The 72089-nt window shown below is 40.9% G+C and overlaps 1 pseudogene; it reads left to right on the top strand.

Annotated features, from left to right (window-relative positions):
* Positions 1-45606: 45606 nt before the first annotated feature.
* LOC125175364 (gametocyte-specific factor 1-like) lies at positions 45607-46273 on the top strand (annotated as a pseudogene).
* Positions 46274-72089: the final 25816 nt, after the last annotated feature.

Genomic DNA, 72089 nt, shown 5'->3' with positions numbered 1-72089 from the left:
AGGAAAACCTCCACAAATAATGGATGGACAAAACAAGGCTACAGAGCACAAGCTATCTTGTAGTGAAATTTCTTTCCAATACCTTCAAATGGAGGAGTCAGAATTAACTGAAGAAAACGAAACACAAAAACAATAAAGCCAACATGTGTACTCCTCATGCACCACACAGCTCTTGGTAAATACAAAGAAAAAGTTTAAGATGAATTTCTGCCCTCAAGAAGTCTAGTTAGATTCGTTCATTCATTTATACACTGATCTGGAGTCTGTAGCCATTGAGAAACAATGATCATTTAGGTGCAAAATTAGGGGAAGTTGGCCATGAGTCTAAAGCAAGTTCATAAAAGGAGAAAACCAATCAAACTGAAGACTTGGGAAATTTATTTAGGGGTCTCTCCTATGTATCTTGTCTGAGGTATACCCAGATCTACCCTTCCAGAGACTTGTGACCTGAGTTGTTGGGTGATAAATGTAAGAGTGATTCCCTCTGCTTCTTTTAATGTACCCAAATGCCACTTACCACACTGGGAGCCATCTGTGACCCAACTTTTCTCTTTCTGCCTTCCCACAATGAGAAAACATGTAGCAAATTACAGATGATGACCCCTCCTCTGGAAGGCTCTGTGACTGCTTTGGCCCACAGAAAATGGTGGAAGTGATGTTTGCCAATTTTTAGACTTGAGACTTGAGAAATAAGTGGAAACTTCCACTTCCCATCTCCAGAAACATTCCCTCTGGGAGCTCTGAGTTTGCCATGCTGGGAGGCTAAGGCGGTTCCTCTGATCAGCAGTCCCAGCCAAGTCAACCTTCCAGCCATCCCTTTCCTTGGCATGAGATAATTAAGTAAAACAATCCTCAACTTTCCAGACAAGCTTAGGTACCAGCTGACTCCCCTCAGGTGATATCAACCAATAGTACATGGAGCCAGTGAATCATCCTATTGTGCCCTGCCTGAAATGCAGACCCGAAGTCCACGAAACATATATAATAAAATGTTTTTGGCTACTAAGATCTGGGGCAGTTTATAACACAGTAACAAATAACATAAAGAGATTAAAAGCACCAATGATAGGCATGCTTCATTTCCTCCTCTGTGCAGAAAACTTTTTTGTTTGCTTTTTCCATTGTTGCCTGGCATTAATCTCAAGTCACTCGTGTCATGGCTCCTTCTTATGACTTATACCACAGCTAGAAGGCCATGTAGTGAGGGCTCTATTAGAGGCAATTTCTTCTGCTCCTGCTCCTGCTCCTGCTCCTGCTCCTGCTCCTGCTCCTTCTCCTTCTCCTTCTCCTTCTCCTTCTCCTTCTCCTTCTCCTTCTCCTTCTTCTCCTTCTCTGCCAGAAGGAACTTGGCCACACAGTGGCCTGTGTGTATGGATGTGTGTATGTGTGTGTGTGTCTGCTTCTTGCTAGTGTGAGAAATATGTTTCATTACCAGACTTTATTTTCTGTCCTCAATGGAGCCTTTTTCTTTTTCTTTTCTCTTTTGGTGGGGACTATAGAAGCCATTTCAAGGCAAGGCCCTGTCTATTGCTTTTGTTTTTCCCTCCTTGTTTCGTTGGAGCTTTCCGCATTCAGCACTGATGTTTCTGGAGGTGGTCGGCATTGTTCCTTCCTCCTGGGCCTGGCGGAGCGCTTGGAGGGTCAGTTGGAAATGAAGCTTCTATTATCTGTGATCTGCCTCACCCTCTAAGCCTGTCCGTCCCTACACTAAGGCTCAGCCAAGCATGAAGAAAACTAATTGTCCCCACTCTCTGCTCTACTGCACACCAAACCCCTGTGTGTGCTTCCCCCAGTTCCACAACAGTCCAAGAAAACCTGGCTCAGCTGAGGCAGAGGGACCCACATTCCCAGGTCCCGCTCCGACCAGAGGCTTGGCCTCAGAGGCCAGGACTCAAGCCTGCATGGCTTCCGGGGAGCTGCCAGGACCAGGGAAGGGGCAGAGGGAGGGTGAAAAGCTGATGACTCTGCGTGTTCCCAGTAATTGCAATGGGCATAGGAAAGGGGACTTGATTAATTTGCCTGATGAATTATGCATCACCTCTGCTAGCCGCCCTCCCAGCCTCAAAGCTTTATTATTCACATTGCTTGAATCCCACCACCTCACCCCTCCTTGCCTTGAAAGCTCCTGTCCAACAAGTATCAGGGAATCCTCTGGCTCCTGATCTCTACGACCACCTAACAGAGCTTACGGCAAGTTGGCAGAATTACTGAGATGTGAGCTGTTTAAAACACATGCGTGTGCGCACACTCACACACACACACAGCTGGAGGAATTCATCAATAACAAGCCCAAGATTTATGATGTGAGGGGCAACTCAGCTGTCTTTTGTAGTCTAGGACAAAAAAAATTTTAAATACAGAAGTGGCAATTATTTTGTTAGTCGCGTTTTAAGTTAAGACCACATGAAAGAAAGTCTCCTTTAATAAAGAGAGAAGCAACAAGAAATGCCACAGCAGTGAGATTAACTTTGGGTGTTTTCAAGGCCTGTGGATTGCAGATTTGATCTCCCAATTTTTCATCTCTCTGGTCTGTTCAATCTTGGGTTTAACCAAGGGCCCTTTTCAATCCCTCCTGAGTGGTTAGTGGTAATATGGCCTTTCATTAAGTGTCCTAGCACCTCCTAAATGATGCAGTCTGCCTAGCTACCCATCTCTCCAGGTGAAGACAGAAAACTCTTTGTGTTACTAATCAGAGCAAAATAAAGGTGATACTTCCTGCTCAAAGCTGGGATTGAAGAATTGGGCAAGGTCCTTTTCTTTTTGTCAAGCTTCTTCTGTCAGAGCTTGGCCTGAGGGGCAGACCTAAGAAGGGAACAAATAAAATAAGACTATGATTTTTTTTTTTTAGATTTAGGTTTTTGATAGCAACTTTATTGAGATGTAATTCACATACTTTACAATTTACTCAAAGTATACAATTCCGTGGTTTTTAATATGTTCATAGAGTTGTGCACCTATCACATTAGAATGTTTTCATCATCCCTAAAAGAAACCCAGTGCTCTTTAACTATGACCCACCTTCTACTCCCAACCCAAGGCAACCACTAGTCTGCTTTCTGTCTCTGTTTGTCAATTCTAGACATTTCATATAAAAGGAATCATGGAATGTGACCTTTTTTGTTGGACTTCCTTTACTCAGCACAAGGTTTTCAAGGTTTATCCAGGTTGTAGCATGAATCAGTATTCTTTTTTACGACCAAATAATATTCGCTTGTCTCGATATGCCACATTTTGCATAACTATTCTTTAGTTGCTGGGGCAATATGATTATTTTCTAATATTTTTATTCAGAGTTTTTATGTTTTCTGTCTTTATGGAAAGAATCTCATAAAATTGACAGGAAAGCTTTTGGGTAATGTACTAGATTAGAAGACCAATGTAAAACTCAAAGCAAGAAATAGATTTTAGTTTCTTCCAAGGTGGGGTTAAAGCATACATTTCCTGTAGCATTACAAAGACGATTTGCAGAATGAACTCTTTTTCAAAATGCTGATTTAAAAAAGTGCCTTGTATCTTTTCAAAACAGCAAGATTTCTATTCAACAAACATATATCAAGTACTTGCTCTGTTAGGGTTGCCGATCTCAAGGACTTGGAAGTCTGATGCAAACACAACAGTCTTAGATGGCAGATGAGAACTAATGACAAAAGTGGTAGAGACAGCACATGAGGGCACAGTATTAATCTGTTCTGGAGGGCAGGTTGAGAGCCCAGGAAACCAGAAGCCTGGCTGGAGTCAGGCTTGCCTCAGTTTCACCAAGTATAGACTGACCTTTCAAACTAGTATCTTAATAATGCCTCTTTTCATCAGAGGAGGCAGCCAGAGTTGCAGCACCGGGGTCTCCCTCTCTGCCTCTGTGGACTGAGGACTCATTTGAATCAGCCAGTCTGGAGAACTCTGTTTTCCTGGCTGTAGGTAAAATGAGGAATTGGACTCAATATTCTGCAATATCTCCCAAGAAGCAGAGAGTGGAATAAGAAGTCTTCTGTATCTGGCTTTGAATCTCTTCCAAAGGATAGTTCTCTCATCTATAAAAGGGAAAGAATACAACTTACCCTAGACATAGTGTAGAGATGGAACGAGGTAATGTCCACAGATGCCTTTCATTACAGACAATAAATAAGCGGTGGTTTCTTAAGGCTCTACTAATGCTATCTCCAAAGTTCTACTCGGACAATGTAGAGTGTTTACTGAGGACTTATTACATGCCCCCAAACATGAGAGAATAAAAGAAGAATGTGGTGAGGAACCTGACCTAGTCTATATGAAACAAATAGTGACCAGGACAAGATACTGTCTCCTCCAGCTGGAAATGGCTGCCGTCACCTCCCACGCCCAGTAGCCAGTGGCTTGTCCCTCTCCCAGCTCTCTCAATACTTTCCTCTTTGGGTTTGAATTATTCGGTTAAAAGATTTATCTTCTTCACCAGACTGTGATGTCCTTGAGGGTGGGGACCATGTTCTTTCATATTTAAAAATCTGAGCTTATCAGGGAGTTCCCTCTGAAACCACACTGTTATCTTTTCTTTTTCTTTCTCTTTGTAGTTATTTGTAATTTTACAGTTAGAATGTCATTTTTAAGGCCTCTTGAGTCATATTTCCTTGCAAGGCATAGCTCTATAGTCATGGCTATCTTTCTTCAGAACATTCAGATGTTTAATTTCCTAAAGTCTAGGGGACCGCTTTGGTTCATGTGATTGACATGATGGGGCACTAGTGAATCCTAACCACTGGTGATTTTTTTCTTTTATGCTGATTAGCAAACTCAAAACAGTAATTACATTCATTGTTTGCTGTATTTTTAGAACCAACTAGTTGTCAGAAGGGCAAGGCAAATGCTCTTTCTGTAGGAGAACAAACCTTGCTATTGAGCTCTGGAGAGCTGAAGCCCCTAGTACTTCCCCATCTTGCCCAGAAGCCAGGAAATCTTGTGTGACAGATGCCAATGACCAATCCAGCTGAGCTCCATCTGTCTCTAGGTCAGGATGGGACTCAGCTCCCTTCAGAAAGAGAGAGAATACTTGAGTAACAAAATGCTAACTTTAACCTAGAATAGGTAGATTAGTGTATGGATGTATTAATGTATATAAAAAGGTGATGTATTGAAAGGACCCTGGGGTGGCTCACAGGATCAAGGAAAGAATGAATTCAGATCTCAGGAAGGGCAAGAGCTTTAGGTGACTTTCGTAGCAGGGTCTGTGAACCATCTCTTCAGGGGCTACCATTATGTTAACTGTACTCAACCTCTGGGTATGTAATACTGTTCAAGACTCAAATTCCAGAAAAGGCACCAGTTGGCTCTGCTTTGGTCAGCATCAATCTTTTAACTGCCCTCTGTCACATGGCATGAATGCAGTCACTGACGCCCACCCTTTTGTTTGCAGACATTCCTAGAGAAGGGAGGTTTGTTGTGAACTGGGAAGCCACCACTCTACTTGGCATCTACCACAGTGCGTGCTTGCCTCCTTGCCCCAAATTGATCAGCAACAAGCAAGGCAGGGAAAAACTCTACCCAAGACTCTCCGAGGCAATCACTCTTTCATCTGGTAAAAACTTACAAGATCAAAGGAAAAAAAATCACCAACCTGTAATTTTCTGGTATTTACGATGCTATCTTCTTTTACATGCTTACCTAGCATTTTAAGTTCTGTTATTTAACAGGCTAGAAATTCATGAGGCCAAGTATTTATTGCAATACGCAAATTTTATGTACCTAAACTGTGCAGCTGGGAATAGGCATTTTCTTAAAACATAGTGCAGCCCTCAAGGAAAAGACTCTAAATCAGAAGCCTCCAGGGATTCTTATCCAACAAGAGAATTCAGGAAGAACTTGGCCCTGAAGGCTCTGTAGGATCCGGGACAGGGGGAGGCACTCTTCCATTTATTTCTTCATTGACTATTTAGCGAGCATTTGTTTTATGTCAGGCACTGTGCTAGGCACCAGGGAAACCAAAGTGATGCAGACAGGTATGGTCTGAGCCCTTAGAGATCTTTTGAGCACTAACACTCATCGGGCTCCACTGGGGATAAGAGGGGTATACAGAACCATGCAGCACGATGACCTTACCTAGCCAGGGAAGATTTCAAGAGAGGCTGAGACCTGAGAAGAGATGCGAAGAGTAGAGGAAGAGTGTTCCAGGCAAAAGGAACTACATGTGTAAAAGAGGCAAGAGAGAACATGATGTATCCAAGGAACTTTATGAGTCTAGAATTGTTGAAGTATAGACAACCAGGAGGCAGTGTGGCAAGATGAGGTAGGAACCAGCTCAGAGACAACTTGCATTAGAACTTTATCCCAGGAGTACTGGAGAGTCACTGAAGGTTTTCATTAGGGGGCTACCTTCTGGATTCAGTGAGGAGAAGTGCAGGGCTAGATAGCCCAGAGACCAGGCACATGGGAACCTGGTAAAGGAAGACTCTTAAAGACTTAACTGACCCTTTTCAGAAAGCTCTTCTGAAAGTTAGTGCTTGGGGCACCTGGGTGGCTCAGTCAGTTAAGCATCTGAGTTCGGCTCAGGTCATGATCTCACAGTTCATGAGTTTGAGACCCATGTCAGGCTCTCTGCTGTCAGTGCAAAACTCACTTTGGATTTTCTGTCTGTCTCTCTCTCTCTGTGTCCCTTCCCTACTCACACTCTCTCTTTTTTTTTTTTTTATGAAATTTATTGACAAATTGGTTTCCATACAACACCCAGTGCTCATCCCAAAAGGTGCCCTCCTCAATACCCATCACCCACCCTCTCCTCCCTCCCACCCCCCATCAACCCTCAGTTTGTTCTCAGTTTTTAACAGTCTCTTATGCTTTGGCTCTCTCCCATTCTAACCTCTTTTTTTTTTTTTCCTTCCCCTCCCCATGGGTTCCTGTTAAGTTTCTCAGGATCCACATAAGAGTGAAACCATATGGTATCTGTCTTTCTGGCTTATTTCACTTAGCATCACACTCTCCAGTTCCATCCACGTTGCTACAAAAGGCCATATTTCATTTTTTCTCATTGCCACGTAATATTCCATTGTGTATATAAACCACAATTTCTTTATCCATTCATCAATTGATGGACATTTAAGCTCTTTCCATAATTTGGCTATTGTTGAGAGTGCTGCTATGAACATTGGGGTACAAGTGGCCCTATGCATCAGTACTCCTGTATCCCTTGGGTAAATTCCTAGCAGTGCTATTGCTGGGTCATAGGGTAGGTCTATTTTTAATTTTCTGAGGAACCTCCACACTGCTTTCCAGAGCGGCTGCACCAATTTGCATTCCCACCAACAGTGCAAGAGGGTTCCCGTTTCTCCACATCCTCTCCAGCATCTATAGTCTCCTGATTTGTTCATTTTGGCCACTCTGACTGGCGTGAGGTGATACCTGAGTGTGGTTTTGATTTGTATTTCCCTGATAAGGAGCGACGCTGAACATCTTTTCATGTGCCTGTTGGCCATCCGGATGTCTTCTTTAGAGAAGTGTCTATTCATGTTTTCTGCCCATTTCTTCACTGGGTTATTTGTTTTTTGGGTGTGGAGTTTGGTGAGCTCTTTATAGATTTTGGATACTAGCCCTTTGTCCGATATGTCATTTGCGAATATCTTTTCCCATTCCGTTGGTTGCCTTTTAGTTTTGTTGGTTGTTTCCTTTGCTGTGCAGAAGCTTTTTATCTTCATAAGGTCCCAGTAATTCACTTTTGCTTTTAATTCCCTTGCCTTTGGGGGATGTGTTGAGTAAGAGATTGCTACAGCTGAGGTCAGAGAGGTCTTTTCCTGCTTTCTCCTCTAAGGTTTTGATGGTTTCCTGTCTCACATTTAGGTCCTTTATCCATTTTGAGTTTATTTTTGTGAATGGTGTGAGAAAGTGGTCTAGTTTCAACCATCTGCATGTTGCTGTCCAGTTATCCCAGCACCATTTGTTAAAGAGGCTGTCTTTTTTCCATTGGATGTTCTTTCCTGCTTTGTCAAAGATGAGTTGGCCATACGTTTGTGGGTCTAGTTCTGGGGTTTCTATTCTATTCCATTGGTCTATATGTCTGTTTTTGTGCCAATACCATGCTGTCTTGATGATGACAGCTTTGTAGTAGAGGCTAAAGTCTGGGATTGTGATGCCTCCTGCTTTGGTCTTCTTCTTCAAAATTCCTTTGGCTATTCGGGGCCTTTTGTGGTTCCATATGAATTTTAGGATTGCTTGTTCTAGTTTCGAGAAGAATGCTGGTGCAATTTTGATTGGTACTGCATTGAATGTGTAGATAGGTTTGGGTAGTATTGACATTTTGACAATATTTATTCTTCCAATCCATGAGCAGGGAATGTCTTTCCATTTCTTTAAATCTTCTTCAATTTCCTTCATAAGCTTTCTATAGTTTTCAGCATACAGATCCTTTACATCTTTGGTTAGATTTATTCCTAGGTATTTTATGCTTCTTGGTGCAATTGTGAATGGGATCAGTTTCTTTATTTGTCTTTCTGTTGCTTCATTGTTAGTGTATAAGAATGCAACTGATTTCTGTACATTGATTTTGTATCCTGCAACTTTGCTGAATTCATGTATCAGTTCTAGCAGACTTTTGGTGGAATCTATCGGATTTTCCATGTACAATATCATGTCATCTGCAAAAAGCGAAAGCTTGACTTCATCTTTGCCAATTTTGATGCCTTTGATTTCCTTTTGTTGTCTGCTTGCTGATGCTAGAACTTCCAGCACTATGTTAAACAGCAGCGGTGAGAATGGGCATCCTTGTCGTGTTCCTGATCTCAGGGAAAAAGCTCTCAGTTTTTCCCCGTTGAGGATGATGTTAGCTGTGGGCTTTTCATAAATGGCTTTTATGATATTTAAGTATGTTCCTTCTATCCCGACTTTCTCAAGGGTTTTTATTAAGAAAGGGTGCTGGATTTTGTCAAAGGCCTTTTCTGCATCGATTGACAGGATCATATGGTTCTTCTCTTTTTTTTTGTTAATGTGATGTATCACGTTGATTGATTTGCGAATGTTGAACCAGCCGTGCATCCCAGGAATGAATCCCACTTGATCATGGTGAATAATTCTTTTTATATGCCGTTGAATTCGATTTGCTAGTATCTTATTGAGAATTTTTGCATCCATATTCATCAGGGATATTGGCCTGTAGTTCTCTTTTTTTACTGGGTCTCTGTCTGGTTTAGGAATCAAAGTAATACTGGCTTCATAGAATGAGTCTGGAAGTTTTCCTTCCCTTTCTATTTCTTGGAACAGCTTAAGAAGGATAGGTATTATCTCTGCTTTAAACGTCTGGTAGAACTCCCCTGGGAAGCCATCTGGTCCTGGACTCTTATTTGTTGGGAGATTTTTGATAACTGATTCAATTTCTTCGCTGGTTATGGGTCTGTTCAAGCTTTCTATTTCCTCCTGATTGAGTTTTGGAAGAGTGTGGGTGTTCAGGAATTTGTCCATTTCTTCCAGGTTGTCCAATTTGTTGGCATATAATTTTTCATAGTATTCCCTGATAACTGTTTGTATCTCTGAGGGATTGGTTGTAATAATTCCATTTTCATTCATGATTTTATCTATTTGGGTCATCTCCCTTTTCTTTTTGAGAAGCCTGGCTAGAGGTTTGTCAATTTTGTTTATTTTTTCAAAAAACCAACTCTTGGTTTCGTTGATCTGCTCTACAGTTTTTTTAGATTCTATATTTATTTCTGCTCTGATCTTTATTATTTCTCTTCTTCTGCTGGGTTTAGGCTGCCTTTGCTGTTCTGCTTCTAGTTCCTTTAGGTGTGCTGTTAGATTTTGTATTTGGGATTTTTCTTGTTTCTTGAGATAGGCCTGGATTGCAATGTATTTTCCTCTCAGGACTGCCTTTGCTGCGTCCCAAAGCGTTTGGATTGTTGTATTTTCATTTTCGTTTGTTTCCATATATTTTTAAATTTCTTCTCTAATTGCCTGGTTGACCCACTCATTCGTTAGTAGGGTGTTCTTTAACCTCCATGCTTTTGGAGGTTTTCCAGACTTTTTTCTGTGGTTGATTTCAAGCTTCATAGCATTGTGGTCTGAAAGTAAGCATGGTATAATTTCAATTCTTGTAAACTTATGAAGGGCTGTTTTGTGACCCAGTATATGATCTATCTTGGAGAATGTTCCATGTGCACTTGAGAAGAAAGTATATTCTGTTGCTTTGGGATGCAGAGTTCTAAATCTATCTGTCAAGTCCATCTGATCCAATGTCTCATTCAGGGCCCTTGTTTCTTTATTGACCGTGTGTCTAGATGATCTATCCATTTCTGTAAGTGGGGTGTTAAAGTCCCCTGCAATTACCACATTCTTATCAATAAGGTTGCTTATGTTTATGAGTAATTGTTTTATATATTTGGGGGCTCCGGTATTCGGCGCATAGACATTTATAATTGTTAGCTCTTCCTGATGGATAGACCCTGTAACTATTATATAATGTCCTTCTTCATCTCTTGTTACAGCCTTTAATTTAAAGTCTAGTTTGTCTGATATAAGTATGGCTACTCCAGCTTTCTTTTGGCTTCCAGTCGCATGATAAATAGTTCTCCATCCCCTCACTCTCAATATAAAGGTGTCCTCAGGTCTAAAATGAGTCTCTTGTAGACAGCAAATAGATGGGTCTTGTTTTTTTATCCATTCTGATACCCTATGTCTTTTGGTTGGCGCATTTAATCCATTTACATTCAGTGTTATTATAGAAAGATACGGGTTTAGAGTCATTGTGATGTCTGTATGTTTTATGCTTATAGTGATGTCTCTGGGACTTTGTCTCACAGGGTCCCCCTTAGGATCTCTTGTAGGGCTGGTTTAGTGGTGACAAATTCCTTCAGTTTTTGTTTGTTTGGGAAGACCTTTATCTCTCCTTCTATTCTAAATGACAGACTTGCTGGATAAAGGATTCTTGGCTGCATATTTTTTCTGTCTAGCACCCTGAAAATCTCGTGCCAATTCTTTCTGGCCTGCCAAGTTTCAAAAGAGAGATCAGTCACGAGTCTTATAGGTCTCCCTTTATATGTGAGGGCACGTTTACCCCTTGCTGCTTTCAGAATTTTCTCTTTATCCTTGTATTTTGCCAGTTTCACTGTGCAGAAGATCGATTCAAGTTATGTCTGAAGGGAGTTCTCTGTGCCTCTTGGATTTCAATGCCTTTTTCCTTCCCCAGTTCAGGGAAGTTCTCAGCTATTATTTCTTCAAGTACCCCTTCAGCACCTTTCCCTCTCTCTTCCTCCTCTGGGATACCAATTATGCGTATATTATTTCTTTTTAGTGTATCACTTAGTTCTCTAATTTTCCCCTCATACTCCTGGATTTTTTTTATCTCTCTTTTTCTCAGCTTCCTCTTTTTCCATAACTTTATCTTCTAGTTCACCTATTCTCGCCTCTGCCTCTTCAAGCCGAGCTGTGGTGGTTTCCATTTTGTTATGCATTTCGTTTAAAGCGTTTTTCAGCTCCTCGTGACTGTTCCTTAGTCCCTTGATCTCTGTAGCAAGAGATTCTCTGCTGTCCTGTATACTGTTTTCAAGCCCAGCAATTAATTTTATGACTATTATTCTAAATTCACTTTCTGTTATATTATTTAAATCCTTTTTGATCAGCTCATTAGCTGTTGTTATTTCCTGGAGATTCTTCTGAGGGGAATTCTTCTGCTTGGTCATTTTGGATAGTCCCTGGCGTGGTGAGGACCTGCAGGGCACTTCCTCTGTGCTGTGGTGTATAACTGGAGTTGGTGGGCGGGGCCGCAGTCAGACCTGATGTCTGCCCCCAGCCCACCGCTGGGGCCTCAGTCAGACTGGTGTGTGCCTTCTCTTCCCCTCTCCTAGGGGCGGGATTTGCTGTGGGGTGGCGTGGCCCGTCTGGGCTACTTGCACACTGCCAGGCTTGTGATGCTGGGGATCTGGCGTATTAGCTGGGGTGGGTAGGCAAGGTGCACAGGGGCAGGAGGGGCAGGCTTAGCTCGCTTCTCCTTAGGTGATCCACTTCAGGAGGGGCCCTGTGGCAGCGGGAGGGAGTCAGATCCGCTGCCGGAGGCTTGGCTCCGCAGAGCGCTGAGTTGGGTGTTTGCGTGGAGCGAGCAAGTTCCCTGGCAGGAACTGGTTCTCTTTGGGATTTTGGCTGGGGGATGGGTGGGGGAGATGGCGCTGGCGAGCGCCTTTGTTCCCCACCAAACTGAGCTCTGTTGTCAGGGGGCTCAGCAGCTCTCCCTCCCTTTGTCCTCCAGCCTTCCCGCTTTCTGAGCAGAGCTGTTAACTTATGACCTCCCAGATGCTAAGTCGCGCTTGTTGTGGGAACACAGTCCGTCAGGCCCCTCCGCTTTTGCAAACCAGACTCGGGGGCTCTGCTTGGCCGGCGAGCCGCCCCTCCGCCCCGGCTCCCTCCCGCCAGTCCGCGGAGCGCGCACCGCCTCGCCGCCCTTCCTACCCTCTTCCGTGGGCCTCTCTTCTGTGTTTGGCTCCGGCGACTCCGTTCTGCTAATCCTCTGGCGGTTTTCTGGGTTATTTAGGCAGGTGTAGATGGAATCTAAGTGATCAGCAGGACGTGCGGTGAGCCCAGCGTCCTCCTAAGCTGCCATATTGCAAAAACCTCCCTACTCACACTCTCTTTAGTTAAAAATATAAATAAACATAAAAGAAAAAGCTAGTGCTTGTCTTCCTAAGATTTAGGGGAGGTTCTCTGAGAGCCAGTGCACAGTGCTGGAGACTTTGGAGCAGGTCTGAGGCCAAGGCAGGGCTCAGAGAAGGGTTTAAGGAGCTGCTCAGAGCCACCAGGAGGCTCCATATATTGACTTAGGACAAACCAACAGAGCCTCAGGCCAGGCACTCTCTTTTTAAGTGTCTTTATAAACCACACTGCTCTCTTTGAGCTCCTGGTTCCATTCAGGAGGAGAGGCTCCCGATACTGACAGACGTACTAGGCCCAGATTCAGAACCTTGTGCTGATTTGGAGCCAGGATAGGTATTGCCTCCCAGCCACATTCCTGCATCCTGCTGGGTAGATTCAACAGCTAGTCTTGTCCCAGTCACCTCCCCTGCAATTGTTGTTTTTTTGTTTTTTTGGTTTTTTTTTTTTTTTGCTTGTTATTACCAAAGAGTTACTGACTAATTTTCTTGTTCACTTCTGTTCATTTCTCTGAAAGGAGTGGTCCTTTGTCTGAAATGGCTAGACTGACTTGTTCTTTTGTCACTTATTTAATATTGAGCACGTGTTGGTAAATCCACATGCAAGAGTTTTGGGGGAGTATCAAATGAATCTGATACAAATCTTGACTTCAAGAAACTTGCAGCCACTTATGAGAAATAAGACATGTTGACTCAGCATGTATTTATTAAGAACCTATCATATGTCAGGTTCTACACTGATTTCCTGAGACACAGCAATGGATGGCCACTCTTGCTTGTATAGCTCACATGAAAACAGAAAAGTATACACTGCATGCTGAATATGTTATTTTTAAAAGTCAGCACCTTGGTTTCTTAAAAGAAGAGAGGAAGCTGTTCTTGTCAGGAAAACACATTGATAAGTGTGGAGTGTGGAAGTTGGGCCTCTAGGGACTTGGCCATCGGATGCTAGGGCTTTTGAGGAAGGAGCAGCTACTCAACGTGACCGTGGGGAGGAGCTCAGATGCCAGTCTTCCTAGTACCATGAGCTAACGGGTGGTGAGAGAGGAGGGCAGGGATTCTCATTTCAGGTTGGGGGTCACAAAAGGCATTACAGTGGAAACAACACCTGGATTTAAGTTAGCTGGGCCAGCTCTTAGGAGAATACCCCAGGCAAAGGGAATAATATGTCTAGGACTAGAGGCCAGGTTAAGTGAGATGCAAAGCGTTGCTATATGATGAAATCCCATAGGACAATGAAAAACCAGTCTCTAAATCTGCATGTGTCAACATGGGGAGATCTCGAAAAATAATGCTGTGTTAGAAAGGCATATAGATATGTAGATGTAGATCTAAATCTAGAAGAAAAACACAACAAACTCATCAGAGTGATTACCTCTGGGGAGAGGAGAAGGGATTGAGGATGGGGGTGAAGAGGTCTTACGCTTTCTCTGTAAGTGTTCCAGTTTATCACAAGGGGAATATATTCATGTATTATTTCAGGAATTAGAAATCTATTATACAAGGTGAAAACTGGTCAGTGCTATAGACAGAGATCGGGTCTATGGGACAGAAAGGGTGGGAGAGAGCACTTCCAGCTGGGAGGAAACTGTGAGGGAGGCAGCCCCTTGTTGAAGAATGGGCCAGATCTGGCCTTGCAGAGATGGAGAGGATGCAGAAATAGGAAAGTGCACAGTGGATAAGGGGAAGAGTCATAGTTTACTTGAAATGAGCATGTGGCAGGGAAGATTGGGGGTGAGGGAGAAAAGATGGGTCAGGACCTAGTCATTGGGGGCCAGGTTGAAGGTTTTGGAGGCTTTGGAGCAAAAGAAGCACTCAGCAGGGCTGGCAGCTACAGGCAATGTGGGAGGTAGGGGTCAAGTCAGGAGGCTATGACAGTGGCCCACAGGTCAGAGGTTAGGGACAGAATGGGATAGGGGTGTAAGGCCCCATGAGTGCAGAATGCCAGGGCATGTCTGCAGATCACACAATTCAAACCTAAAACCCCTATCCAGCTTCTTAGAAAGGTTCTTATCTCTAGCCTCAAACACTGTGGGGTAAGGCAGGCTCTGAAGAATGACGTGCTGTTTAAACTGACACTCTCAAGGAAGGCTTTAGTTTCCTTGAAAAATTCTTTATTAATTTAAACACCACAGCTTTCTGCTAACACTAAGAAGAGATTATACTATTCCAGCGGGACTTCCTTTGCTTAACATGAAAATAAACCTGACAGACGGATTACAAAACTAAACACGGAATATTACAAGAAACACTAATTACCTCCCATTCTTTCTTCTCACTCACTAAAACAACTATTTAGACAAACAAAGAAGTGGAGAGAAGGAGGGAGCTGAACTGAAGGGTGTTTGGCTCCGCTAATCCCTGCTGCTTTGATAAATCTGAAATAGGATCATTTGACATCTGAGAAGTGGGAGGTATCTTTCAAGGAGCACTTTGCATCGGGTTACCTCAGGTAACTCTGATTTACCTTTTGAATGAAACAGTCTTTCAGCTGAACATATAATTTTTCCTCTGTGAAGCAGCCTCGGAACCCTCCCCTCTCCTCCTCTGGCTGGGGTAATTGCCCCTCCTCCGGGCTTGAGCCCCCTGCTCTGTTACAACACTGGGGCAGAGGAAGAGGGAAGAAGAAGAAGAAAAGAATGGCTGGTTCCATACCTAACATTTATATTCTGGACCCAGGATTTCAATGTAATAGTTAAATCCCGCCCCCTCACCCCACCTTCCATCAGATCCTTCTCTTCAGCAACTTTTCTTTGGAAGGACTCTTGTGAGTGATGCGGGAATTCTTACAAAAACTCATGAAGGCCTGAGAGCACAGCATAAAATGAATGACATGCAACTTCCTAAATAATCAACCTGAGCATGTACACACTCACATCAGTTGTCTACATAAATGCCTACCTTGCTAGGTTCTGTGGTGTGACCCTCCCACCCTTCCTATCACACCTTTCTCTTTCTCTCTCTCTGACAGGTTTGGAGCTTCTGGTTCTACCTTGTCCCAGTTTTGCCTCAACTGCCACCTTGCTCCTGCATCCTGTGCTGTCTGTCTCATCATGATCAATACTGATGAGATGAGTGGATTGGTCTAAGGGCTAATGTAGTAATTGCAGGGCATACTCAACTCCTCTATGAACTTTCTTATCCTATTTAATGTTGCTGCTTGAAATCCTGCAAATCCTGGGAGTATGAGTCTCTTCCAACTCAGCCCCTCCTGTGTGTACCTGAAATGCCTTCTTCTCAGAGCTTTGTGTTAGAGCACCTGGGTTTTTGGGTGGAAAGGGAATAGTTGCCACTCTGAATATCACCTCAAACAGTTCCCCTCCGAATTTCCATTAAGCCCTTTACTTCATTTTAGTTCTTGGCTGCATTTTCCATTTGCCCATCTTGTGTTGGGTGACTTGCTATTTTGTTTGAACATTTTATATTTACTTACTTACCTATTATAAGTGTTTCTCAAATCCGTATCCCTAGATTTAGGCAAACAAATAAAGTAAACTGAAATGTAAAACTAACTGTACATGTTTAAGCTGTGTTCAAACTGTGTACGTGTTTGGATCACCAAAACTGGATTACTAGCATTCTACTTAGGAATTGAGGACTTGCCAGCTAATAAGACCCCAGGGTAACTTTTTATCCTGTTTGTTTTATTTTTTATTGGAATTTTTTTGAGGTTCTTTTTTTAAAAATCAATCAATTAATTAATTTTTTAATTTACATCCAAGTTAGCATATAGTGCAACAATGATTTTAGGAATAGATTCCTTAATGTCCCTTACCTACTTAGCCCATCCACCCTCCCACAACCCCTCCAGCAACCCTCTGTTCTCTATATTTAAGAGTCTCTTATGTTTTGTCCCCCTCCCTGTTTTTATATAATTTTTGCTTCCCTTCCCTTATGTTCATCTGTATTGTATCTTAAAGTCCTCATATGAGTGAAGCCATATGATATTTGTCTTTCTCTGACTGACTAATTTCACTTAGCACAATATCCTCTAGTTCCATCCATGTAGTTGTAAATGGCAAGATTTCATTCTTTTCGATTGCTGAGTAATACTCCATTGAATATATATACCACATCTTCTTTATCCATTCATCCATCGATGGACATTTGGGCTCTTTCCATACTTTGGCTATTGTTGATCGTGCTGCTATAAACATGGAGGTGAATGTGCCTCTTTGAACCAGCATACCTGTATCCCTTGGATAAATGCCTAGTAGTGCAATTTTGGGTCATAGAGTAGTTCTCCTTTTAATTTTTGAGAAATGTCCATAATGTTTTACAGAGTGGCTACACCAGTTTGTATTCCCACCAACAGTGCAAAAGAGATGCTCTTTCTCTGCATCCTCTCCAACATCTGTTGTTGCCTAAGTTGTTAATGTTAGTCATTCTGACAGGTATGAAGTGTTATCACATTGTGGTTTTGATTTGTATTTTCCTGATGATGTGTGATGTGGAGCATTTTTTCATGTGTTGGTTGCCCATCTGGATGTCTTCTTTGGAGAAGTGTCTATTCATGTCTTTTGCCCATTTCTTCACTGGATTCTTTGTTTTTTGGGTGTTGAGTTTGGTTAAGTTCTTTATAGATTTTGGATACTAACCTTTTATCTGATATGTCGTTTGCAAATATCTTCTTCCAACCCATCCGTTGCCTTTTAGTTTTGCTGATTGTTTCCTTCACTGTGCAGAAGCTTTTCATTTTGATGAGGTCCCAATAGTTCATTTTTGCTTTTGTTCCCCTTGCCTCCAGAGATGTGCTGTGGCCAAAGTAAAAGATGTTTTTGACTGCTTTCTCCCTGAGGATTTGATGGCTTCCTGTCTTACATTTAGGTCTTTCATCCATTTTGAGTTTAGTTTTGTGTATGGTGTAACAAAATGGTCCAGGTTCATATTTCTGCATGTCACTGTCCAGTTTTCCCACCACCACTTACTGAAGAGACTGTCTTTATTCCATCGGATAGTCTTTCCTGCTTTGTGAAAGATTAGTTGGCCATACGTTTGTGGGTCCATTTATGGGTTCTCTATTCTGTTCCATTGATCTGAGTGTCTGTTTTTGTGCCAGTACCATACTGTCTTGATGATAACAGCTTTGTAATACAGCTTGAAGTCCAGAATTGTGATTCCTCCTGCTTTGGTTTTCTTTTTCAAGGTTGCTTTGGCTATTTGGGGTCTTTTGTGGTTCCATGAAAATTTTAGGATTGTTTGTTCTAGCTCTGTGAAGAATGCTGGTGTTATTTTGATAGGAATTGCATTGAATATGTAGATTGCTTTGGGTAGTATTGACATTTTAACAATATCTGTTCTTCCAATCCAGGAGCATGGAATCTTTTTCCATTTTTTTGTGTCTTCTTCGATTTCTTTCATAAGCTTTCTATAGTTTTCAGTGTATAGATTTTTCAGCTCTTCAGTTACATTTATTCCTAGGTATTTTATGGGTTTTGGTGCAATTGTAAATGGATCGATTCCTTGATTTCTCTTGCTGTTGCTTCATTGTTGGTGTATAGGAATGCAGCCGATTTCTGTGCATTGATTTTAATGTTTTATTTTTTTATTTTTTTATTTTTTTGGGGGGGACAGAGAGAGACAGAGCATGAACAGGGCAGGGGCAGAGAGAGAGGGAGACACAGAATTGGAAACAGGCTCCAGGCTCCGAGCCATCAGCCCAGAGCCTGACGCGGGGCTCGAACTCACGGACCGCGAGATCGTGACCTGGCTGAAGTCGGACGCTTAACCGACTGCGCCACCCAGGCGCCCCTGTGCATTGATTTTATATCCTGCAACTTTGCTGAACTATGGATCAGTTCTAGCAGTTGTTTGGTAGAATCTTTTGGGTTTTCCATATAGAGTATCATGTCATCTGCAAAAAGTGGAAGTTTGACTTCCTGGCCGATTTGGATCCTTTTTATTTCTTTGAATTGTCTAATTCCTGAGGCTAAGTCTTCCAGTACTATGTTGAATAACAGTGGTGAGAGTGGACATCCCTGTCTTGTTCCTGACCTTAGGGGGAAAGCTCTCAGTTTTTCCCCGTTGAGGATGATATTAGCATTGGGTCTTTCATATATGGCTTTTATGATCTCATCATATGCTCCTTCTATCCCTACTTTCTTGAGGGTTTTTATCAAGAAAGGATGTTGTTTTGAGGGGCACCTGGGTGTCTCAGTCGGTTACGTATCCAACTTCGGCTCAGGTCATGATTTCACAGTTTATGAGTTTGAACCCCTCATCAGGCTCTAGGTTGACTCCTCAGAGCCTGGAGCCTACTTCAGATTCTGTGTCTCCCTCTCTCTGCCCCTCCCCTGCTCATACTCTGTCTCTCTGTCTCTGTCTCTCAAAAATAAATAAATGTTAAGAAAGGATGCTGTATTTTGTCAAATGTTTTCTCTGCATCTGTTGAGAGGATCATGTGGTTCTTTTCTTTTCTTTTATTGATGTGATGAATCACATTGGTTGTTTTGTGGATATTGAACCAGCCCTGCATCCCAGGTATAAATCCCACTTGGTCACAGTGAATAATTTTTTTTAATGTATTGTTGGATCCAGTTGGCTAATATCTTGTTAAGGATTTTTGCATCCATGTTCATCATGGAAATTGGTCTATGCTTGTCCTTTTTACTGTAGTCTTTGTCTGGTTTTGAAATCAAGGTAATGCTGGCTTCCTAGAAAGAGTTTGGAAGTTTTCTTTCCATTTCTATTTTTTGGAACAGCTTCAAGAGAATAGATGTTAACTCTTCCTTAAATGTTTGGTAGAATTCTCCTGGAAAGCCAACTGGCCCTGGACTCTTGTTTTTTGGCAGATTTTTGATTACTAATTTGATTTCCTTACTGGTTATGGGTGCGTTCGATTTTTCTATTTCTTCCTGTTTCAGTTTTGGTAGTATATATGTTTCTAGGAATTTGTCCATGTCTTCCAGATTGCCCATTTTATTGGCATATAATCGCTCATAATATTCTCTTATGACTGTTTTTATTTCTGTTGTGTTGGTTGTGATCTCTCCTCTTTTATTCTTGATTTTATTTATTTGGGTCCTTTCCTTTTTCTTTTTGATCAAACTTGCTAGTGGTTTATCAATTTTGTTAATTCTTTCAAAGAACCAGCTTCTGGTTTCATTGATCTATTCTAATGTTTTTCCCCCACTTTGGTTTCGATAGCATTAATTTTTGCTCTAATCTTTATTATTTCCTGTCTTCTGTTGTTATTGGGTTTTATTTGTTGTTCTTTTTCCAGCTTTTTGAAGTGTAAGGTTAGGTTGTGTATCTGAGACATTTCTTCCTTCTTTAGAAAGGCCTGGATTGCTGTATATACTTCCCTCTTGTGACCATGTTTGCTGCATCCCAGAGGTTTTTGGCTATAGTGTAATCATTTTCATTGACTTCCATGTACTTTTTAATTTCCTCTTTAACTTCTTGGTTAGCCCATTCATTCTTTAGTAGGATGTTCTTTAGTCTCCAAGTATTTGTTATCTTTCCACATTTTATCTTCTGGTTGATTTCGAGTTTCTTAGTGTTGTGGTCTGAAAATATGCACAGTATGATCTCTATCTTTTTGTACTTGAGAACTGATCTGTGTCCCAGTATGTGATCTATTCTGGAGAATGTTCTATGTTCACTGGAGAACAATGTATATTCCTCTGCTTTAGGATGTAATGTTCTGGATATATCTGTTAAGTCCATAAGGTCCAGTGTGTCATTCAAAGCCATTGTTTCCTTGACTTTCTGTTTAGACAATCTGTCCATTGTTGTAAGTGGGATGTTGAAGTTCCCTACTATTATGGTATTATTATCAATGAGTTTCTTTATGTTTGTGATTAATTGTTTTATATGTTTGGGTCCTTTCACATTTAGGGCATAAATATTTACAATTGTGTCTTCTTGGTGGATAGACCCCTTGATTATGATACAGTGCCCTTATTCATCTCTTTTTGCAGTCTTTATTTTAAAATCTAGATTGTCTCATATAAGTATGGCTACTCTGGCTTTCTTTTTTCAACCATTAGTGTGATAGATGGTTCTCCATCCCCTTACTTTCAATCTGAAGGTGTCTTTAGGTCTAAAGTGAGTCTCTTGTAAACAGCATATAGATGGATCTTGTTTTCTTATCCATTCTGTTATCCTATGTCTTTTGATTGGAGCTTTTAGTCCATTGACGTTTGGAGTGACTAGTGAAAGATATGAGTTTATTGCTATTATGTTGCTTGTAGAGTTGGAGTTTCTGATGGTGTTTTCTGGTCCTTTCTAGTCTTTGTTGTTTTTGGTCTTTTTTTCCCCCCATCTTTTCTCCCCTCACTGAGTCACCTTAAACTTTCTTGCAGGGCTGGTTTCGTGGTCATGAACTCCTTTAATTTTTGTCTGTCTGGGACATTTTTTATCTCTCCTTCTATTTTGAATGACAGCCTTATTGGGTAAAGGATTCTTGCTGCATTTTTTTTTGATTCATCACATTGAATATATCCTGCTACTCCTTTCTGGCATGCCAAATTTCTGTGGATAGGTGTGCTGCAAATCTGATCTGTCTTCCCTGGTAGGTAAGGACGTTTTTTTCCCTTGCTGCTTTCATGATTCTTTCCTTGTCTGAGTATTTTGTGAATTTGACTATGATATGCCTTGTTGATGGTTGGTTTTTGTTGAATCTAATAGGAGTCCTTTGTGCTTCCTGGATTTTCATGTCCATGTCTTTCCCCACGTTAGGAAAGTTTTCCACTATGATTTGCTCACCTAAATTTTCTACCTCTTTTTGTCTGTCTTCCTCTTCTGGCACCCCTATGATTCTGATGTTGTTCCTTTTTAATGAGTCACTGATTTCTCTAATTCTTAAATCGTGCTCTTTTGCCTTAGTCTATCTGTTTATTTCTGCTTAATTATTCTCTGTAAGTTTGTCCTCTATATCGCTGATTTGCTGCTCTGCCTTATCCATTCTTGCTGCTGTGGCATGTATTTGGGATTGCAGCTCAGTTATAGCATTTTTTATTTCATTCTGAGTAGCTTTTTACTTCTTTATCTCTGCAGAAAGGGATTCTAATCTATTTTCAATAGATCGTATTCTTACTATCATGATTTTAAATTCTGTTTCAGACATCTTGCTTGTATCTGTGTTGATTAAGTCCCTGGCTGTCATTTCTTCCTGCTCTTTCTTTTGGGGTGAATTCCTTCATTTTGTCATTTTGAAGGAAGAAAAGAAATTAATAAGATAAAAAAAAATTAAAATTAAAAACAACAACAACACACACACACATCAAATAAATGATGTTAGATTCTAGTTGTGTTTTGGTTTGGTTGCTGAAAGGAGCTTGATAGAATAGAGAAAAAAGGGGGAAAAAAGAAAAAAGAAAAAGAAAAGGAAAACATTTGAATATTTGAAAAAATGAATACAATGAAATAGAATAAAATGAAACGATGGAAGTCAAACAGAATTTGAAAAATTTATAAAAAAGTAAAAACATGCAGTAAAAAAAATTAAAGAAAAATAGAAAATAAAAATAATTTTTTTCTCTTTCTGTATTCAAGAAAAAGAAAAGAAAAAAATAGAAAATTGAATAGATGGACCAGTGAACAGACTGAAATACGATTGAAATTACATTGTTTTCCCCTAGGAGTCAAACTATGAAGCACTTTATAGTCTGTAAAGGCGGAGAGGTTTGTGGTGTTCCTGAAGAGCGATGTTGGCTCAGTTTGGGCGGGGCTTAGTGTAATGACTCCATTCTCCACTAGATGGCATTGCTTAGCTTACTGGGGTGGATTGTTGTGGTACTTGTAGGTGTGTATGCGCATGCCCCCCAGGGGAGTGAAAATGGCATCACCCAGCTACCAGTCTCTAGTATCAGAACTCTGTTCTCTCTGATCAGCAATTGCGTACCTGTCCTTTGTCTCCAGCTTCAGTCCACTCCCTGCTTTTATGCTATCTGTGACCAAGCCATCAGGTTGCCCAGTGGCACCTCCCTCCTGAGTTTTATCTCAGATGGGGCCGTGTTTCCTGACCCCTCACTTCTGAGGGACTGTAGCTTTGACCCACTCAGGTCCTCTACAAGAGGGTCTCACAGGCATTGGCCGTGTGCCAGCCACACCCAGGAACGTTCACGGGACTGTGCTATTGCCGATACCCAGAGACTGCAGCTGGGTGCCAGCCTGCCCCAGAAAAAGTTCATGCGATCGTGTAGCAGCAGTGTTTCCAGGTTTATGGAAAATCACAACACACATCTGGCACCAGCCTTCACCCCCAATGACCTTGTTCCTGCACTGACCAGTGTGGTTGTTCTCTGGGGTTTGCTGGGACCTGGTGGCCACACAGCCCCCATCAAATGTCCTTTGAGCAGAGAACCACCTCTCCCTGTGTGGCCTGAGGATCCCTGAACCTCACTCTATTCCTGGGGATTCGCCCTTTACACCAGAGCACCACCAAGTATTGAACTGTGGACTTTCAGACTCTGCACTCCCCCTATTTATAGAGTCTTAATGGAATTTAGACTTTCTCCTTTGTCCTTTCTCCCTTTTTAGTTCAGTCCCTGTGACTGTTTCTACTTTTCCACTTTGTCTCCAGCTGCTTTTGGGGGGGTGCTTTTCCTGTACTCTCCTCCCATCTCTGTCCTTTCTCCACAAGCAAAAACAGCTCCCTGCCCTCTGTGGCTTCTCTCTCCCTCAGTTCACCTTTCCATGCCGTGTACCTGCTGAGTTCTGTGGTTCAGGTTGTGCAAATTGTTGTGTTAATCCTCAAACCAGTTTTGTAGGTGTGCAGGATGCTTTAATGTTGATCTGGCTGTATTTCATGGATGCAAGATGCAAAAAAACTTCCATGCTGTTCTGCCTTCTTGGCTCCTCCCTTATTTTAATTTTTTAAAAAATTTCTTGAGAGAAAGAGAGAGAGAGAGAGCAAGAACAAGTGGGGGAGGGGCAGAGGAAGTGAGAGAGAGAGAGAGAGAGAGAGAGAGAGAGAGAACTCCAAGCAGATTCTACGCCCAGCAAGGAGCCCAACATGGGGCTTGATTTCACCACTGTGAGATCCTGATCTGAGCTGAAATCAAGAGTCAGACCCTTAACCAGTTGAGCCACCTAGGTGTCCCTATCCTATTTGTTTTAAACTAAAGATGGGTTTCCATGGGATTCTCAGAGTTCATTTTAAGCCTATTTGGGGGTGAGCATAGTAAGACATATAGGCAGCAAATAAGGATTCAAAGTCCATAAAAAGAGGGAAGCTCCAGAGTGTCCCCAAGCTCTGAGGCCTGGGAAAAGTGGGAGGACTGTCAGTTCCTTGGAGTGACTGCAGGTTTCCTGCTCATGTGTAAAGCTCAGCACTGAGGGAACTTATGAGAGTGAGTATGTTATGAACTGTGTTTTCCCCAAATTCATAACCTCTAACATGACTATATTTGGAGATAGGACCTTACAGAGGTACTTGAGGTTAGGTCACACAGATATGGCCCTGGCCTAGTAGGATTAGGGTCCTTGTAAGAAGAGGAGGAGACACCAGGGACATTCATGCACAGAGAAAAGGCCATGTGAGGACACAGCAAGGAGGCAGCCATCTGCAAGGCAAAGGGAGAGGCCTTAGGAGAGATGAAACCTGCTGACATCTTGATCTTGGATTTCCAGTATCCATAACTGTGAACAAATAAATTTCTCTTTGAGCCACATAGTCTGTGGTGTTTTGTCAGGGCAGCCTGAGCAGACTGAGATGGTGCTGAACACTTCTGTTGTCCAGAGCTGTCCAAAGATTGAATGGCTTGCCTATGGAAATAATGAGCTCTTCATCCCTAAATTTAAGTCAGTATCTGCTTGGTAGAGATTTTGGAGCTGGACTCTGAGCATCAGCCAAGGGATTCTCAACTAGGGCAGTACATTCTCTTCTAGGTGTGTTTGGAAGTGTGGATGAGTGGCTTTGGTTGTTACAGTGACCGGGTAGATAAAACATGTCTAGGTAACCAAGTTTCTTTTAAGATCTACTCTAATAACAGCAAATTCAAAGGTGTGTGACTTTTCTTTTTTAAAAGCACCTTTAAAAAGATATGGTTACTCATGAATGAAAGCACAGAACTACAAATGGAGTCACTCAGAGGCTGTGATACACAATGGCTCCGTATCTGGTCCTGTAAAGGAATGTTCCCAAACTTGATGAAAAAATAATCTCTGCAGTGCTTGGTAAAAAAGCAGATTCCCAGGTCACATCCCAGACTGCCTGAATCAGGCCCTCCCAGGGAAACCTTGAAAAGCTCTGTGTACGTTTCTGAACCCTGGCTGTGAATGGAATCATACAGGGAGTTCAAAAAAGTCTGATGCCGTGGCCTTGCTCCCAGAGGCTGGTGTAGCTGTCTGGGTTGGAGGGATGGATTTCTTTCTTTTTTTATTTTTTTAAAGGTTTTTATTTATTTTTGACAGAGAGCGAGACATGAGCTGGGGAGGGGCAGAGAGAGAGGGAGACAGAATCTGAAGCAGACTCCAGGCTCCAAGCTGTCAGCACAGAGCCTGATGTGGGGCTTGAACTCACGAACCATGAGATCATGACTTGGGCCAAAGTTGGATGCTTAACCGACTCAGCCACCCAGGCACCCCTAGAGTGCTGGATTTCTTAAGGCTCTCTAGGTGATTCCGCTGTGTAGTCAGAGCTGAGAACCATGATTCTAAGTGATTCTTATACTGAATCATAATGGGTAATGTGTATTGAGGAATTAAGTGTTCGTTGATGGTCTGATTGATTGTTAGCACAGGCACTTATGAGCTGCGTGTAAGATTAAGGAGTATATCTTTATTGGAGGATCAGGAATCTTTAGGCCTAAGTTTGACTGGTAATAGGGACCTGATGTCATTTGCACAATTTTACCAGCATTGATTAAAGTGACCAATGCTACATCAAATTTGGGGTAACCTGGGTGGAGGGTGAGAATTAGGGGTTGAGGGGTGATGCTTCCCAGTGGGGAAGAGATTTTTTTTTTTATCACTGATATTGCTTACAATTGCAGGTGCATAGTGATAACAGAAAGTAGGCCAGTGTTTAATCAGCTTTATTATTGCTTTTAAACTCCCCTGGGGCACCTGGTGGCTCATTTGGTTAAGTGTCAGACTCTTGATTTTTGCCCAGGTCATGATCTCAGGGTTGTGAGATTGAGCCCTGAATCAGGCTGGAGCCTACTTGGGATTCTTTCTTTCTCACTCTCTCTCTGCCCCTCCCCTGCTTGCACTCTCTAAGTAAGTTAGTAAGTAAGTAAGTAAATAAGTAAGTAAGTAAGTAAGTAAATAAATAAATAAATAAATAAGCTTTTTATTTTAGGATAGTTTCAGATGTACAAAAACGTTGGGGAGATAATACAGAAGGGTTCTGTACATCCTGCATATATTAACTGTATTGTTAACATATCACATGATGTGATAAATTTGTCACAACCAATGAATCAATATTGATGGATTAATTAGAGTTGATATTTTACTCAGGTTTCCTTAGTTTTTACCTAATGTCTTTTTCTGCCCCAGAATCCTATCCAGGATACAACATTATAGATCATATATCATCATGTCTCTGTAGGCTCCTGTAGAGTGTGACAGTTTCTGATGCTCTTCTTCTTTTCAATGGCCTTGATGGTTTTGAGGAACACTGGTCTGATATTTTAATTTAAGCAATGATCCCTGAGAGAAGAGAAACAAATGAGGTAAGCCTGATTGTTCCAGGTTACCGTTTAGAGTTTCCAGCACAGGAAGGGGAAACACATAATACAGTAGTCTTCCTGAGTTGAGGAAATAATTCAGAGTTCAGGGAGACCAAATTTGCAGAAAGTCTGAGGACAGAGTACCAGGGAAGGGAAAGTTGCACAAAGAATAAAGCTAGAGAGAATTCAGGGGATTCCTCTTGCATCTTTAACTGAGTACTGATCAGGGCATGTAAGTGAAGAGACCATTCAAGCCCAGGAGAAGAACCACTGGAAATGAGTAAGCAGAAACAATTGGTTTCCATGCTAGAGTGGCAAAAGCTCTGAGCACACTGGACACTGAGTGGAGTCCTCTGAAGGGTATTGCTTAAATAGAGGGGTCAAATTGTTCCCAGATTAAGGGTGCATTGGGTCCACTGAAAGAAACTGAAAATCAATCCTTGAAAAAATCAAATTGTTTCCAGGAAATTTAACAGTGTCCCTGAATAAAGACCAGAACTATATAAAGGAATACACAAACATTCCTGTATCTAACAACATAAAAATCACAGTGACATCTCATTAAACATTATCAGGCATGCAAAGAAGCACAAAACTATAATCCATAATAAGTAGAAAAATCAATTTATTAAAAACAGCTCCAGATATGGCACAGATGATAGAATTACTAAACAAAGACATTCAGACAACTATTATTAATATACTCCATGTGTTCAAGAAGGTAGAAGAAAATGTGATGAGGACATCTATGAAAGAATTTTTTAAAGACCCAAGTTAAACTCTAGAGATGAAAAATGCAGTGTCTGAGATGCAAAATACATTATATGGGATTAACAACAAAATAACTCAGGAAAAAAGATTAGTAAACTTTAAGACATAATAGAAAGTATCCAAAATGAAACACAAAGAGAAAAGATTGAAAAAAAGAACAGAGTATTGAGTTGTGTGTCAAAATCAAGTGGCCTGGTATATGTATAATTAGAGTGCAAGGAAAAAAAAAAGCTGGGGAGGGTATAAAAATAACTGAAGAATTAACAGCTGAAAGATTTTCTAAGTATGATGAAAATTATAAACCTGCAGGTTAATATGTTTACATATGGAGCTAGTTATGATACAAAATGAAGATTCTGAACTCAGGAATAGCCAGATGTACGTTCCCAACCAGTTTTGCAATGCCTTATCTGTGCTGACTTGGTTTACTTAAGCTAAGCTTCAGTTTCCTTATCTGAAAAGTAGAGATTAAAATTGCACCAAAATACTCGTTTTTTCATGTTTTTTAATAGAAAAATATTTGCAACAACTTAATGTCTATCTGGAAGGCATGGCTAAGTTAATTATGGTACAGCTATAGCATGGAATATTATGCTGATGATAAAAAGAGGAATGTCTATAAGAATTGGTATGGAAAGGTCTCCAAGAATACTGCTGTGTGAAAAAGCACATCAGAAGGTATGATTCCATTCGGGTATTCGAAAACCTTGTATAGATAGACACATACTTGTGTCCAGATACACACAAATGGCACCGGAGGGATGCTCGCCAAATTGCCTCTGAGGGAGAGTGAGGTGTGAGAGAGGGCCAGTCTCTTCCATGTTTATCTCTGTAAACCTCTGCATTGCTTACATGTTTTACAGTGACTGTGAGATAATTTTTACAAGAAGGGAAACAGAAGCAACATGGTTGTGGGAGTGTGTCCCATCTACCTGTGCTGAAGGATGGAGGCTGAATGCAAGGCTCAAAGATCAGGTGGACTGGTGACAGTGTGAATTCAAGGAAACCATTCCCCTGCTGAAAATCCTTCTGTGACTCCCTGGTACCTGGGAAATAAAATCCAAGCTCCTGAGCAGGGCTCATAGGAGCCCATCTAATCAGGCCCTGCCTCATTTTTCTGGGTTTATTTCCTGGAGTTGAGCACACTGGAGAGCTCTTTCCCCCTCTTGCACACTGGCCAACTTTTGGTCATTCTTCTGTACTTGTATTATTTAGTACACCACCTCTTTGCTTTCTCTCTCCCTGCCCCTAACCATTTACTCCTATGCTATCTCTCACCTATACATACCTCCAGATTGGAATTTATTCAGTGTAGTGCTGCTGTGTAATCACCTGTGCATTTAGACAAAGGGGACTGATAATATTCAGTTTTGAGATCTCAGTGCCTAGTGCAGGGCCTGGTCTATAGCAGGTGCTGAATGAGTGGTGAATGAATGACTGAATGAATGAACAGAGATTTATTTATATCTATTAGTAATAGCATTTATCAGGTAAGTCTTATATTGGAAGTTTGGACTGATAACTTTTTAAATTGCTTTAATGATTTCATCTCTGAGAATAAAGAAAGCAACAAGGAGAAATTTTGGTCTGGATATAAGTCTGATGTGAAAGTTGTATTAATTTTCTAGGACTACCATAACTAAGTATCGTAGACTATGGGGCTTAAATAATAGAAATTTATTTTATCACAGTTCTAATGACTAGAAATCCAAGACCAAGGTGTCAGCAGGTTTTCTTTCTTATGAGGCTTCTCTCCTTGCCTTGCAGATGGCCACCTTCTTGCTGTGTCCTCAGATGGTCTTTCCTCTGTGCATGTACACCCTGTGTCTTTTTCCTGTTCTTATAAGGACATCAGTCATACTGGATTAGAAACAACACTAACAGCCTCATTTTAACTCAATCACTTCTTTAAAGGCCCTCTCTCCAAATAAAGTCATATTCTGAGGTACTGGGGCCTAAGACTCTAACATATGAATTTCAGAGGAACACACCTCAGCCCATAACAGAATTGCTCAAAACTTCAGAAGGAAATAGCCATTGTATTTTGGAGTTGGTGACATTAATAGACAGTATCATAGGTGTTAAATGTGTAAACCTGTAAGAAGACAGATTTAAGACAAAGACCATTCAAATAAAATCACACAGCTAGAAACTCTACCCAGGCAGATACTATGCAACAGTTTTATAGGCATGCAATATGAGGTAGTGAGACCATCATCATCGTATGTATTCCAGAAGAAGGATCTCTACATTGGGTAGGAATCATGCCAGATGACCTCTCAAGCTCTTTCCAGTTCTCCGTCTTTTAATTCTATGTTACTCAGATGCCAGATTGCAAGATGGGGAGATAAGATGAAATTCAAATCCAATCTTTTCTAAATGAAATGGGAGGTGAAAAAGGAGCCCTCTGAAAACCAAAAGTGAGGGTGGGAGAAACTGACGGGGACCGCCCACCTAGGGGGTGAAAATATAGGCAGCCAGGGGTGAGGTGGGCTTGCTTTGACTCCTGGCATGCCCCTGGAAATACCACTAGCTCCTGTGGTCTTACTTAAGAAAGAAGGTTTGTTGCATATTTTTGATGTCTTTGCTCTGGTGCCAGTGAGGATTGAGCCCTCACAGAGATCTTCTATTGCTTCTGCATTGCCTGGTTAGTACAGTCCTTGGAGGCATGCGCCTTCTGACTATCTGAAGAGGTACACTCTTGCTTTTCCTATTCAGAGCCATAATGTGAATTGGGATGAAGTATCTGATGCCCATCGCACTCAATCTGTGTTAAGAATCTGTACTTTGAAAGGAATATTGGAGCTGTTGGGAGACAGTCTGCAGGAAACAGGGCTGCTTTCTTATGCAATCCATACTGATTCCCCACCCCACTTTCTTTTTTTTTTTTTTATTGAACTGGTTACTCAGTCATACTAAACATGGAATAAAGTGAAATATATAAATATATAAAACTCAGAGTGCACGGAGTCTTTTCACTGTCAAGCTGGCTCAGATGTTCTCAAAGTTTATCAGAGAGCTTGGTTGCCCTGGTGAAAATAGCATTGTGCAGTGAAACAGAAAATAAGATGTCATGGCAAACTAAACATCTTCACTTTCTGGACAAATATCTGAGTTGACTGGACCATAGAGAGAAGCCGAGGAATGACCACAGTGGGGACGCCCAGCTTCCCTGCCCCATGCTTTGGGCCTCCCTGAGGTTCAGGTGAGCACCGACACCTGGCTCCTGCTAAAAGTTCTGGCAACTTCTGACCAGCTCAAGTCTATATTCAGGCGGCTCTTTTGTTTGTTGTGAAAGTGAAGATGTTTAGTTTGCCGTGACATCTTATTTTCTGTTCTACTGCACAGTGTTATTTTAACCAAGGCACCTCCCTGCCTCCCTGATAAACTCCCTGGGACTTGATATCTGTAAATGACTCCCATTAAAATGAATGGGTATTAAAATCAGTGTGTGTGTGTGTGTGTGTGTGTGTGTGTGTGTGTAGAAAGGATAGGGTGAAAAGTCTAGGGAAGGGAAGGGAAGGGGAGGGAAAAGTCAGGTACATCTACATTCACTTATTAGCTTGTTATTTAATCTGTGTGCAACCCCCATCTAAACGTGGGGATAACAATGCTACTGACCTCAAGGGGGCTTTTATGAGGATCAAATAAAATACTTGGATCATACCAAGCACCCCCTAAATAAAATCAAATGAGTACTGGCACAATTAAGCACTCCTTGCGTGTTAACTGTATTTTATTATTTACAAAAATGTAAGGAGGAAAAGTAGGACAAAAGAGCAAAATTTTAAAACTAAAGAACACATTGGAGATGAGAGGAAAGATCTTATTTCTTAGCAAAGATTATATCTATGAAGCCAGATTCACTCATTTATTTGTTCATTCATTCAACAAACAAGGGCAAACACGTATGAAGCACTAACAAAAGTAGGTAATGCAGGAAGGTAGTAAAAACTGTCGGTGCTCCACTAATATCCCCGTGAGTCCTTTACTGTTTTCCTGCATGCTATTTCCTTGGATACTTTCATCCCTAACAGCTAGAACTTGGGCCTTTTTGTCAGAGGAGTTCCCTCAGGTACCTTAAAACTCACTTTGCCAGAGGCCCCCAGAGCACCTAAGGTGCTTGAGGATTTTCATCCCATTGGGAGCAGATCTTGACTGAGGGATGACACTATTGCTTCCCTTCCTTCTTTTCCTTGGTCCCCCTTCCCCAATCCCTTACTGGTTTTTCCTGACACCATATCCTAATGAATCAGTTTAGCATGGATTCTTATCTCAGACTCTGTTTCTTGGGAATCTAGTCTAAGACAAGAGTGTCTCCAACTTATAATTTTTTTTAAAAAAGGTTTGTAAATCAATTTGGAAATAAAAATGAATTATTTTGTGGGGAATATATTAGAATTGTTAGAATCCACAAAGCTTATTTAACTCATCACGTAATTAAAATACTGAGCATTTGCAGAATGGGGGAGAAAGCAAAACGAGAGCAATAACAGTAAAAAGCAGAGTTTCCCTTGAGCCTCAGTTTGTGAGGGAGTTTCTAGGAATTTCCAGGAATGTGAGAAGCTGCTAAAACTGGCTCTTTTTTTGTCTAATCTTTCTTTCCTTCCCTTCATGTAAATGCACCACAGATAAGCACCATTCTTCCCTTTCAAAGCAATGCAGTCTTTCTGATAACAAATATTTCTGATAAAAATAGGGAGGAGGAGGCCTGTAGGAGGACTTATGGGAGGGAAGGAAGAAAGGAGGAAAGGGAAGACATTCTTTGGGTCAGAATAGGCGTTAAAAAAAGACAAAAAGAGGAGAAGGGATTTAAGAGAATGACTGTAAACATGGGGAGAGAGGTGTAGAGGGAGGAAGTCATCAATCAGTGCAAAAAGGCAAAAAAGAACAGGTGTATGTCCCGAAGTGGCCACCAGAGGAGGTTATGGAGAACTCAAGAACAAGAAATTAAGGGTAGAGAGAAAAGTGTTCTCGAAAGGCATGAGGAGGATTGGAAACCTTTTCCTGGATATCTTCTCTCCCATTGCCTTACCCTTTTGTGGTCTAGAGCTCTTTCAGTGGATCCTATTCACCCTGTTCAGCGACCTACAGGTAATGTAAAGGAATTCTGAATCTCTTTTCCTCATGGATTTTTGAGCTCTTTTCATACTGTTTGACTGGCAGCCAACTGGCAATACATGAATGAGTCTAGTTGATACCAGAAGAATCATGCAACTGAGCCCAGCACAAGTTGCCAGTCCACAGAATCATGAATGACATAAATAGTGGTTTTAAGCCCTGAGTTTTGGGGTGGTTTGTTTTACAGCAAAAGTGTCTGATAAAGTATTGCCCATGATAATGCATTAATTATCATAAAAAAACCATAATCATGACAATGCAAACATATTATATTCAGATTAATGTACATACATTAATATATATTAATACAAGAGATGTATTAATACTACTGGAAAGTAAAATGATTATAGTTTGAAATGAAGTTTTTAGCTTTTCATTTTTTTATTAGTTCCCTAGTATCTATAATCAGCTCAGAGTCTTTCATTTAATCACCAACACACTCACATTTAAGGAAGAAGGGTTTAGACCTGACTTTTGCAACTGTGGAGAACCTTAAATATTGGGACTGTGTGGTTCAGGGTCAGTATTTATTCCTTAACTCTCCATCTAGACATTCCTCATGCACTGTCCCTTGTGTCAGGAGGGTCCAGTCAGAAAAACAGAACCACATTAGTTATTTTAACAGAGGGAATTTAATATAAGGAATCATATAAACAGTAATTGGAGGACTTAAAAGGCCAACAAGGAACCCTGCAGTAAGAAGCCACAAACCCCAAAAGTTAGGAGGAGGCAGTGGTAGAGCTCTAAGTGATTGGAAACTAGAAGCTGGGAGGAGCACTGTGGAGGACAAGGATAGTGCCTGGATAGTGTTGATGCATCTGCAGGGATGTACTGGGACTATGTCTGGAGGGCTGGAAGTAGCTGGAAACTGGAACCTACTGCTCCTGGAGTGAAGACTCATTGCTGGGGCATCCTGATAGAAGCAAGCAAGCAAGCAAGCAGGAAGGAAGGAACATAGTTCTGTCTCCCTCCTGTCTTCCAGTCTCCCTCTGGAGCTCCAATTGGTAGGACTTAACAGGAATCATTCGTTTATGACAAAGAAAACCTGTGTTTTCCAGAGTTCCAGCACCAGTATCAAAGATCAGCATATAGAAGGGTTTGGAGGTAATATACAATAGTTTAATAACTGTCATTTCCAATCTTTATCTCAAAGACTCCTTGAGCATGGCTTTCTTCTCTTTTCTCTGTGCCCACCTCAGATGTCCTAGACTTGTCACAACAAAATCTCCAAGCACAAAGTTGATGCTTAACAACTTTTGGTTTAACAACTAAATATGAGACTGTAGAGTTACCTTTTTTGGGTCAGATGCTGTACTGAGCAATGTTTGTCTTCTTCGATACAATAACCATATAAGGAAGAAAATTCTATTTCTCTCTCCTTGTGCCAGTGTCCAGTTAAGAAAACAGAAATCCACCTAGGTATTTCAAATAGAGGAAATTGGTTACAGAAAATGGGTTACAAAAGTTGTAAGGTCTGGAGGAACAAAAGGGGAAGATGATGCTACCCAGAGCCCATTGGTGTGTTCTCACTACTGAGGTTGATGGGGCTTTACTGCTGTACCTCTTTGCTGGGTAGAACCACAATACTGCTGCTCAGCCCAAGGCATGGATGCCTCACCCTCCACTGTTGCTACAGCAACTGCCTCAGCTGTAGTGACCACTGTCACTATTTTAGGGACCTGTGGTTACCTGCTGTTGCAGCTGCAGCAATCCACACTATTTCAGGACACTATGGTCACCTGCAGTAGCCTCCAGTCCCAATATGGTCACTCCTAGATCCAGAAGCAGAGAAAGAGCTGCATTCTTCTACCTGTCTTCTGATCTCTGGCCAGTGCCTCCCTTTGATGGCTTTTCACAGAAGTCAGCTGACAAGGGAGTTTTGAAAGTGTAGTTTTCAAGCATCTAGTCCTGGCCATATAGAAGAGTACAAAAGAACAAGTGTGAGGCTGAGGGACCAAGATTAACATCTGGAACACCCACCCTTTTGGCTACTCAGCATCTGTATATACTTTTCTACTTTTTTTAAACTTTGATCAGCAATATAAACAAACTCATGCTTCCATTTACCACAATGTGCTATCCCTTATACAATGAATATACTTTTTAAAATATATTTATTTTTGAGAGAGAGAGAGAGCACAATTTGGGGAGTGGCAGAGAGACAGAGGGAGACACAGAATTCAAAGCAGGCTCCAGACTCTGAGCTGTCAGCACAGAGCCTGATGTGGGGCTTAAACCCATGAATGGTGAGATCCTGACTTGAGCTGAAGTCAGATGCTCAACTGACTGAGCCACCCAGGCTCCCCTAAACCAATATACTTTTAATCTCTTCCCAAAAGGAGAAATATAAAGTTCAAGTGGTTATCCATCTCTGGTATGTACCTCAATTGGCCCAAATCCAATATTTTGCTCATCTTACTTGGTCCAACAGTCTTATAATCCATTTCCACGTATACTTCTCAGGGTTTTTCCAATATAAGTGAACAAAATTTTGCACTTATTTAGGCATATAAAGCTGTATCCTTCAAGGCCAGACGTTAATCTTTGGCCCTTAGAACACTTTGCCCTTAGACTCTGACTCTGATGTTGGTTATAAGTCTGGAGGCCATGAAGTTTGGAGAGAGTGAATCTTGAGAACTGCAACCTCTTTTAAGGCAACTTCTTTGGGTGAAGTTATTAAAAGAATCTTCTTGAGGGGCATCTGTGTGGCTCAGTTGGCTAATTGTCCAACTCTTGATGTCAACTCAGGTTGTGATCTTGTAGTTCATGAGTTCAAGCCCGAGTCAGGCTCTACACTGACAGTGTGGAACACTGTCTCTCTCTCCTGTCTCTAAATAAATAAATAAATAAATAACCTGAAAAAAAAAAAGGATGTTCTTGTAAAGGAAGACAAGTCTTCTCAGCTAGAGGAGGAAGGAGTGTTCCTATTGACAAGGGGACTTGGGGGGATCAGGAATTTCTCAGATTTGCATGAGTCTATCCAGATGGCCCCATTCCAATTCTCAGGCTCCCACCCACTCCTTCCCAATCAATCCTCAAACTCTCACATAAAATCTGATGAGCTCATGAACTGAAATTACATTGCAAATCTCCAACCTGTGGGGTAGAATTTTGGGACTATATCCCTCCTGTGGCTGCAAAGATAAGAGATCCCTTTAGGCCAACACAGAAGCTCTGGTTCTGTGACCAGAACGAGCTATTAAAGCCCTAAGCATGTCATTCTCTTTCTGCAGTGTCTCCAGAAAAGTCAGTCACAGACACCCCACCCCTGGTCTTATAGTCATCATTCTCACCATCACACCCACCCTGCTGTTATGATGATCACTATCATTCTTGCAACAGCCCATAATTACCCTCCAGGGCCTCCATAGCAAGCGCCTGCTGCAGCCACTCCCAGAGTCAGAAGCAGAAAAATGACCCTCTTTTCTTGTTGCTTTTAATCTCCCTCCAGAGTCTCCCTTTGGCAGAGACTAACCTGCCTGCAGCCAGCATAAGAGGCTGAAAAAAAAATGTGATTTTTAGGTTTCCTGCTTTGGCAGTACAGAATAGAACTAAAAGGCCAATTGTTGGACTGAGGGCCAACAAGTTATTGTTATTATCTCCATTTTAAAGATGAGGAAACTGAGGCTAAAGCACTTACATAACCTTCCCCAGGACATAATAAACAGAACTCATAATAGAGATAAGACATCCTGAACTTTCTAAATCCAAGTATGTGGTCTTTTCACGTTTCCAGGAACCAGTTGTTCAGAGAATCTGAAAAATAACATGAATTTGAACATTTCCAGTTTCCCTGTTCCATTTTAGATTCACCAGTCATTGTTCCTAACTGATTTGGATACATTGATAGGCCTCCTTGCCATCAGCAAAGGTTGAAATTATGCAGGGATGGAGAAGATGCAGTAGCACATTAAGAGGCAACCATATTACAGTGGTTAAAGTCATAGACTGCCTGGGTTTGTAGCCCTGCTCTATGACTTATTCATTGTATAAATTTGAGCAAGTTATGCAACATCTCAGTGTCTTTGTTCCTTCATCTGTATAATGGTGATAATACTCCTTGCCTCCTATTGTTGGTATGAGGAATAAATGAGTTAATCTTTGTGGAGCTCAAAGAATAGTTAAATCTACTTGTTATTAGTGGGGTATTTAATTGCGTTTGACTACTAAGAAAGTCCTAAAGACAGAGAATTTATTTTCAGTGTCTTTCTCAGAACCAGTTGTGTCTACTGAGAGCTCTCAATAGAGAGTTTTAGATGCAGATCCCCAAAGTGAAAGGCAAGGGCTAGGTGGGGATGGTTGGGAGGAAACCCAGCTATTCCCAAGAAACAGGAGAGGCTTGAGGGAGAAGGAAGCCTGGAATGAAGGCAAAGGCCCACCATTAATGAGAGAGCCAAGGAGGCCAAGTGCAGCTGTGGACTGAGGCCATACCTTGTGGCCAACCTGGGGGAGGAGAACCGAAAAAGCTGCCTGCTTTCTGGGTGACAAGGGGCACCCACGGGGCACTCTGGCATTGGGAGCTGTAAAAAATAGAGCAGAACCAGGAAGAGAAGCCATATCCCTCAGACATCCTGGCCAAGATGCAGTCTGGAGTGAAGGGCTGTGTGAACTGTCAGACCTCTAAGACTTATCCCCTGGCTGTGTAAGTCTAAGCCTTGTGACTCTGTGTTGTAGCTGGCATTGTTTATCCCTTACTTCTTATTCTTTTTCTCAGTCAACAGTTACTCATTAAGCAACAACTTATATGTCAAACTGCTTCAGGTTCCTAATACTATTCCCATATTACAGATGAGGAAACTGACATGCAGACAAGTTAGATAACTTGCCCCATCACACAGGAAGATTTGTAGGGGAATTCTTATTACCTCTACAGCTTACTTTTCCCAAGCTGTATTCTCTTAGGAATCCCTAAGTCTTCACTGGGATAGCAGAGAAAGTAGGAATGAGGTCTGTTTACTGGAAATTGTGTCACACTTACTCAGGCAATTGACCAATGGAGAAATCATGAGGCAATGCTCCTCATTATCAAGTGAAACTCTCCCTGTCTTTGAAAGTTTTGGTCTGAATACATTTTGTGTGTGCATGTGAAGGACAAGAAAATATCCAATAATGATGTAACTGGGTTTTCCTGGAAAGTCTAGTAGCCTCTGCTTTCGACCCAGTAGAAAACCTGAAATGCACCAAACTTGCTTCAGAGGGACATGCCACAGCAGAGTTTGGCTCAGACCCTAGTCCTAGGTGAAGGAAGGGGTGCTACTCTCTGCCAGTTCTACGTCTGTTTTATTATTCATAGTACCTGGCTGATCGTGCAAGATAGGGTTAGGAAGGTCAGCACGACATTAATATGTTGAATTGGGAGATGGCATGGACTGGAGATGGAACCTGTCACACCAGAGTGATTCTTATTGAGGGGGCTTGATTTGATATTAATATTAATTTGATGTTTCTTCCCATCTTCAAGAAATTTGTCCTACCCAGATAGGAGAAAGCCTGAATGCTAGCCTCATGCAAAGCAGTAAGGTATGTTGGATTTTATGGTGGGGGTGGGGAGTTGGGGGTGAGTGAAAGGAGGATCAGAGTATCTAAAATATTTAGTGTGAGGCTCTACCATGGATGTTTGGGAAGGTATGTATGGAGCCTTTACTGGAAATTATACAGGTTCCACATTTCTGCTCAAATATATAGTTCTCAAGTATGTCTATCTACTCAAAAGCATTCTTAACCCTATCCATCAATCAGTTCAAGAAACTTCTGTTTACTGTGCAGTAAATACACAAATCCAATTTGTATATTTAGCAGAGTAAATTTGACATTACTGTAAAAGAAAAAAAAAGTCTTCAGCTTGCACATGCATCAGAATCACCTTGAGGGCTTGTTAAAACCCAGATTCTAAATTCAGTGGGTGTGGAATGGGGACTGAGAATTAGCATTTCTTTTTTTTTAATTAAAAATATTTATTCTTATACTGATCATAATTTACAGTTTTTGATGAAAATATATTCAATTTTTATATACTTTAAATACAGTAACATTTTATTTTATTTTTAAAATATAATTTATTGTAAAATTGGCTAACACACAGTGTGTTCAGTGTTCACTGCAAAGGAAACAACAAAACTAAGAGAATTAACGTTTCTAACCAGTTTCCAGGTGATGCTGATGCTGCTGGTCTGGGGACCATAATCTGAGAACTACTGCCAACACAGATGAAAGTTTCAGCCACCTGAGTTATGAGATCTGAATGATGCTGAATAGCTATTCTCACTGGCTTCTTCAATTGATTAAATTTTGTTCTCCCCTGGCTGCTACTGTAGCTAGGCTTAGGGCAGCAGCACTTGGGCTGCAGCAGTGAATGGGCTCATGATATTGAGCCTGGCGGTCAACAACTGATGCCAGACACAGCCCAGCATTCTGGTTTGAGGTAAATTTCCTCAGATCACACTGAGAATTGGCAGCTGCAGGACCCTGGAGGCCCTGATTAGAAACATGCCTTGCTGCTCATATGATAAACTTAGATGTTATGCTAAGATTCAAAATTGCTTCTGGAGTATGAGCTTCCCAAAGTCAGGGCTGTGTCCCTCCACATCTGTATGCCTAACACAGAGCCTGGGAGGAGTGGGAACTACATAAAAGTTTGTCAAGGGAAGTTGCCCCCTCATGTGCCCCTCAGGCCAAAGCTTAGCCCTGTCCACACTCCTGGGCCCTGCTGAGATTCAACAGAGCTGGCCTCTGTTGGAGTTGGAGGCACCACCAGCATCTGGTTCTCTTTTCCTTTCAGCAATTCCGGACATTTCTGCTGCCCCCAACCTCCAATAGTTACACTCTTCTTAGGAGAAGTGACATGGGTCACTTCTTCCTTCATGTCTTTCCAAGCTCTCTCCCTTCCTGGCTGGTGTGGAGGTCCTGAGCTGAGATGGACAAGCCTCAGATGGAAGAAAGTCTAGATTGTCAGAATACTACACACAGGACAGCTGCTCTGGAGAGTTGCCCAACTCACTTGAGTGAGAATAAATTTTGCTGGTTTCTTGACCCTGAGATTTAGCTCTTCTCCAGGACTTGAGATTTTTAGCTCCTGGTGCCTTGTTTTGAATTTCTCTGTTAAAGGCAGATATTACCTTCTGGGTTTTAGATTCAGCCTGAGGTCAGATCAGGTACGCTTTGCCTGCTCCACCAAAACCTGGAAAACAATATGAAGTCGTCATTTGTCATGTTGTGTAATGACTACTTCCATTTGATGGAGAGTGGGACTCAGTATGTTGTTTCTCCTCCCAGACACTTGCATATTATACTCTTTCCCTGTAATTAGAGGGAGGAGAAGGGGAGGGAGGGTCACTGGGAAGGAGGAAAAGACAGAGAGAAATGAGACTTTTCTGTGGATTGAAGAGGTTTTAGGCATTAGTGATCATATGGACATGTGAGGAGATTTGGGGGGATTAAGGAACCTTCTTAGCACCCATGAAATTTGATATACCTACTTGTAAGTGTTGTCTTGAAGGCAGGATTGTTACAAAAATAAAAGAGGATTACATGCTTGAAGCAAAAGCAACACACATTTGTTTCCTTCTCCTGCTTCCTGCAAGTTAGTTACTAACCTAATTTCCCAGATGAGATCACTTTGTCTAGAGACATGATGAAACTTGCCCAAGGTCACATAACTAGAAAGTAGCGCAGCTGGAAGTCCCACCTCTGTATACCTCCATGTGTACCACTTTTTCCGTGCTTCACCTTGGCAGAACTTGCTCATCTTGGGACAAAACCTAATAGCCCCCAAGCATCATCCTGTCTGCAATCCCTGGAAAGGGATACAGCTGGCATATCTTCCCAAGGTCCGGAACCTGCCTGGCTGGGCGCAAGCCCTCAGATCCCTCCCTTCAACTCCTCCTTTGATGCTGCCCTGTCTTTCCCACTGACCCAGAATGTGTCAGGACAAGATTCCCCTTTCACCTTCCCCTGCAAACCAATCCCTTGTATCTACAACTCAAGGCTTGAGCTGCCAGGACTCTTGAGGAAATGCTCCCACACAGTATACCAGCATACTGGGCTATAGTATACCTATACTGATCACTGCTCCCCTCCACCCCAGCTTGGGGTGGAGCTCCCCCACCACAGGGTGCTTCTGGCATGTGCAACCTCATCTAATCATCCTCAGTATGTCATGCATACACTGTCATCTCTCTGTACCATGCCATTAAAAGGGCCGGAGAATGCTCTGGAACACGTTCTACCTGCTGAGAGGAAAAAGCTGGTAGAGAGAGAGGCTGTGATCTGGGGAGAAAGGAGATGTAATTGATAGATAATAGATAAAAAGTTTTTATACATTACAAAGTACTATAGATGCTCGTGTTAACACTTGTGTGCATAATGACCTTTTTGTGATCTGTATCTTGCTTCCTTTCAATGAATTGCATTTTGGCTTGTTTTCCAGAGTAGCACTTATAGACTTACCATGTTCTTTTTAGTGATTACATGTGGCTCATCCTTTGTTAGTACTATATTTTACTTAATTGGTCCCCTATTGATGGATGTTTAGATTGTTGCAGGGGTTCTTTTGCTATTGTAAATAATCTTGCAATGAGCATCCTTACACATATGGTTCTCTTTTGTTTCTTTTTCTTTCCTTTCTTCCCCCACATTTTCTGAGTATAGATGTAAGATAAATTCCTAGAAATGTAATTTCTAAGTCAAAGTGTATGTTTGTTTTAAATTTTAGTAGCTACTTCTAACTTTAGAGGCTTTAAAATGTGTATAGTTCACCTTATTAATCTTTCCCATAATGGTTTATAGGTTTTGTGCCATGCTTAGAGAGGGCTTCTGTCTATAAAAAGTTTCCTTCTTGTGCTTTTATGGTTTTATCTTTTTGATGTTTAAATCTTTGCCCCATCCGGAATTCAAGTTAATGTAAGGAATGAAATAGATATCAGGTTTTATTTTTTCCCAAACAGCTAGCCAGTTGCCCCAACACTGTTTATTGAATAATCCATCTCTTTTCTTGCTGAGTCAAAATGCTACTCTTACCATGTACAAAACTCCCACATGTATTGGATCTTTTTTTCCCCCCAATTCTCTGCTCTGTTCCATTAAATTTTCTATTTAATCCTATGCAAGTTTTGTTTTTTTGTTTTTAAGTAGGCTCCATGCCCAGCACAGAGCCCAGTGTGGGGCTTGAACTTAGGACCTTGAGATCAAGACCTGAGTTGATATCAAGAGTCAGAAACTCAACTGACTGAGCCACCCAGGTGCCCGTAATCCTATCAAGTTTTGATTACTATAGCTTGATTATGTATTTTAATATGTAGTTGAGTTAGTCTCCTCCATTACTCCTCCTTTTTCAAAGATTTTATGGCTATCCTGCCTTATTTAATTTATAGGTAAACTTAAATATGATTTATTAAATAAAAAATGATGCAGATTTTTGACTGGCATAACACAGAATGTAGAGATCCACGTGGAGGAATTAACTTCATTCATTAATCTTGCCATTCACTAGGAAAGCATTCCTTTCTTTTTTTAAAAAAATTTTTTTTTCAACGTTTATTTATTTTTGGGACAGAGAGAGACAGAGCATGAACAGGGGAGGGGCAGAGAGAGGGGGAGACACAGAATCGGAAACAGGCTCCAGGCTCCGAGCCATCAGCCCAGAGCCTGACGCGGGGCTCGAACTCACAGACCGCGAGATCGTGACCTGGCTGAAGTCGGAGGCTTAACCGACTGCGCCACCCAGGCGCCCCAAGCATTCCTTTCTATTAAAATATTTGTTGTTGTTTTTCTTCAGAAGCGAGTAGAAATTTTTCCTCATAGTGGTCTTTTTACAGTTATTTCAAAATGTATTCCTTTTTGGGGGGATGGGAGTAGAAGGATTATTTTTGGTTGCGATATTAAATGGGATATTTTCACTTTAATGTCTTTTCTAATTGGTTATTACTTGAATACAGGAAAACTCATTTTTATGTTAAGTTTGCAGCCATTTATGTTAATAAATTCTCTTACTGTTTCTAATAGTTTTCAGTTGATTCTATTGGATTTTCCACATAACCTAAAACCATGATACTGTGTTTAGTCCAATGGGAAGTCTTCTAGTGCTTTAACATTAAGCATAATTCTGGCTTTTGAATTATGTATTAATCTTGCACATATATATCAGCGTATGTGTGTATGGACATGTTTACCTGTATACACATGCAAACATATCAAGTTAAAATTTCTGTTTCCTTGGAATTTTTATTGTAATTTATATTGAATTTTACCAAATGGTTTCTTTATATCTATTGAGATGATCACTTTGTTTTCATCATTTGACTTGCTAATATAATGAATTATATGAGAATATTTCCTAATATTTAACCCTTATTACATTCTTGAATGAATTCTACTTTTTTATTTAAAGAACTACTATTTTTTTTTTTTTTAATTTATTTTTGGGACAGAGAGAGACAGAGCATGAATGGGGGAGGGGCAGAGAGAGAGGGAGACACAGAATCGGAAACAGGCTCCAGGCTCCGAGCCATCAGCCCAGAGCCTGACGCGGGGCTCGAACTCCCGGACCGCGAGATCGTGACCTGGCTGAAGTCGGACGCTTAACCGACTGCGCCACCCAGGCGCCCCATAAAGAACTACTATATTTTATTTGCTAATATTTTATTTCAGAATTGTGTATCACCATCTGTAGAATGATTAGTCTGTATTTCTTTTTTGTGCTATCTTTGGGAGTTTTTGATAAATATTTTTCTAGTTCCTTTATTAAAAGGGTTTGGAATAATAGTATTGTTAAAATAAAATTGCATATCAGGAGTGAGGAAAGTGGTACATGGGCAGGTTTAGGGAAGAAATATGCTTAGAGAAGAATGAATGTGAGTATATGTGTGAGAGAGAGTTTTGAGAGTGTGTATGTGTGTGAGAGTATGTGAGAGTGTGTTTGTGTACATGAGAGTGTATGAGGGTGTGTGAGAAAGTGAGAGGGTGTGAGAGAGTGTGTATAGGAGTGTGGGTGAGTTTGTATGTGAGTGTGTGAGAGGGTGTGTATGAGAAAGTGTGTGAGAGTGTGTATGAGATTGTATGTATGTGAGCATGTGTGTGTGTGTGAGAAAGTGTGTGTGTGTGTGTGTGTGTGTGTGTGTGAGAGAGAGAGAGAGAGAGAGAGAGAGTATGTGAGCTTGTTGATATGAGTTTGTGAGAGAGAGAGCGAACATGTATGTGTGTGAGAGAGTGTGAGTGTGTGTGTGTATGACCCAGGAGGGCAGGACTGCCATAGGTGGGCCACTATCAGGGGAGAAATGCTGTTGTGTTTCTTGTAAAGGATTTAGGGCATATTCCAGCTGAGCTGAGATCTCCAAACTCCCCTTTAATTCATCTCTATCAATTAAAAAATTTGAGTCTGCACCTTTAAATATTTGTTCATTTACTCGAAATACTTCTGTATTAAAAAACGTCAAAAAGGAGCCTTTTGATTTTTATCTAGTCCAGTGAAATTTCAGATAGCTTTACATCATGTCTCCCAAAACTTTAAACACCACTGAAGAAATTATAGATACAATTTTGGCTAATATGATAGTTTTACCATTAGGTACCAGCTAAAGTTATAATATATTCCTAGAGTCGGGTTCATTTTAAATGATAATGAGTATAAAATTATTACTATAGTCTTTTTCAACTTTATTTTTAGTGCCAATTTCTTGTCAGATCTGACTACTTTGCCACTGTTTTGACCTGGTATGATAGCTGCTGTTGAGCTTGGGTATACGGTATCCATTGACTCTGTTATTTCTCACTGCTCACATGTGCTTACATAGTTAGTAATGATGATGCAGCCCATACTTCTATTTAATTAGGCTCATTTGATCACATAACACAGTTGATGTGTCTGATAAGTGAGGGCCCCGTGGGGCATTCACTTGCTTCCATCAGGGAACCAGGAGAACCCTTTATGACAACCCTGTGATAAGTGGACCAGTGAGGGTGCCAGTGTCAACCCATAAATTAAAAGGGTAAATATATTTCTTATATTTTTAGATTGAAGTTAAATATTGATCATCAGTAATTCATTTTGAACCATTATATATAGAGATAATCCAGGGGAAGATTCTAGAGTTTTCTTCCGATACCTGTGAAGAGGGTATGAGGAGTAGCTAGACTTCTCTCCAGACTTGTGAAAAGTCTATCACTTGCACCTTGGCCAGGACAGCCCTTCACACATGCCCTGAGGTAGCCACTCCCTCACTGACCCCTTAGGTCCTATCACAGGAGTCTGACCTGGATTAGCAGCCTCAGCATACCTAAGCAGATGGTGGCAACCCTGCAGCAGCTCCATCTTTGTGGGGCCAGGGAGGACTGACCCGAAGGTCACCAGACCACTGCTCCCATGAGCAATGAGTTCCTCCTGCTGAGTTCTGCTTGTCTGCATCTAGGCTCCCTCTCCTCTTGACAATTCTATTTTGTTGACACCATACATAAAGGTGACATTACAAGAAAAATTGGGGTCTTCTGACAACTGCTCCTTCAGAGGTTTTTTGTGTGTTTTTTTTTTGTTGGTGGTGGTGGTGGTGGTTTGTTTTAGCATTTCTTAACTGTACAGTTATCAGAGGGCCTGAAATGGGATAATTCTACTTTGCAAAAGGGAAGATAGTACCTAATGGCTACAAGAGCAGACTTCAAAGCAAGCTGCCTGGGTTTGCCTTCAGGCTCTGTAACTTACAACCTCTGCAGCTTTGAGAAAGTTACTTGACATCTCCAAGCCTCAGTTTTCTCATCTGTAGAATGGGGAACATTGCCACCATGGTCCAGGACTACTCCTATTTCTTCTTCCTCAGGATGGATGAAAATTATAACCTCTTGCCTCACAGAGTCAATTTCCAAGATGCCATCTTTCCAGACACTCAAGAGAACAGAAGGATGTTTTCTAACCTTTTCTAGTTTTCAAATTGTTCTCAAGGGCAGCACCTGGCAACTTTTTCCAGTGACTGGGAGATCCAGGAAGACAATAGGATGCTTCTTGTCTACAGACCATGACAGGTATATTGAGACATCACTTTGGGAACATCTGGGAAAGGCTTGCAAAGAGGACATGTAAGTAGGAAGCCTGGATGGGAGATTGACTTTCTCTGCTGGAGACTCTTAATGATGTGCATTTGATCTTCATTTTCATAGAACTCTAGGATTGATCATCCAAAGTGAATTGTATTCTGAATCCCTTTTACTACCCACTTGAGTGGGATCTCCTTTTTCCACATGTTATTTTACAGTTCGTATATAGTAATGGAGCCTTCTCTTTAAAGATGAGTATCCAGAAGTTAATGACTCATGATTGCAGGAGAAAAGAGCATTAATGATTAACAGAAGATTACTGCCTTGTGTATACATTTTGACTATCATGGCTAATCACTTGTTAAGATGAACTGTTAAGAGTCATTTTTTATTAAACTCTGATGGTTTTGACGATAAAAATAAATAAATTTAAAAAGATAGGGGGGACGGAAGTGAGCATTGCTGGGGCCTGGAGGTCCAGAGAAAGCGACTGTGGGAAGAGGCTGTCTCGACCAGCACTTGGATTCAGCTCCATCATTTCCAACATGGAAGAAACTTACGTCGATTCCCTGGACCCTGAAAAGCTATTACAATGCCCCTATGATAAAAACCACCAGATCAGGGCCTGCAGGTTTCCTTATCATCTTATCCAGTGCAGAAAGAATCATCCTGATGTTGCAAACAAATTGGCTACTTGTCCCTTCAATGCTCACCACCAGATTCCTCGGGCCGCAATAAGCCACCATATATCTCAAGCTGTGGCGATAAAAGTTGTATTGAGCAGGATGTTGTCAACCAAACCAGGAACCTTGGACAAGAGCCTCTGGCCGAGAGCACCTGGTAGTGCCCTCCTTTCAATGAAGACTGGGATAAAGATCTGTGGGAACAGACCAGCACCTCATTTGTCTGGGGCACAGCCAACTACTGTGGCAACAACAGCCCTGCAAGCAACATAGTTATGGAACATAAGAGTAACTTGGCTTCAGGCATGCGTGTTCCCAAGTCTCCGCCATATGTTCTGCCATGGAAAAACAATGGAAATGCACAGTAACTGAATATCTATCTCATCAAATGCCAGATCCTAGAAGACTCTTGCTTCTTCCTGCTACCAATGGGTTCTTCATTTTTTTCCCTCCTAATCTAATTGTAGAAAGATAAACTGTGACTTTCAAGGTGGAAAAAAAAAAAGGACTATCAAAAAGATAGTCCTTATAAAGCTCTTAGTATACTAAGTGCTCTGTCAACATTAGCTGGTTTTAAGCCAGCATGAGGGTGACCTAAAGACAGCGCTCGTTGGACTGGTCAGAGGGGTCACCAGGAAAGGGTGTTGGCCTCTGGTCAAGGCCATAGGGTCCTCATCCCAGGATGCCTAGGATGACAAGGTCACTTTAGCTTTGTGGGCCTGTTTCTTCGAAACACCCAATGCTGCTCAGTAGCTAAGATGCTATTTGCATTTCTGAGCTAACTAATGAAATAGTTCATAGTTGTACAATAACTCTTCATATAAAGCTGCTTTTTTTGTTTACTAACAATTGAGTATTGTATTTTCTAAATAAATGAAAAAGAAAAAAATTAGGGATGGTTTAGTTTCTTTGTATGACTATAAGAGATACTTATATTTTCAACTTGAAATTATTCTTTATATTTATTTTTACAGTAAATAAGAGAAAATATTTTATTTGGCCTCAGGATAGATAAGAGGCATCAGTGTCAAAAGTTAAAGAAAAATGTGTGGGAAGAAAACTCGAAATTGAGAATATTCTACTCAGGAATTGATTTTTTTCAAATATGAATGGGGCAGGCTATTATTCAATTTCCACATTAGCACTAATCATAGAGCACCAGGATTCTATGGAAGCACAGTCTGAATACACTGTAAAAATCTTTGTAGTTATTCATGGTAACTACTTATTTTTACTATGTATTTTTTTATTATGATAAAATACATGTAACATAAAATTTCCATTTTAGCAATTTAAGAGTATAATTTAGTGGTGTTAGGTACATTCATAGTGTCATGCAACCATCACCACTGTCTAGTTCCAGAACTTTCCATCACTCCCAGAGGTAGCTCCATAGTCACTGAGCAGTCACTACTCCCTTTCTGCCTTCCCCCAGCCTGTGGTGACTACTAATCTGCTTTCAGTCTCTGTGGATTTGCTTATTCTAGACTTTTAATAGAAATGGACTTGTACAATTACTATGTATTTCAAAACATTAATACTTCAAGCTGCCTTTGATTAAAGGTGAGGAATTATGTACTCTTCCTCTAAGACCCCACCTAAAGGAATATCATACATTAAGCCACAGGGACAAAGAGATTGGTGAAGATATTAGTGACAAGAGATTTCAGTACATTTTTAGATGCTGGGAAATAAATAGAGAAGACACAGTCTGAAGTGTGCATAAATCAGAGAGCCATTTTGTCCTAAGAACCCCAGAGTGGGACTGGGATGCCATGAGGTGAGGTAGGGCCAAAGACAAGAAATTAACCCCCAAAATGAGTATATACCAGTGAACCCCAGTCACCCATCACCCACCACCTTACTTGCAGAATGTCAGTGATGAGGTGTTTACCTCACTGAGGATAAGAGGTTTCTCTCTAGATGGCCCTATGCAGTGACACTTAGGGCTGTCTCAGCAGCCCTGCCTGGAGCACAGACCATGACCAGATGATCCTTGCTTCCAATTATCCTTTCATCACCCATAAGTATGAACAGATGATGGGGAGTCACCAGAAATTTGAAGAAGGCTTCAAGCAGGAAAAAAAATAATGTGTCTAAAAGGAAGACTAAATCTGAGCAAGATGGATTACTCAGAGAATTTAAAACTAAAACAATAACCAAAAAAATACAACCAAACAAAAACAGTTTGGTATCAAAACTGGTATTCTAATCAGTTTCCTCAAAAATGTAGGGGACGATGGCCATGAAGAAAAGGAAGTTTAAGAGAACAAGAGTGAGGTCTTGGAAATTAAAAATATTGCCAAAAATACAAAGGCAATAGATGTTAGAAGATAAAATGGAGAAAATTCCCTGAAAAGGAGAGGGGAAATAGGTGAAAATAAGAACCATAGAGGATATAATCCAGGAGGCCCAACCTTTGACCCATAGTTGTTCTGAGGGGGAACCCAGAGAGAGCAGAGAAGAGTAGGTTATTTATCTTAAATGCAAGAAAATATTCCAGAGCTGAAGGATGAAAGTAGAGACTCTTAGTTAAAGTCGCACCAGGTACCTAAAATAATTAATTTAAAAACAGCTTACATTAAGGCATATTATCATGAAATTTCAGAACCCTAGGGATAAAAGACAACCCTAAAAATTTATGGAGCAGAAAGAAAAAGAACCTCTACAAAAAATGAGAATCAGAATGGCATCAAACTTCTCAATAGTGGGTACTGCACACTAAATGACAGTGGTATGGTGTCTTCAAAGTGGTGAGGGAAAATAATTTTCAATCTAGGATTATAATTCAATTAAATGATCCGTCAAAATGAGGAGGAAATGAAAACATTTCATACATGCAAATATACAGACAACTTCTTGTCTTAGGATGTGCTTGAGTAGAACCAGGCATGAAACCAGAAAAGGAAGTAACCGGATGTGGGAAGAGTATAGTCAACCCTGCAGGGCCATGGAGGAACATTCCAGGAGAGCACCGGGCTGCAGGACCAGACAGTAACTGGTGCCCATTGGAGGGAAGACTCTAAGTAGGGGACCTTCAGGAAAAAGGGGACTCCATACAACGCCCAACATGATGAAATGTTCGGAAATCACGTGAGTATGTTGATGCCAGAAAAACAGCAGGAAATTAGGAAGGCAATTAGAGACATCAGACAAAACAAAAAAACGATGAAGGGAGAAAATGTAGTCACAACGCATTCCTTTGCTTTGCAGAGGACGTATTTACTGTGTCATAATGTTGTAAACTACCGATTATGGATTTAACAAAAATAGTGAAATAACTATATTAGGAGGATGTGGACAGGTGAGGAGGGGACAGCCTAAGAGAGTTAAAGAGCTATTAATCTTAACACCATAATCGATAGATAATGTCAACAGTGGATAAATCAGGAAATAGTAGTAGAAGCATATTATCTGGAACTATAGAAACAACCAACAGAAGAAACAGCTTTAAAAAGTTAAAAATGCTGGCATCTGGGGAGCAGGAATGGGGATGGGAAGGGCTAGGATAAAGGACCATTGTTTTCCCTCTTTCTAAAATGCAATTTTAAAAACCATGCGTGTATTACATTGATAAAAATAAAGCAAATAATAAAAATCAACTCAAGCTGAGGTATGAGAAAAATATGTAAATGGCATTCAGAAGCCAATTTATTTGTGATTAAGACAGCTATGCTATACAACTGCAGACAATTTTTAAAAATTTCGAGTCCTATGACAAATGAAAAATGGCTTCCTTAGAAAAGAAGATGAACCCGCAGCCAGCAGAAATAAGCTTCTATCCATTTCCAGAAGAAAATTCATTGCTCATTATGAGAATACATATAGGGTGTCTCTATCAACCTACAACCTGAGTTGTTAAAGTTAAAATTTAACAGTTTTAAAACTTTACAAAGACCATGAAAAGCCTTTATAATGCTGTAAATTGCAACCTGGGTGGAGGCATGAAGTCCACACAAATTCTGGCTTCTTTCAACTTCAAGTAACTCAGCATGTAAATCCTTAGGAATCAAGATGAATCCTAAAAGTGAAATATTTGCACCTTTGCAGAAAAAGCAGTTGAGTAGCATGTAGGTCAGTAAGAACGGGATTCTAAAGTCCACACACAGCATGTACGTACACCCAATATGGCCCCAAAAGGGCTTGGGGCTGTTGGAGAAGTTGTAAGCGCTGGGCAAATTGGGCAGGGTTAGATGCCCCTCTCTACTAGAGGGAGCCCTTCTTAGCTCCAAAACACTACAAACATCACAAAGTGTATCAGTCAGTGCAGGCTGCCATAATAAAATACCACATACTGTGTTGCTTAACAGAAATTTATTTTCTTACAGTTTCAGAGGTTAGAAATCTAAGATCAACGTGCTGGTAGGTTTGCTTTCTCCTGAGGCCTCTCTCCATGGCTTGTAGATAGCCATCTTCCTGTGTCTTCACATGGCCTTTCCTCTGTGCTTGGGCATCTCTGGTGTCTCCTTCCTCTTCTTATAAAAACACCCACCCTCCTGCCTCATTTAACCTTTATTACCTCTTTAAAGGCCCTATGTCCAAAAACAGTCACATTGGGGGTTCAGGCTTCAGGCTATGAATTTGAGGTTGGGGAGCACAATTCAGTTTATAGAACAGCCTATAACATGGTGTCCATCAGTAAACCTCAGGCTTCCACAGAGAAGAGCCCCCCAGAGAGGGATGCTGCGTGACAGTGCCATGATATGGACACATGAGACAGCCAAAAGAGCACACCCACTTTACCAGTTTCAATGATTTGAATGAGTCAAGATGTTAAGGCATAGGAAACTGACTTTAGCAGGGTTTTCTGCTTCTGTTTTCCAAAGGACTCTCCAAGTTGAGACACAATTCTGAAGTTGGAGGAGGAATCTCTGGTTCTCTGGCAAAGGCTCCTGCAGGGCAGAGGCAAATAGATCCTGGATGGGAACATCTGGGCATATGCTTGGTGACCAGTGGTTGTGCAGGAGAGGAAATATATTCCTATGTTACTATATGGCTTGGCTATGACAGTGTTTAAACCATTATAATAATGACCGCACAGAATATTAATCTAACCAAACTAAGATTAATTCTAAGGGGAAGTTCAGGGATGAGGAGGGAGTTTGTATACAATTGGCCAGAAATTAGGAAAGGGATCTGAATCCCCATCTCTCATAGAAAGGTCAACAAATCATCATCTTTGTGAGAGGGAAGTCAACCAATAATGCCTAAAACAGAAAATGTCATAAATCAACACTTGAGAGATATTATTTAGAAACAATGGGGTAAATCCTAAGATAATCAGCTAAAATAAGAGAAAGTGGAAAGAGGAAAGAAAGATGGAGAATGGACCTGGAATTTTTTTTTTCAAATAAATACCTTATAGAACTAGTTAACACTTTAAATTTTGGGCATGTAAACTTTGATTAAAATAAACAAATAACATTATAAAAGGAAAAATGAAAAAAATCATACTGGCCCAATTTCCTTTGTCCTAAGATGACTATATAGAAAAGGCAGGAGCTAGAGGTATATGTAACAGTGATGGCAATAACAACAAGGCAGATTCCATTCCTTAATACTTTGTTGAGAAAATGTGTTTCTTCAATAAACACTTATGTACCTACTAGGTGCCAAGACATGGTGATGATGACACTCAAGGTTCCTATTCTCATAGATTTTATATTCTAATGGAATAGAATGAAAAATACATAAACAATTGAATAAATAGGATTATTTCCTAAGATGTTGATTGCTTTGAGGAAAATAAAAGACAATGGTTTAGAGAGTAACTGGGAGGAAGAAATGATTATTTAGACTGTGTGTTCAAGGAAATCCTTCTTAAAGAAATGAGGTTTGAGCTCAGACCTGAACAATGAAGAGGCAGCTATGGGAAAGGCAGAAGTAGCAGAATGTGCAAAGGCCCTGAGGTAGAACTAAATGTGGTGTGTTTGAGGACTAGTCAGGAGGCCAGGCCAGTGTGACCGGATTGTAGTGAGTGAGACAGAACATGAGATGAGGTATATGTGGTAAATTTTATTCTGAGCTTGATGGAAAGTCATTGAAGATTTTTCAGCAGCCTTGTGACAAGAGTTGATTTGCACTTAAAGAAACAAAAACCAGTCTGGTTGCAGGGTAAAGGCTAGATTGGGGGATGGAAAGGGGAGGCAAGTTTAGTTTGGATATTTGAAGGATTTAGGACAGGATGAAGCTGTGGAGATAGAGAGCAGTGGACAGATTTGGACTGGGAATCTTAATTTCAGTGTAGCTCTAAAGGGTAACTAAGAGGTTGGTAGGGGAACCTCAGAGGGAGTCAGGTAGAAGGAAGAAATTTTACTTCTGCAGTCGATCTCCCCAAATTCCCAGGTTCCCTTTGACATATGTGAACAGGAAGCTGTGGTCAAGGGCGGCTGAGGAATCTGAGTGATTATGCAGGGAATAAAGACTTGCCAAATTGCTTTAAACTCAGCCCATCTCCATCCTGGCTTTCACCACACTTGACGTGAACGTGTAACTGAGCTTGTAAATAACAGTGCTTGGAGGCAGAGCTGGGAATTACGCCCCTCTAGACAGCTATTCAGAGGCTGAGAGAATAGGGCCCACTCGCTGTAATGCTATGCATTAAAAAGCACTTATGCTGCTAAAACCAGCATTAGAATTGCACATAAACATTGCTGTCATGCTCTCAATGGGACTCTGGAGTCCAAGTGGGACTCTCAGAGTCTGCAGAGGGGAGAAAAGCCATCTTAGGCAGTGCAGTGATCTCTCCCTTACGGCCCACCGAGCAACACCACCTCTCTCTCTTGTGGAGAATCCTCTCTATAAATGGGGAGAAAAATGAGTTTATTTCCAAGCCAAGATTAAACTGGGTCCACACTGCATGGAGATGATGGGTCTCTGAGAAAAGAGAAATAAAATGAAACCAAGAAAGTACATTCATTCAGAGGTGGCAGGCAGGGATGAGCCAGGGGTTCTTGGAAGTTACATGCAGCTCCCTGCACAGTGCCCAACACACAGCAAGCTGTCGATGGATGGATGGATGGATGGATGGATGATTGGTTGGATGGATGTGAGATCCATACACTTCCAAAGGTGTAGCCTTAATAGTCCTTTATTCATTCAGTTTCTGTTTAAGAATTAAATGAATTTGCTAGGCTGAATCTGTGCAAAAGGCCTTGGGGGACACATGTGGGCAGTTGGCACCACCCATGAATTTGTGTTGCATACAGATTACGTTTATCCCACTCCAGTAATTCATTCCCTAATGTGATCTGAAGTCTTGAATTATCCATGACCACCAAACGGCAGGAAGTGAGTCAAGATCAAGTGGTCAATCTGGAGTACCTGTATTGGACCATACAGTTCACCCTAAGGAAGCAATTGCTGGGATTACCTCCCTGTTCAGATAATCGTCAACTCTCAGATTTACTTGGTTCCTAAAGAAGTGACAAGAAATATTTCTGAAACCTCAAATACTGAGGAGGACAAGGCCTGGACTACGATAGTTGTCCTGGGGTGAGGTTGACCTTTACATACTCTGCCTCCTTTCTCATCCACAACAGGAATCAAATTACTACCAGTCTTGAAAGGATGCTACTTGGATAAATAAATCAAGTGTAAGAGCACTCTACGTCAGGTCCAAAATATGTGAAACTCATGGAAGAGAAAAGAAATTGTCAAAAGCAAACAACATCTCTTTCAAATCCTGACATGGCTGTCCTAAGGTCTTGTCACTAAAAAGCCCTTCACTGAGCTTTATTTGCCTTTAGTGCCAGTATGATTCTTATTTAACATATAGTTATCAGTAACTTATGTATGACTCTACCATAAATTAAAAATAACGTACATTAAGAAAGTGTGGACCTTTAAAAAAAAGGCCTTAGCTAGAAAAGACCAAAAATCAGACATAAACTTATCCAACCTCAGGTTATATTTGTATATCTAAAAGAGATACAGAAGAGAAAGGAAGAAAAAAAAGAACACAGGAAATCATATCACCCCTTGGGAATAGTCAGCAAGATACAGTTAAGTTATGTTTTGGTCCTCACTTCCTGAAGACAAAAAAGCATGTCAGAGTTTTCAGAAATTTAGCCATAAAAATGTCTAAAATAAAAAAGTTCTAGGCATTTCTGTGGAACATTTCTGGAAATATTTTCTATCTTGAAGTAGATGGTAGTTACATGGGCGTTTAATGATATAAAAGTTATTGAGTCATTAATTAGAACTTATGGACTTACTATATGTACATTATACCTTAGTTTAAAAAAATTCAAGACAACAAGGAATTAAATTCTCGAAAAATTCGTTTACATGCAACATCTTTCTAAGCGTTACCAGATAAATGAAGGATAATTTTACTTCTCTTACATGTTAATTGTAAAATAACCACTACTGATGAAGCATTTACCAAGTATCATACCTATGCTAACCTCTGCATAATCTTCACCAATTCCAAGTCCTTGGTAAGAACTGAGGGTCATAGGGGTGCCTGGGTGGCTCAGTTGGTTAAGTGTCTGACTCTTGATCTCAGGGTCGAGAGTTCAAGTCCTGTGCTGGGCTCCATGCTGGGTGTGGAGCCTACTTAAAAAACAAGCAAACAAACAAAACTGAAGGTCATAGAGGTTAAAGTGTAAGATGTATAACAACAGAAAACAGTATCTGTGATTCTGGCCCATCTGTCTTCTGAATCATTATATCCCCAATACATAGGCTGATATCGGGAATATGATAGGTACTTAGCAAATATTTGTGAAATGAAAGATACTTTGTATAATGTCATGGAACTAATATCAGAATATTCAAGTTTGGACCTTGAGTCTGCCTCCAAAGCTCAGGTTCATAACCATTCATGATATCAATGTCTGATAAAAACAATTGAGTCTATATAGTAGTCTAAAAAATTGTAAACCAACTTCAGGATTATCTAAAAGTGTACCATACCTGCAAAAAAATGTGTAAAACATAGCTGTACATTTAAAGAATGAAAATAAAATGAACACTCATGTACCTACCACAGTTAATAAATACAACATCATCAGTACCTTAGGAGCCCTGCATGTGTCTTTCCTGACTGCATCTCCCTCCCCAGATAACTACAGGTGACCTGAATTTTGTGTGTATCAATAGATTTCTCTAATCCCTCAACTTCATTATATGTTATATATTTTTTTTAGTTTTCTTAATTAAACAGAGTAATTTTGGTAATTTTAGTGATTCTCTTCCCAATACCATAATCTCTTTAATCTCTCTCTTCATTCAGTAGGATACTTATAAATATTTAACAAGCAATTTGAGTGGGTGGCTGATGTGTAGCATTTGTTGATTTCCTTGGTGTAAGTTTTCCCACTGTGGCTGACTGATTTTAAGCCATCATCATGATGCCACTGAACATGGGGTTGGGGAGAGATGCACACAGTTGACTCCTGAGAGCCAGTAGAAGCCAATTACTGTATCCCTGAACCTAATATACAAAACCTCATCCCTGGATAAGCCCAACTAAACAGTTTCTCTCTAGTTATTCCTATATAATCTTATTATACAAGAGTAACCAGTTGGGCCAAACTGAACCAGAAATGAGAGGGCAAAGAAGCCCTTGTATAGTCCATGGAGGCCAGCATCTTAAGGGCAGAGAACAGGGCTCTGCTTTTTTCTCCTATTCTTCCTATTTTTTCCTATTTGCTGTACTAAATGAACACAAAAATTATGCTTAACTAACAGAAATGTATCTTCTTGCAGTTATGAAGTCCAGAAGTCTGGAATGAACCTTATAGGGCCAAATGAAGGTATCAGGCTCATTCCACTCCCTCCAGGGGCTCCAGAGGACAGTCAGTTCCCTTGCTATTTCCAGAGTCTAGAGTGACATTCCATGCATTTTTTTTTTTTTTTGGCTTGTGGCCTCTTCCTTCATCTTCAAAGATGTACAGTGATGTACATCTTCCTTCTCTGCTTCTTTCCCATGGCCTTGTTCTCTTCTATGTCAAATCTTCTTCTCACTCGCTCTTCTAAGAACACTCTGATCACATTTAGGACCTAGTGGGATAATCCAGGATAATCTCTGCATCTCAAAATTTTTTATTTCATCACATCTGCAAAGTTCCTTTTGCCATGTAAGGTAACATTCACAGGTTCCATAGATTTTGACCTAAATATCTTTGGGCCATTATTCAGCCTCCCAAAAGAGCAGAGGAGGGCAGACAGTGGATTTGGAAGAGCAAATGGAAGATAACTAGTACTATCCACTCCTTTGTCCCACAGCATCCATTCTTTTTCCTTCCAGTGAAAAGTTCATGCCTCTGACACAGGAAACAAAGTCTCATCATATTATCATTTTATTGTGGAGTGACATCAATTTGTGATACTCCCCCTGGTAACCTAAAGTATTATTCACTACCAATAATCTCCATATATACTAGTGTTGGGGGAGATGGGGGAAGAGGAACAATTAATTCACGTAGAGCATAGTTTCTATAGTTCTTATTTTCTACATATTGTCCTGAGGTCCACATCGATAATCAGACACCAAGGAATCTTCTGAGGTCCACTTAGCAGGGGTCCAGTTAGCAAAATGTCATTAATGTAATGAAGAATGTAATGTAGGGATGATGTTCTGTGGGCTGTCAGTGTGATAGAAATCCCTCTACTGCACAGTTGCTGTACCCGGATGGTATGGGAGACTGTTCTCCCTGGGTCTCACCTTGGCATGAGGCATGAATACTCTTTACTCTTACCTCTCCAAACTAAGGGGGGGTAGGTATTTGTCAGACTCAGTGCAAGGTGAGGGGTGGCTGTGGATAAAGCATCTCTGGGGGCACCTGAGTGGCTCAGTTGGTTGAGCATCCGACTTCGGCTCAGGTCGTGATCTTGCAGTCTGTGAGTTCGAGCCCCGTGTTGGGCTCTGTGCTGACAGCTCAGAGCCTGGAGCCTGCTTCGGATTCTGCGTCTCCCTCTCTCTCTGCCCCTCCCCCACTCATGCTCTGTCTCTCTCTGTCTCAGAAATAAACAAACGTTTAAAAAAATTTTAAAGCATCTCTGGGGGTCTTTTATCTCAACTGTGGGGGTAGGATTAATTGGTTCTGTAAGTACACATCTGAGTCTTTCTTATACCCAGACAAGTCCATTTTGAACTTAAGAGCCATAATTTCCTGTCATTGTCTGTCTGGTTTTATAGTGACCTCTTGTCTAACTGGGTTGGCTGGAATCAGAGAAAGTCCCTCAGGGTATGAAGGGAAAGTCATTGAGTGCAGAGCAGGTGGGAGTGGCAGGGAGTACATCAATGAACTCTTTGAAATATTATCCACACCATCTCTCTCATTTGTACATCACCCTCCAGCGGTCACTCTCTTTTCTCTTCCCCATTCTTAGCCAAACATGGTGAAATCTCTTAATTTCCTCACCTGCCATTTATTCATCAGCCCACTCCATTCTGACTTCTACACACTCTCCACCCAAAGTCTCCTCTAAGTTCATGAGGACCTCCATGTGTGGCAGTGACCTTTTAAATCCTTATCGTGCTTGCTCGCCAGCAACAGTCTTCCACTGCTCACATGCGCTGGGCTGTGTCTGTTTCCCACTCCAGATCTGTTCTTCCTTTCCACCATGACTTCCAGTTGACTTCTAAGGATTACATCAACAGGCCCCCATACCTTCTGGCTAACAGTTAGTGTTGGCCAATGAAAGTCCAGACAGAAGATCAGAGGTGGGGAGGAGAGAAGCTTCAGGGAGTTTATTCCCCTGGCTTTAAGCTGTGAGACATTCATGAGTATTATAAAAAATGTTTTGATAAAATCTAGGCAATCAAGAGATGAATAAAAATAAAGAACTTGGGGCGCCTGGGTGGCGCAGTCGGTTAAGCGTCCGACTTCAGCCAGGTCATGATCTCGCGGTCGGTGAGTTCGAGCCCCGTGTCAGGCTCTGGGCTGATGGCTCAGAGCCTGGAGCCTGTTTCCGATTCTGTGTCTCCCTCTCTCTCTGCCCCTCCCCTGTTCATGCTCTGTCTCCCTCTGTCCCAAAAATAAAAAAAAAAAAAAAATTAAAAAAAAATAAATAAATAAAGAACTAAAAAATAGAGAAGTTGCGATAAATGTGATGGGTGCTGAATCCATTAAATATAAACTAAGACTAGATAAATGTGGGACTAGTGTCTAAACATCTTGATCAACAGATAAGGATGGATTTGGAAGGTAGAGATGATAGGAGGAAAAATAAGAGGACTTATTTCCTCCACTTTTAGACCAAGAAATTGATAAATGCTCCCTAAAATGTAAGCATGTAGTTTATTAAAAAAGGTTATGACCTCAGCCTCCAAAAGTGCCTCTCAAACTTTGTTCTCAATCTTAGTGCTGTATTTTAAGAAATCTCATGTAGTGAAGAAGCCATCTTCCAAAGTTCGGGCATTTCTTCAGATTCATTTTGGTTCCTCTTTCTTCTTGAAATTCAATTAAATTTCAATATGTAACTTTCCCCTTAAAATTAGTATATAGAATTATTTTATCTTTACAGGAATATGTCTCATGTTCATTTTCTCTCACTCATACAGAAGTGTCTGAAATGAAGTTTATCTATACTAACAATAGTTATTTCATGGTGGTGGAATTTGGGAACAATTTCCTATATCACTATAATTCTGTTGTAACAGCTAACAAAATTAACAATAATACCTTAATATCATGTAATACCTAGTTCATGTGAAAAATTCCCCAACTGTCCCCAAAATGGCACATTCAAACCAGGATCCAATCAAAGACTACATATTGTATTTCATTGTTATGCCTGTCTCCTTTAACCTTAGAACTACCTCATTCTCTTTTGTCTCCCTTAACAATACTTTGTTGAGACTAGGCCAGCTATCCTTTAGAGTGTACTGCCTTGTGGACTTTTGTGATCCCTTGTGGAATTGTTTCACTTGTTCCCCTAATCCCTGTGTTTCTTGTGAACTGAAAGTTAAAACTAAAGTCTTGGTTAGATTCAGTCCTAATAGCTCAGGCAATCGTATGTCACAGCAGATGTCATACATCATGTCGGTTCATCACAAAAGGCCCGTACTGTCTGGTTGTCCCACTGCTACTGAGAATGAGATAGAACCCTGATTCCTCCTCTGCAAAGCCTTCCCCCTTGTAATCTATGGGATGACACCCAGTTAGCACCAGACAAGTGTCCCCTATTGGTCCATCCAGCAGTGATCCATGTTTGAATCATTCCTCTTATTAGGAGTTGTGAAGTAGTGATTTTCTAATTCTGTAAGTCCATCTGTTATCAGCTGGGGTTTTACTATAAAGAAAAAAAAATGTCCTCTGGTTACCCTGAAATACAGCTGCCACTTGAAAGGCAAGATAATGCCTAATTCTTTTCCATTAATTGTAAATTTTACAAGTAAGGAGTTGATATAATAGCCTCCTCTGATGATGACAAGTCACCTTTTTTGGCCTCTTCTCTTTTGAGCATCATTATAGACTTAGGATTTTTATACATTCAATTTATAGTTATCATGTATTTAATGCTTAAGTTGCCCCAACTTTGACCAGTAGGAAACCCTTCAAGCTTATGCCTATATTCTTTTGACACAACCCTATTTTTCTTTGAAAGCTAGCTTGCTTGCTTTCTGGTTCAAGGGACCTCGGTTTTAAGGAGTAAATTCCATTTATTTTGCCCCAAGTGTTGAGGGGAGAAATGTACTTAAACAGGTGTATCCGATGCATGCCTTTTATATATTTAGTCCAAAGCTGGGCACTGTGAAAGAAACCAAAACAAAAGTGTGTTCCTTATTAGCTAGTGAGAAGCTCATATTCCCACTAGAGAGATGCCTAGAACCAAGCACAGTTAGGGCAAAGTGAAGGAGAGCATTTGTTTTGGGTTGACTGTCAATCAAGCACAGGGGCCCAGGCATAATCAGGAACAAGCAGGGAAACTGACACTGCCCTCAGGGCCTTACCTCCAGTACAGGGAGGTGTGGGCTATCTCCTGCCTCCATGAGACTCAGGCTAAGGTCCAGTGTTTACCTGGTTCCCAGAGTTCTCACCTCAAACTCCACCACTAAAACAGCATGCCTGGCAAGTGCTGGGGGTTATTTGAGAGGGTTCTGGCTTTGGATGGCAGTACAGACTTTCCAGGAAGGGGTATCTGGGGTGGTGTGCCACTTTACCCAAAAGTGGCATGCCTCACAGACAGGCAGAGGGCATGTTGTCAGTGGCTGCTGATTGGCTCAGGTAATGGTTTGTACCATGTCTGTTTCTTTCGCCACTACATGGTTGGCTCCAAGCAGACGGTAGCCTACCTTGCTCTCCTTCTGGTGCTCAGAGTCAGGCACCATGCCCTGTACGTCAATGGCTATTTGACACACAAGGAAAAACTTTAAAAACCATTGAGTTTAGAAGTTGGAAGGAATAAAGCGGAGAGACAGATTCTGTTTTAGACAGAAGACTATAAACCCACTGTGGTAGGCTCAGGGTTAAGACAGGAGAAGATATAACACCAAATAATTAGATAATACCCCTAAAGAACTTAGCTTTGTGCTGGTAAGATAGTAAGACTGGGTAAGTGTTGTTAAAGTTAGCATAGCATCTGTCTTTGTCAGGTACTTGCTTGTGTAATATTGGACAAGTTACTTTACCCCTGAGACTCAGTCTCCTCACCTGTAAAATGGGGACCCATAACAGTACCAACCTCACAGGGGTGTTGTGAGGATGAAATGAAATAGTGCATTTAATGTGCTTACCTGGAGCCTAGCACAGTCACTGTTACATGTGTGTTGGTTGCTAGTATTTTTTACTGGTAGGAGGCAGTGCTGCATGTGGCCAACTGTGTGAGATGCTGTAAAGAATTTCAGAAAGTCAGGAAGGGGAGAGAGCCCTTTGGAGATGGAGCAGATGTCATGGGTAAGTATGAGGAGAACAGCTTTATTACAGTGATAGGAAATAAAGAGATATATTTGGTCATGAGAGTGAAAGAAAAATGGAAACAGAGCAATTAGGACACTCATCTGATAAGGCTGCTGAAAATAAAAGAGAGATTTAGACTGGTAGGTAGAAGAGACAGCAAAAATCAGGGAGGGGGAGTGTTATTTTAAGTAGAGATATGGCCTTTATCTATTTGAAGAATCTAGAACAGAAGAGAAGTCTAAAAGTGCTGGAAAAAGGGACAACAAATGTGGGTTCAGTTGGTGTCTGACACAGCCCCATCCACCCTTCCTACTATTTAGCTAAGAAGAGACAGGGGGACCTTCCCCTGGGCTAAGAAGAGACAGAGAAAATAGACTTTCCTACCAAAACAGCATCATGGCTCTCCAATTAAAACTCAGCAAGGTGCTGGGGCGCCTGGGTGGCTCAGTTGGTCAAGCCTCCGACCTCAGCTCATGTCATGATCTCACGGTTCCTTAGTTAAAGCCTCACACTGGGCTCTCTGCTGTTCATGTGGAGCCCACTTTGGTTCCTGTCTCCCTCTTTCTCTGCCCTTCTCCATCTTGTGCTTTCCGTCTCAAAAATAAATAAAAACAAATCAACAACAACCCCAAACCCCCAAAACCCAGCAAGGTGATCTGGGAAGACTTGAGCCCTGCCTGTGCACTATTGGCCGGATGGCCTGACTCTGGTTACATGGCCTCTCTGAAATGGCTTCCCCTCCTGGACAGGGAAGATAATACTGCCACCCTGGCAGAGGTGCCTTAAAAATTAGAGAGGATGCATATAAAACACCCATGACTCCCTAGGTGCTAAGTAAATGGTAGTCACAGCATTATCAGTGGATCATATTTATACTCTAGCCTCCAATTTTATAAGGGATGTTCTTGAAAATGATGTACTTGCTATCAAACATGTATTTGACAAATTATTTAAAGGGGTCTTACAGAGAACAACTTCTATGGAAGCAAAATATATTCCATACTAGAAAATTGAAGAAGGCAATCATGTGTTCAAGCTAGCAGCATCACCATTGACTTCAGTGCTCAGTTGTCCTGCCAAAATACCAGTTGTCCACCAAACATAGGGTGATTCCTCAATATAAAGTAGGGATGGGTTGGGAAGGGGCCAGAATTATTATTTTGAAGAAATTTCTTCTTCTCCTCCTCCTCTGGCCTCCTCCTGCTCTTCCTCCTCCTCCTTTTCTTCTTCATTATCATCATAATGGAATATTATCAGACCTGGGGTTCTATTTAATTGAAGTTTCTGGCTAATTGAGGTGGATCAGATAACCCCTATCATTTCCACATTTGTGAAACATCATTCTGCAATGTATGAACCCACTATATCGTCTAGTAAGTGTCATCATGGAACATAATTGGGTCTTTCTTTGATGATTCAGGATCCTACAGTGCCACAGGGCGGTCAATGCAAACATTAACAGGAAGTAGAGTTCTGTAGGAAAATGAAGAAGGTTGAAGGAATTGGACTGAATTGGCTCCAGGACATAACCTCTTTATACATTCATTTTCACAAGTTTCTTCTAAAAGCACTTCTGGCTTGCAACTGTGGTTTGTTGGGTTCTGGTTAATCTAATGTAACCAGGGAGTCAAAAGGGTCCCTAAGTGTTGTTTATTTCTCTTGGGCCCCATGATGACTTCCTGGAAGTCCATTCTGTCTTCTGCCAGGCTCTGGGTTCAGGGCTACCCCATGTGGTACTATTAACTACTTTCTTCCCTAACTTACCGTCTTGTCCCATCCTGCCTCATTATTGAATATATATCATTGCAATGGATCAAAATTAAAATATTAGCACAGCATTCCTGTTTAGATCCCTAATTGTGTGACAATTGTATCTTTTCTTGTGAGATTTTTTTGCCATTTATACAAGCTTGTAGTAAGAAGAGTTCATTTGCATTTCAAAATAGAATTTTGCTAGTGGAGAATCCACACCAAGAAGACAGGATCACAGATTATTTTCTAACAGTGATAGCACTGCAAGAACAGCACATCTTAGTTGAACAAATAGCTTTTTAAGGAGTAACTTACATGCATACAGGTTTCTTTTTCCCAAGGGACATTAACAGGCATTCCAGTATTTGGCTGAACCATATAAGGAGACCCATTGAAGAGAAAGTTTATTAGCTTTTTCAATAAAAGAGTTTTATCACAAGAAAATTAATTTTTTATTAACATATTACTAAGCTACATAATTTCTGTGCTGATTCAAACATTTCTCCAAATACTTTTTGTTCTTTTTTTTTTTTAGCATCACTAAAGCTCTGTGCTTTCTCTCTAGAAGTTTAATACATTTTTGAACTGTAACATCTAATTTCACAAAGTTCAAAAGGATGTGGGTGAGTCTCTGTAGTGGAAATAGTTCTCATACTTAAAAAGTTAAATCATAGAGCCTATTCCGTCTGGAGACCAATGTCCAAGGGAGTCATTTTTCACAAGGGTAGATCAAGTCACAGACCATGCCAGCTCACCCATGGTACAGTGTTGCTACATTATTGTCTTATTGGAAAACATGTTCTATTAAGTCTGATATATTTTGTAAGCATAATTTTCACCCAAACTCTCACACAATATATTCCCAAGGTTTAATCACGACCTCAAGAGACAGGGCCAATAGGCACTTCAAATTGTCCACCCCAAGCCCTCTTGACATCTTGAGTCATCTGGGAGCCCCATCAGCCTAGAAATGGAAGAGCAGTAAGAAGACAGTCTCATTTGTGCCTGTAGTTGGGAAAACGCAACTTTACTTTGGGGTGAAGTCACGGCATTCCAAGTGCCCACAAGATGGCACCATTGTACCCATGCAAGCGTAATGGAGCCTACTGGGCAGTTGCTGCAGGGCCCAAAGTAAGAGAACATTTGGACCCTGGTGAAAAGCCAAAGGACACCCAGCACAGGAATGAAGAGTGTTGCAGGGAGAGTGTAGAAAGCTTAGGGAATAGAGATCTAGGTCAGCTTCCAATTCAAAAATTGTATTTATAGAAATACTATACTTTTATATATTGAGGTGCTGGTTACTTCTTGAGAAAGAAGGAAGTGAAATTTATGGGCCCTTTTGATTTTGAATTAAGTTTCCTTATGGCTTATCCTCTTATCATTTGCCAAGAAAGCAAACTGAAATCAGAGATTTCTTTTAGGAAGAAAGTTTCAGGCCAAACCCGTACCTAGCCCAGTGAATCCTCTCTGACCCAAAAGACTTAATCCATTGGAAGATTAGTTTTAAACATCAGTTATCTGTACTGTTACTACTTTGGATGATTACAGTATCACTGGACATCGTGAAAAAAACATAGTTTCTTTTTCTTTTTTTTTTAGTCTAAATAGATCCCTGGGTGGTTTCAGGGATCTGGATGCAGTGCTTCAACACTTGGGAGGCTCATGGGTGTGTAGGTGAGTGTGTGCGTGTACTTTTGTGTTATACTGGGAAATTTATTTTTAAAAGGTCCTTGGTGACTTCAGATGCCCCTGCGCCCCGCCCCGGGCCTCCTCCAGCCTTCCTACTCCTGGGTACCTCCAGATCATAAGGATTTGTGAACAACCCTAAATCAGGCCATATTGATTCTGTTTTCCACAGAAAGAGTCCTGCTTTTATCTTAGGGAAGGAGAATTCTAGGCCCTTTGGCTTAAGTGAGATGGGTTACCAGGGAAAACAGCACTATCTTCCTTTGATATGGGCTCTAATTCATGTAGGAACATAGGGAGTCAGTTCAAATAATGTGACAATGTGGGCCCTGAAGCCTAGGGGTGGAACTCTGAGAAGATCGAAATTAAAAATAAATATATTATACAAAATTAGACTAAACAAAATTTAAAACAACAGTACTCATTACTGACAGCATATATTGGAATATTCTTTTCAAAAAACAAAATACAAAGGACCTTAAAATGTTTCTAGGCTTTAACCTGCTAACAACAAATGTGTGAATTATTCTAAAAGGATCATTCAACAGGAGAAAAAGCCATAAGCAAAATATTCTTTGCAGCATTATCTGTAATTCCAGAAAATTAGAAAAACTAAATGTCAAACAATATATATGATTAGTGGTTAGATAGATTAAGGTACACCTAGCTACTAGATGAAAATATGTGCAGCACCACAAGTGAAAATAAGTATCACTTTAATAGAATTTTAAAGTGCTAATTTCAGGAAGTAGAGTGAAAAGCAATGATCTGCATTGCTAGGAAGGCCAGGGTTATTCCAATTGGTTCAAAAAACGGGGCTTCTTTCCAAACAGTACCCTGTGCTCAGTGTGTTCAGGGCGCAGTGAGTAGATTCAGGGCATGTCTGTGTCTCTGGAGTGGCCTTGTAATCAGCATCTGTGTGCCCTGTCAGTACACTTTTGCATTGTTGCAGAAGTAAGCTTGGTGTTAGGATGTCCGTGACGGTGGCCTCGGCTTCCAAATGTTTGGCCACATAGTCTCATGGACTCTTAGGGTCTCTAAGAACTCTAGTGTACTGCCGAGTGCAATCTGCAAAACAGAAACAAAGAAATCACAACTGTCCCACTCCCTACTCCCCACCCCATCTCCCATCCCCACTTGGCACTGATCTGAGTTAATGGAACAAAAGATGCTATAAACAAGCAAAGGAACATCAACTCTTCCCTGATTACAAAGCAGCATCCACTTTGCAGATTATCAACCTTGGGGATTATATAGGGTGAAAATTTGATTTCCCCATCACTGACCGCCCTCCTCCCACCATCCAACAGATTCCTTCCCTTCCTCTCCCTGCTATGTACACAGACTGCAAATGAATTTTCATATTAGTGTAAATTATACACAATTAGTGAGGCAATTTGGTTAAATATAAATCACATCACATAACCAAAAACAAATGTTAATAATTTATGGATTGGGTTATAAGTTCTCTAGGAGGGTGTGTGTGTGTGTGTGTGTGTGTGTGTGTGTGTGTGTTTGCGTGTGAGTGAGATCTCTTCAGGAGTCCAAGTATTGATTGTTAATTGTATATTGATTTTTGTGCAGATACAGTAAAATATAAGCTGATAAAGTTCCAGGTTCCTAACCACACAGCCATCAGAGTCAAAGCATTAAGACAGGGACAGGTTCCCCTGACTCAGCAAGCTCTTTCAATATCAGTTTTTCACCTTAAGACAGAAAATGACTCTACAACTTTATTTACTAGTGAGCCCACTGCTGCCATTCCCCTTCCATTGGGTGAACAATCAGTATGAAGAAAATTCAAGTCAGTTGTGGTTGTCTACAAATGTCAATGAGAGAAGCTTTACTTGTTTTGTGCGTTATTTCCTGTGTAAGTTAGAATAAAATATTATAAATTATCTGGAAAAGATGAACTCTGTCTTTGTAACCAATATGGATGGAAAAGGGGTTGCTGGTGAGTTAAGATAAATTGAAATGCCATCTAACTTCTGTATAGAGGCTTTTATTTTTCTTTTCACCTTCAACATAAGAGCTACTTACATTTTGAATTGTCCTTTAAATGCTGGTCATGTTTAACCTTGTCAAGTTTTGAGGTTTCAGTGGAAAAGTGCTAGAGGGGCGGGTTGTGAATTAAGTGCTACTTCAATTGAAAGTGTTATGGAGTCTCCCTACTACTTACCTGTCCATAGTTTGCTCATAGGGGCTTGATGGAGGCGGAGGATAGGGGCCAGAAGACAGACGGATATCGGGCTGAGCTTGAGAGGGTCAGCTTGCAGAGACTATTATCGGCACCATGTGACTTCCAGAAGGCCAGGCCTCAAATAGTAGCCAAGTTCCCTGGGACAAGGCCAGCATCTAGGAAGGAAGGGAATTAAAAACAAAAACAGGCATCGCTTTCCTGGATTACATTTCTTTCCTTTTATTGCAATGATTTTATATACAAATGCGCTACATTATGCCTCTGCAGCCAAAATAATTTCTGTCTCACGTTGTGCCTATGGTGAATCAATTGGAACTCAAGCCTTCAGAGTTTAAAGAGCTATTACACTCTGTGAGGGAGCCAGAACTGAGAGGCTGTATTCATCAGTAAATCACCACTGCGTTCTGGCCTGGAACTAGGCCAAGAATGCAACCATCCCCCAGAAGACAATGGAAGGTTCCAAAGGTCTGACTTCTTATTAGCAACTTCAGGACATAAAAGTCACATAATTAAAAAAAAAAAAAAAGTTGATTAAAGAGAGTAAAAAAGTCAGCATCACTCTGGAAATTAGATGCAATGTGTGTCTTTCTGTGCCAGCCAGATGATTAGCTAATGGTCTGTGCATAACCTCTACTCACAAACACTGAAGAGATTTCCTCCAGGCCTCTCTGCCATCTCTCTCATATTGACAAATAGGTCGAATCATGTTTTAGCAGCTTGTTCAAAGAAACATATGCATAGAGGGCTCTACTCTGCATTTTCAGCAAATTTTCTTTTTCCCTTTTGTAAACTGCTTTTGGAATAGAAGGATGGTGGGAGACATGACTGGTTGGTCTGTCTGTCTGAATTTTTTTTAAAGCTTATTTATTTATTTTGAGAGAGACAGAGACAGTGTGAGTTGGGGAGGGGCAGAAAGAGAGGGAGAGAGGGAGAATCCCAAGCAGTTTCCTCACTGTCAGTGCAGAGCCCGACTCTGGATTTGATTGAATTCATGAACCATGAGATCATGACCTGAGTAGAAATCAAAAGTCAAATGCTCAACCGACTGAGCCACTCAGGTGCCCTTACTTAAAGTTTTAAAAGGGAGGATTAAAAAAAAAATTAAGCAAATATGGAGATTACTAAGAATAACGTATCAAATCCATATATTCAGCACTCGATTTAATAAGTAGCATTTGTTGTATTTTTTAAGAAATACAAAATTTAAAAGAAACATAAAGTCCTGCATTTCCTCTTCCTGGCTCCATTCTCTCTCTCTCCCTAAATAAAATCATTGTCATGAACTTAATGTGTGCCTGGTCAATGTTTCTATACTTAACCATATACAGAAATATATGCAGAAATAATGAATTTTATGAGAATTTTATAAAATTATATAAATGTATGCTCTCATATCTTGTATAATGCTTTCCAGCTTTAATTTTTTCCTCATTCTTGGTTTTGATTTCCATTATATAACTATGGATTTGGTCAATAGAGTTATTCCATCCTATGGAATGCCACAATCTATCCAATTACCGATTCCTGATTCCTGGACATTGAATTATTTCCATTTTTTGTTAATCTTTATAACTAAAGATATTAAGACACCTTAAATAATTTTAAGACATTAAAACAGACATTCTTGTTCACATTTTCATGTGCAACTACATAGGGCTCGCTACATAATTTGCTGGCCCAGTGCACTATGAAACTGTAGGGCTGACCCCACTCTCTGTTCAAAACAGGGAAAAAGTGCCCTTAAAGGTACTAAAATATGAAGGCTTTTCCTTTAAAAAAATTTTTTTAATGTTTATTTATTTTTGAGAGAGAGAGAGAGAGAGTGAGTGGGAAAGGGGCAGAGAGAGCAAAACACAGAATCCAAAGCAGGCTCCAGGCTCCAAGCTGTCATCATGGAGCCTGACATGGGGCTGGAAGTCACGGACCATGAGGTCATGGCCTGAGCCAAATTCGGACACTTAACCAACTGAGCCACCCAGGTGCCCTGAAGCCTTTTCGTTTCTTCCATGTTCTCTCTCTCTCTCTCAACTTGTCATGGTGCTTTTTATTTGCCATCCTGATGTTGTTCTAAGAAAAATTAAAAATGTAAATTATTATCATGAGTTTTACCTTTTATCATTATCTTGTGCAATGACAAGTTTAAAATGCAAATAGAAGCATATTTAACACTTATGGGGGAAATCACTGAAATTATACAATTTGCATTTTGTGGCTCCTATATGCATAAATATTTCATTCTTACCAGATCAGTGAAAACACTGCACAAAACTAATTGAACTGCCTTTATCTCGCTTGTCGATTCATACACTTTCTAGCCACACTCTCTGCCTTCAGCTTACTGATGAGTGAGGAAGGACTGAAAGGGAAAGGAACTGAGATGCTCCCTTTTCCTTTCCTTCTAAGGCGTCACTTTCAGCATAAGTGGTTGGTTAATACAGAGAAGTAACATGAGTAGAAAAGGATACAACAGAGTTCTTTGGTTGCTCATGCTTTCTTTGAAAACTGCCTTTGAAGCAAGTTCTGGTTCAGACAGAAAGCCTGGCCTCTCGGGGCTGTCGGCTCCCCTGTTATTCAGTCCTGGACGTCACACTCTTACCCTGTTCTGGTTCTGAGGCCTGCAGAACTCTCACGTGTCATGACTCAGCCGGAATTCTGTGACCACCTGCATCCTGAGTGCTATTAGTGAATGCGCCGCAGGGAAGGGGGGCCAGGGGTGATCTCATTGCGCCCCTGCCCTCTGCTCATGACATGTTCCATTGTCCCATCGAACTTAAAAGCACAATTTCAAAAAATGAAACTATTAACAATTTCAAGATAGTAAAAGCAGAGCATTAAACCAACACAGGGGCCTCCTGAGAACAGAGCCCTGTAGATGGCACATGCCCCAGGGAGCTGGTCCTGCCTCTGCCAGAGAGTTTCTCTGGGACATAGGTCTGCAAATGGGTTTCTGGGTGGTTCTACACATTGCTGGTTTTAACCTGATGTTACCAAAATGGGTTCCAGAAGGGCTGTGCACATATTCACTAATACTAGTAATCTGTTGAAGTTCCTATTGGCCTGTATTCTCACTCGTACTTAATAGTGATATATTAGTTTTTGCCAATCGTATTATTTTTGTTGTAATTTCCCCATGAGGTTGAACATTTTTTTCATTGGTTTTTTTCCCGGGTGGTGCGTGTCTCTCTTCCGTGAACTGCTTGTTCTAATAATCTTTCCCATTTATTTACTAGGTTGTGTGTCTTAGAGTATTGAATTATAGGAGTTTTTTGTTCTGTTTTGTTTTTTTAAAACATTCTCAGTACTAATCTTGTTAGTATCTTGCCAATATCTTCTTCTCACAAGTCTGCATCTCATCTTTTAAGTTTGTAAGTGAGGCCTTTTTTCCTACAAAAAAAAAAAATAAATTTTCTGGTAGTCACATTTATCAATTTTTCCCATTATTATTTCTATTTTTTAGAATAATATAAATAGAATTTAATAATTATTAGAATCTTTTTCTGTAGAATTCTTTGGTTTTTTTTATTTTTTATTTTTAAATTTACATCCATGTTAGTAAGCATATAGTGCAACAATGATTTCAGGAGTATGTGTCTTCCCTGCCCTAGGATTGCAAAGGTATTCCCCTATATTTTTTTCTAATAGTTTTAAAGATTCTTTAAAATGTTTTATTTTAATAAAATAATGGTAGGTACTTAAGCCATTTGGAGTTTGTTTTTATGTACAGGGTGAGGTAGGAATTTAACTTTATATTTATTTTAATATGGAAAGTCAGTTACCCTAACACTGTTTATTAAATAGTCCATCACCTCCCCCACTGATTTCCATTGGGTTGTTTCTCAGATCTCCATATTATTCCACTGGAGTAGCAGAGCTACTTAGTGAGTACTGCTATCTGGAAGACTGAGAACCCAGTACTTTTAAATAATACCAATTCTATTCATTAAAAAGCACAGAAACAATAAAACAAAAACAAACAAGTTTTCTCACTTTTGGGGATGCATTAAGAAATTCTCCAACCCAACTAGCGTGAAAACACAATGACTTTGAAATCAGACAGACTTGAGTTCTTATCCCAGGCTTGTCATTTTTTGGCTGTTTGAACTTGGGGCATGTTTCTTAACCTCTGAGGCTAGACTCTCTAATCTGTAAAATGGGGATAATAAGATCTACGACCTAAAGCTACTGAGAGGATTAAGTGAGTTAAGTGCCTGGCACAACTTAAACACTCAGGAAATATTACTTTTCTTCCCCTTTCCTGTCCTTGAAAAGAACCATGTGTTTCTTAGTTATTCTATTCACTCATGGACTCTACAAAGGACAACTGGAGCTTGCTTAAAGGCAAGACAAAATCCATCCCTGGCTGATGATCTGATTTAGTCGCTTTTCTAAAACCCAAATAATTGCCTGGGCTTTGAAACAGCAGAAGCTGCAAGGATGTCCTTAAGTGGTTCGGCAGCTGGCTGCTGCTTTTCTTATTAATTAAATGACACAAATAGGTCATAATAAAACCAGAGCCAATCAGCCCCCCCTCCTCCAAATTACACAAACTCAACTCTCCTGACAAGTGCTGAAAAGATCAAAAGGACGAGGAATCAATAGGATTAAGAGTTTGAAATTCTAACGTCTTACCTACAGTGAGTCCGGGACCTCGAACTCTCCAGCAGTGCTCAGACCAATATCATTGCCTGAGATAGAGAGGAATTCTTTAAACTAATACACCTTGAAACCTGGGATGGAGTTAGGAACATGCTTGGAATTTCATCATGTCCAGGTAGAAACCTAAATTGAAGTGGCTGTTCTGGAGGATCAAAGGAAAAAAAGTGCATCAAGAATAAATACATGACGAATCCCACTGCAGCCAAAGGAGGAAGCTAATGGGCCTAATGAAGAGGGTGGTTAGCCCCTCTCCAGGAGCTCCCATCATGTAGGGCACACTCCCAGAGAGACACAAACTAGCAGATGCATCACAGAGCAGGCTGGGTTCACACAGGTGATGCTCTGGGGTGTCATCTGACAGAACCAAGGGGCACAGCTGGGTGTTGAAAGCAAATGCTGTGAAGAAAGGAGTCTGAGTCTGGGGTCGTAGATGGCAGTGGCCACTTCTCTCCTGGAACCACCACTGTGCTTTAATACCTTCCACAAGAACGAGTGTCAGTAGAGTGAGACATGCAGGGGAGAGGGGTTCTGGGAGCAGACCTATGTTCACATCCTGATTCCAGGACATGCTAGCTGTATGAATCTAGGCAAGTTACTCAGTCCTTGCTGGGCCTTGGGTTCTTCATCTGCCAAATGGGGGAAAGAATTTCAAACTGAAAGCATTGTTTGAGAATAAACCGAAATGAAATATGACATATGGAGTTGTTTACACCAGAGTGGTTCAACAAATGCACCTACCACTGTGGTTGTCTCTGGTGGTCCTGGAGGATGAGCAGCTCTGAAGTTTTGCAACTTCCCCACAGCAGCACTGAGCCTCCTATGTCCTGGGCCTTCTACTCCCACAGGAAGCTCTCTATCCACCTCAGCAAGCTTCCCTTCCCCTCCCCACCTCAGCATAGCCACCTCATTCATGGCTCAGCTCTATTAACTTTGTGCACGCACGTGTGTGTGTGTGTGTGTGTGTGTGTGTCTAGAGTTACATGTATGTGTAAGATCTGAACTTACAGAACGTCTCTCCAAAGTTTGTAAATGAGATATGTGTGACTCAGAACATATGGCCCCATTGGTTACAATAGTGCAAGTCAATGTTTCCCTTGAACATTCTGACTCAGCGGGTAAAGAGAGGGTCCAGGAATCCGCATTTA

Source organism: Prionailurus viverrinus, chromosome C2 (assembly GCF_022837055.1).
Source record: "Prionailurus viverrinus isolate Anna chromosome C2, UM_Priviv_1.0, whole genome shotgun sequence".
Taxonomy (NCBI): Eukaryota; Metazoa; Chordata; class Mammalia; order Carnivora; family Felidae; genus Prionailurus; species Prionailurus viverrinus.
Note: the sequence above shows the minus strand (reverse complement) of the source record. Positions and strands in the feature narration are given on the sequence as shown.